The following is a 72,089-nucleotide window of genomic DNA, read 5'->3' on the forward strand; positions in this document are numbered from 1 at the left end:
ACCCCCAGGGCAGGAAACTGAGGACCTCTGTGATCAGCATGTTTGTTTCACTGCCAGCCTGTGGCATCATATGTTCCCTTTAGGTTTAGTCTCCTCTCTTATTCTAGTTTGGTCCGTGCCTGATGAGCCCTGATGTGTCTGTAAATAGATCCTATTTACATTTAATTGGTAAAACCAGAGCGATCTTCAGTTTTGTTTGTAGGAGGGTGATAGATGCAAGTGTTGGTTGTTTGCATGGAGATCTCACAGACTGCAAAAGCAGTCACCTGTTCCATAAAATGGAAAAAAACCCAGCCAGGCTGCCAAGTGCCTACTGAACACCAGCTGGGAAGTGTCACAGCATCAAGCAGTCCAGCTACTGACTGTGCTCACAAGCTGAGGCAAACCCAAGGATAATCAGGTAGCCTAACGGTGACAGACAGCTTAGGAAGGTGGGTTCAGAGGCTTCCCTACAGTGTGAGTGCAAGCACCTAGCCATAGTGTTGTTGGTCCTTCCCACTGGGTGATACACAGCCTAGGAAGTTGGTCTCAGGTGCTGCATAGTATGTCTTGCAGAAGCCACTGCTGGGGGCTTCTGTGGTGTAAAACCAGACCTTGGAGCAGCTTGTCTTGGGGAACCCTCAGTACATGCAGTAGATACATTCAAGTTGAAGAAAATATGATTATGGACAGCATTTATGTCCCCCTTCCTCCCACTGTGCTACAGTGGGACAAGTAAAGCATTGTGATATCAGGACATGGAGAACTATACAGAGTTTGTTATTGTAGACTGTGATTAAAAGGAGAAACAGTAATGGTCTGAAAATACCGAACCGTAGCCATACAGAGGAACAATTATCTACGTTCATTGCAGTCTATATGCAGCCTGTGTGACAGGGATACTTGCCTTATACTTCTGAGGGAATGCCTTCAGCACTGAATATATTGATGCAGTGGGAGATTCCTGGAAGAGTTACAGAGCCTTAACAGTTGAGGGTTTTAAGAATAAATCTGCTTAAAGTGTATAAAACTGATGATTAATTCAGACAGGGAAGTGGTGGAATAGATGTTCTATCCTGTTCCTTTCTAACCCATGTTCTGTGATTCCTGTTGCATCAGGAGGCTAAAAAGCTCTCAGAAGTCTCTCAATAGCAGGTTTGCATGTTCTACACCATTTCCTTGATCATGGTGGTTTCAGTCCTTTGTCTAGTGTTATAAAACCAATGGGATATGTGAGTGTAAGTGCTCCAGGATAAGTAAAAGAATCATTATGACATAATTTTCAGTGCTTTTTCTGTAAGGTGAACCTGGTGTAAGGCAGGTTCAGGTGATAAGTAGAACCCATGGCATACTATGTTTGTGAAGGCACAGCTTTTCATCGTGTCAGGTGAGCAGATGTTTGAGAAGTCACTAAAATTTTTTATCCTGCTGGCTGCCTGGCTTTCCAGGGCGCATGACTTTGTAGAACTCTGTGGAAACAAGGCTCCTGTCTTAAATTAGTACAGCCAAAGATGAGGCAAAGTAGAGACAGCAGTGTTTCACACACATCTGCAACAGAAACTGAGCCCAGTACTGACATGGTAAAAGTGTGGTAACTGGATGGTTATGTCTGTGCATCTGTTTCCTGGGTATTTCGAGATGGGCAGATTCCTTAGCTAGAAAGAAACCTTCAAATGCCTTTGCTGACTTTTCTGCTTTCAAAAGCCTTTTGCCACCTTCCATGAAACTTGTGTTAGTGTAATTTCCCTGCCCCTTCCCATTTGCACATGCAAACAAGATAAAATCCAGGCTCAAAACTTTAATTGCAGAGTAAGAATAGCCATAAATGGATATTGCATGTTACAGTCTGTCACGTCTCTGAAGGCACGAGATTTTGTCAGGGCTGTGTAACTGGTTTCCAAACTTCAAAATGCCCCAGCCATAATGTTTCAAAAATCATCGGCCAAGACTTCCTTTTTATTTCACCTTGGTTGCAGCGCACTTGGGCTGGTATTAGGAAGAAATTCTTTACTGTGAGGGTGGTGAGGCACTGGCAGAGGTTGCCCACAGAAGCTGTGGCTGCCCCATCCCTGGTAGTGTTCAAGGCCAGGCTGGATGGGGCTTTGAGCAACCTGGTCTAGTGGAAGGCATCTCTGACCATAGCAGGGGGTTTGGAACTGAATGAGCTTTAAGGTTTCTTCCAACCCAAACCATTCTATGATTCTACAATTCACTGCTAAGGACAAGGCCCAAATGAACAGCAATAAAAGAAGGAGACAATCTGCTTGAACCTGCAGACTGAAGGCCTGTCTCCTTGACACGATGCAGATGAACTATTTTTTCTTGATGCTAAAGGCATGTAAAGCCACAGAAAAACACTAACTGCTGTGAGTAAAGTAGTCAATAAATTACCATCAGACTCTCCCTTCTGTTTAAGTTTTATTAAAAGAGGTGCTAAGGTATTGTACTGTATGCAGTACATCATATTTATTACCAAAATTAACAAATATACAAAACTTATACATGTAATTTTCTTACATCCATTTATTGGTTTATAATACTGCATTTGTTCAAGTAGGTTATCTACAGTATGTAAACATCCCTTGGATTGACCTCACACAGATTAGGAAAGCCCATCTAACCCATGTAGTTACCAAACATAGTTTTTTCTTTTTTTAAAATTTATTTGGCTTTCATTGGTAGAATCTAATCTTCACATTTGGCACATGGAAGAGACATCTACAGTGCAAAAGAGGCAGATTTTCTGGTTTTGTTCTGAACAGTTTAGCGGAGTCATGGTTTTAAGGAGCCAAGAATAAATTTACACAATCTTGATAGGAGATGGATTAGTGTTAACGCCAATGACTTATAGATCAGCCATTAAACTAGAGCAGAAATTCAAAGCCTCTTCCTCAGCCCTCTCAGCCAGGTGGAAAAAACCCTCAGCCTTGTTTCTGAAGGATTATAAAAGGACTCTGTTAGCAACAAAGAGAGAAGGTTTCCTTTACAAAGAGCCCTCCGAGATTCCAGTTTCAATTTTCTGCTTTGTAGAATTTTTTCTTTTTTTTTCTTCCTCTTGTTAGCAAGCAATTTTTTTTTTTTTTTTTCCTTTTTAATGGGGGAAAAATGACTGGTGGGGAACAGATATTCTCTGCTGGCAATTTCTTAGTGAATTGGAGATTACAGTTGGAGTTCGTAGATTTTTGAACCCAGAAGTACAGAGCTCAGTAAGCTGCCGTGTACAAGGGAGAGAGAAAGGGAGAAAGAGAATAAATGTCATTATATTCCAGCTGTGGAGCTTTTCAATTTTGCTGTATAAAACAGGAAAAAACTTTCTTCCTTCTGCTTCCCACTGTTTCACAAACGTGACTTAATTTAACTGAGTAAAGCTGATCCAGAGAGACCTTCATTCACACCCTTCTTCCCATTCTCATTCAAGCACCGTATTGCTATTTTTTAGGAGGCCTCACTCATGTCCATGGAAGCATCTGATGAGAATGGACCTAACTGGACACCGTTTTGCATGGAAACTCCTCTGCCATTCCTCGTCTGTTACCACAGAGCCCCACTGCTGTCCGTGGCACCGTACATCTCGGCCAGCTTTTTGAAGCGCGGCCCCCAGTCTGTCAGGTAGTCATAGCTCTGGTCTGAGTCTGTCGTCACCGACTGTAGGGAGCTGAGTGACTCCGCCACCGAGCCATTCCCTTCGAACATGTACGTCTGGAGGGAGTCGAAAGGAGGTGCCCACAGGTCCATGTCAGCTTCGTACAGCTTAGCAAGCACATAGTTGTGGACGTTGTTGTCCATGACGCATGCCTGAGGCACATATCGGGAGAGGCTCTCTATTTCAGGGAGCATGTCCTGTCGGTTTTTCACCACCAGCTGGGCCTCCCGCGGGTTCCACATGGCAGCAATATCGAAGGCCTCCGTGTCCTCCTCCCCGCCACCCTCGTCGTCATACCTGACGATGTTCTCGTGGATGTTCTCCTCCTCATCGATGATGTATGGCTGCTTCCGCTGGCGCCGCATGGAGAGGATGAGAAGAACCAGCACTGCAGGAGGCAACAGAGACATGGGGCCATCAGTGAAGGGGCAGATCTTATGAGGGCTTTAGACTCCCTGCTGCCCTGTTTTCCCCTTCATGAGCCCAGTCAGTCCCTTGGATTTAAAGAGCTGTGGTGTTTGCAGGCGGGTGGTGTAGCAATCCTTAATCCCCAAGTCTAACTTAGTAGTGTGAGGTACTGCTAATCTGTCCCTTTTCCAGCCTTAATTCTTAACTCTCAGTGACAAGGCATGTACATCCAGTGGTGCTTGTGATGCACTATAGCAATACTTGAGCTACTTTTGTTAGCCAGATCAGACAATCAATAACAGTTTACCTGCAGTGGCACACAGCTTCATAGAGGTACATTTTTTTCCTGCTGTGTAAGAGGCTTTTGCAGCCTGCTTGCAGCCCCCAGCCCAAGGTCTGACTCTTTGGCTTGGTGCTGCGCGTCACATAGATGGATGGTGCCAAGGCACCATGGTGGTACGTTTCCCTACATAGCAAAATGCAGAGCTAGCCCTTTGGTCTCCTCCAAAGCTTTTTTTTGGTTTTGTTTTATCTGCAGTCCTATTGCAGTGCTGCTGTGCTGGTGCTCGTCATCCTGTCCGTGCTTCTTAGCATGGGGACAAGTGGTCATACAAGCACCAGAGACCTTTATTATTGAAAATGTGCCATTAACTGGTGACTGTATTTCCAGGGCTAGAACTCAGCAAAGGTTTTGAATGCTGAAATTTCCACCTGAGGTACCTAGGCTCCTTTGAACAGCCAGAATTGAGACACTTCTAAAGAATTTTTCCTGTATCTTACTCCACTGTTCCTCAAACTGTGTCCCCTGAAATTTCAGGGAATGTGTGTTTTGAACTAATATCTCATGACTCGAGAGAGTGAATGAGGGCAGTGCTGAAGTTCTTTTGGTACAAGCAGCTATCAGGGGACATAGAAAGTTTGGGCAAGAAAGGAATGAAATTTATTTGTAGAGACAGAACACATGCAAGATGCTCAGCTCTTTTATAGCAGCACAGGCATCATTTTAATGTAGTGCCTCAAGGAAAACGTATGGAGGTGGGAATATCTACTGTCAGAAGACGAGATGGAATAGGGCTTACTATTCCTGTTTCCTGTGAGAGCACATGATCAGAAACTGCTGAGGATGAGAAAGCAATCTGTCCCCAGCCACAGCTCTCAGGACTTTCTCCTGGCATACCTCTTCCAGGAAAGCCGGGTGATATTAGACACCCTGGCACTTTGGCATCTGGCAGAAATATTTTGCAGGCCATAGTTTTCCCTCATTCCTAAACCACAGGGTCTGAAGCCATATGCAGCTGACTATACCATCTGGCCATCTGGTACTTGATTTGGCCCTTTCAGTGTGTGTGTGTCTACGTATAATATATACATATACATAGATGTGTGTGTGCACGTGTGTGTGCATCCTTCACCTTTGGTTGACCAGCAACACCCCTGGCCAGAGCTGAAGAGCCTGACCTTTTTCAAGAAGCCAAGGATTTACCAAGCAGGACGAAGATGCATGCAAGGATCGCAATGAGTGCCCCTCTGCTCAGGCTGACAGGGAGGACATAGGCCTCTGCGTTGCAGGACATCACCATGCCGTTGTCATCGCAGCTGCACACGTGCACAGTCAGTGTGCCTGTACTGCTCAGCATGGGGCGGCCGTTGTCACTGATCAGGATGGGGAGGTAAAAGGTGTTCTGCTCATGTTGTCTGAAACCAGAGCGTCTCGTCAAAATCCATGCCGTGTTATCTGAGGGTAGAAAATAAATGGAGAGAAGAGCTTACGTGCAGAGCACATGAATTCAGCAGAGAAGGAAGGTTAAAAAATCACCCCTAGACACACACAGTTATTTGTCTTCTCTCTTTCTTTCTTTGGTTTGTGTCAATTTGTCACAAATCAGCATTTTGCTTCTGCCTCCCTTATTACAGTCTCTTCTCAGGCCACAGCTCCAAACCTGCAAGGCATACACACCTTAGGAGCTATTTTTACCCCTTCTGATATGAAGTGCCCAGAGCAAACTCACAGCCTCCAGATTTAGCTGAAAGAGCTTTCAGAAGGCATGACAGAAACAAACAGTTGAAGGAAACTTGTTGTCCCTGTTTGTTCATGCTCAACATCTTTTCTAGACCTCACTCTTAAGCGCTGGCACTGCTGGTGTATAACCCTTGTTGACATGTTAAGGTACTTTTCATGTTTTTTGATATATGGCATGGTCATCTGCTTGAGTCAACAAAAAGACAAAGGAAAAAACAGATTGCTATTCTAGAGCAGCAATGAGTTGAAAACTTGCAACCAAACATTTTTTTCAGTGCAATACATGCAATTTCATTGGCACTTTTGCCATTGAAAGGAGTCAGAATGCTTTATGTCATCATCGTCAGAACTATTCTGCTTTGATATGACCATTCTGCTTCATTTAGTGTGACTGCCTGTTTTTTATATAAATCAAAAGTAATCAAAGTGATGCTGCTGAAAAAAATAGTAAAAGAGTGACCTAACAGTCAGTTGCTGTTGGTCATTTCAAGCGAAATTCCTACCTTTGGGGCTTCTTCTCCATATTCAGCATCTTTTTTAAAATGTCAGAATTTCCCAATGGCATTTGAATTCCTGCCTACCCTCTCCCTCAAATTCCTCAGACTGCACCATGTTTCCTAATGAGAAAGAAACTGAACTCAGGAATTTGTTCTTCTCATATCACAGGAATGCCTAGGCAAAATCTTTGGAGATCAGTGATGATTTTTTAGTGCTGACTTTCAAGCTTCTTCGCCTCAGAGACTTTTGGAAAGCATTAAGACTGGATGTCTGCAATGTGAACTGGGCCACCTGGGAGTCAAAAGGAACCTGCGTGAAAATTGGCCCTTCTTACAAACATGTCTGCAAGTCTTGGTCCAGCAATGATAAATGGGGAACACAAGTAATTTTTCTCTTTGGCAGACCTACCTGACCTGACCCCATGCAGTGATGCTGTGGGATTTTGGGAGCTGAGTTTCATGCAGTTTCTTTTACTACTTAGTTTTGTTTCCTGTTTCCTTGGTTCAAAAGAGGCCACAGTCGGGCCACCTGCATCTTCAGCTTGTTGCCAATGTACATTTGCTAAGCCTGGAAATGCAGGATGCCAATCGGCTCTTCCCAAGTGGGTTGGCACAAAGCTGCTGCAACCCAGAAGTGGCAAGAAACCTGATCACAGGTACACTGTGGAAAAAACCCAAAATATCAAGAAGGGATTGTTCTACTTCCTTATTATTTCCCTATCAATTTACTGCTAAAATTGTAATCTTGGGTTATTTTCTTCAGTGCAGAGACTCAGGTTGCATGCAGATAAATCAGCTGTATTATCTGCTGCAGTCTGAACATCAGAAATTATTTGATGGCTTTTAGGAGTGAAATCAGGAGCGTTATATACAACTGGCTATGGAATATAAGCAAACTCAAGCTAGACTCACTAGACTTGCCTGCTAGACTTAAATTATGCTCAGAATTCCATATTTTGTGCTGCAAATCTTACAGCATCATATGGTACTGGTGCCCATACCCTTGGACTTTCATGTGCCCTCTAGTATGTGCTTTACAGCTATTAATACCACATCTTTTCAACACTGGGCCTGTTCTAGCATATGAAAAAGCAGCCCAAAGGGCAGAAAATGGCCAAGTGCCTGCATTTATGCTGTGTCAATGGAAATGTCTGAGTCATCTTAACAGTGTACTAATTTGGTTGCTTTTCTCTTTCCTGGGTGAAAGACTCACTCTCTTTAAACCGACTTACAACAGGAGTAACAAATTCTATTCTATGTCTAGGTGACAAAAAACCTTCATCTTATGTGAAATTGCTCTTTGTGAAGAAAAAAAGACTTCATTATTCTGAGCTGATCATACTTTGCCTGTAAAAGAAGTCGAAGGCAGTAAACCTGGCTGAAGCTGTGCAAAATCAGCTAGTGAGAGATCTCAAGTGTTTTTAATCATAACTTTGTCTTTTCAGGCCAAACCCAAGTCTCTATAATCAAATAACAATAATAATTTTATACATATATATATTTGTTTTTGCTGTGATATGCTGAACATATCACCCACGTCTTAAATGTTCTTGGTGACAAGATTCTCCTGGTGACTCTCAGCATTATGTTTCATCCCTTTGTTTTGTTTTGCTTTGCAATAGTCAGGCATCCAAATCATCCCTAAAGAATCACTTTACCTGTTACTTTGCAACTGCAATATGTTGGTGCCAAAGCTTGTTGTGTGACTCATCAAAAGCTAATGTGATCTGATGTACTATTGCAGTGTGAAGGACACGCCGGGATGTGGTGCAGCATGGCAGAAAAAGGACTACACAATTTTCTTCCAAATTTGATATCTGTTAAGCCTCACCCGTCAAGAGAAGAGGGCTTGTGAGGACATGAAAACCCCATTATATAATAAGAAAAAAAAGGCAAGCATGATAAGAATGCACAACATTTTTGCATCACAACTTCCATCACAGCTTCTTTTGCTCACAAAGGCTGGATAGTAGCACTTAGCTACAGTGCTGAGCAGAGATACTGATGATCACAGCATAGCTGGTCCTGAGCCTGTGTCATTAGAAGGAGGTGAAAACTGTACTTCCTGTAGGCGTACAGGCTGGTGTCTTTATGTGGTTGTGAGAGCAAGCCGTGGAGTATCTCATTCCTGCAGCTTTCTGCCCCACTGAAATTGGTGTACCTCCCTGGAGAGGTTAGGGGAATTAACCACTGTGTAGGTCCAAACACTGAGATCAGAGCTAACCACCACTCTTCTTACAAGAAAAGCTTGTTTTCTTTCTGTGTGCATCTGTACAAGAACGGGGGATGGTTAGTGCAGAACTTCTGTTAGTTTTTAAAACCTAATTGTAATAATTATGAATATAGGGAAATATACAAAGAAATATTTCACCAGGAGTGGCAGAAAGAGCACAAGGAAGCAGGCATTACAGATGCCACTGGCTTGAGGAAGGGTTCACATTTTTCCTTGGGGATTTTCAGCTCACTGCTTTTGCTCTCTGCCGAAGTGTGAGGTAGACCGCGGTTTTAGGGGAGGAACAAACAGCCCAGAATTTTCTAGGACAAGTTTAAACACAATGGGGAGGACTGCCAGAGGCTTCTAATGATGGTCCTGGCGGTGGGATGACACTGATACCTGCACCCATGAAAACGTCTGCTCTCTTCATCAGTTTACCCAAAGATGAAGGCCAGCAGTTAAGGGTCAACAGAAGATCAGCTCAGAGTTTAATCTGGAAATGCAGGAAGATTATTTTGTTCATCCCATTCTTACACCAAGCCTCTTTTACTTTTCTCTAGCATAATCTCAGTAGATTAAGAAGCAGGCAAAGATGGCTTGACAACGTCCTACATGAGTAACCAAAGAGATGGGAGACTCCAGCTCAATTCCCTGCTTTATCACATATATCCAACAAGGCCTTGGGAGGTCATTTAGGCACAGATCTTTTCAGATACATGTCTATCTCCCACTGATTTTACTGAGCTCAAAGGGAATTAGGCATGTAAGTAGCTTAATTTCTTTTTGCCCTGGATCCCCGACTGTAAAAATGGAGAACAATAGGATTTCTCTGTCTACCAGAGATATGTGGAGAATAAATAGACTGAAGAAGTTCTCAGAGACTAAAATGACAAGGGCCAAAGAAATATGTAAAACAGCTCATCAGAATGCAAAGTGTGATCTATCTGTTGCTCAGTATAAATCAAGGTTTTAATTGTGCCAGGAAGGCTGCATGTTTTGCAGTTTCTCCTACTGCTATATTGGACAACCAAGTAATCAGCACAATTGCAAATCTTAATAGCGCCTTCCCGCAGCCTGAGAAACATTGCTGTCTTGTGTTTACATGTGGAGGCTGTGACTAGCAAGGACGGTTCTGTTTCTTGTCTTGCCACCCTGCGACATACAATATAGCTACCCCCTCTGTGACTGTGTCATATGATTTATGTAGTCCTTAGTGGTCTCTAGCTGAAAATATAAATATAAATTATTGTTGCTGAAATGACTACTGCATTCCAAATTGCTGAGGCACTAAATTAATCCTTAATGTGTATATTTCAAATAGTCAGTGGTTTGATACTTTACATTTTTTATTTCAGGTCTGTAACCAATAGTACCCTAAGCTTCTTGTGCTGTATATCTCTGGAAAACTGGTATTTTACAGAGAGTGGGAGGCACAGCCATTCAGTCATTGCTGTCACTATAAATTATCACAAGTATGGCCTTAGACAGAAAAAGTGCATCTGATGCTGAGAATTTTGTTTCTTTTTTTAGAACAATGCCTTGAGGATGAAATGAGCCTAGTTTGCCAAATGCTTTAGCAATAGTTGTGTTTTATTTGTTCACTTATTTTGGCAATATATATTCAAAAATAAAAAAAGAGAGACAATGGGAGAGAGAAGGGGATAAAAATGCAAGAAATTGTGCGTGGAGGCTTCAGGGACACTATAGAAAGAAAATTGGTTTTAGGATGAAAAAACATTAGTGTGCAGTATAGGAGGGTTCCAAACTTTGTAAGTAGCATGTTTTAATAGATGTTTGCAGGGGCTTCTTTGTTAGCCTCAACATTGCTTTTTCATATGCCTGCAGAGGCAGAGATATTATGGAAATACATGCGACAAGCAGGCAAGTGTGGGAGCAGGGGCAGGCACGCTGCTTGGAGACCAGCACAGATGCTGCAGGTGGCCCGTCTTTCTGCTCATTTATTCTGAATCGCTTCCTGATCTGCTGTACTTTACATACTAAACTCCTACTGAAATCCAGCCCCTTCATATTGGCTTTCAAAGCTCTGCACCAGGTCACTCAAAGTCCTCCCTCTTTCCCCATGAAGGCTGTTGTGGATCTGACCTAAGCACCAGTATCTGCTTGTGGAGATCCTCTAGCAACAGCAGTCATGCAAAGGCTTGCCACAGTGGGGCTTTCCCGCAGGCTGTAAGCCTACCAAAGCTTCCCCAAAAGAAGTAAATTCCACTGGTTAGGACACTCATGTGCCAGTACTTTGCCATGAGTCTACCCGCTGGTATTTCAGTTTATACTTAGCAGATCTTACAGAGACTTTAAGCTGTATGCTGTTATCCCCCTATGCCTCTGCACATCCTTCCCTATCTCCTGCCCTTTCCTACAGAAATGAGGATGTACAAAAGAGGGAGAAAAATAGCGCTTGGGAGAAAAGACTAGAACAGCACTAGAACCTTCCCTTTCTGTGCCTGGGAGAAAACATGAAAAGTACAAAAAAACCCCCAAAGGAACAACATAATTCCCTTCAGATATGTCTCGTAGTTCCAGTTGCTATCCTACCTTTAAGCATCTCCTTTTGAACGAACGCAATTTCCACTCTGTTATCCAAGATGCCTGCAACCTGGCCACAAGATCTGAATTTGAACAGAACACTGGCACATTTCATCAAAGAAGAAAAAGGGGCCTATTTCTAGAGAATATTTATAAAGAAGAAAATATCATATAACCTTCAAGTGTATTAAGTAATGTCATTTTATTGCTGCCTTTAAGGAGCAGGTGTCACTTGGTATTATTTAAAATGGCAGTCTTATCACACAGTGTAAGTCACATCCTCTCAAGTCCAACTCAGGCATTAGAAATTAGAGTATCTAACTGTCTGTGTCCACTTTGATTACCTTGATTGTCCCTTAGAGTAAAGTTGGGGTTGTTGGCTGCCTCTGGAGCCAAGCTATAGTAGAAGTGCTGACCATCCTGTGGATCATCCCTGTCGATGGCGCTCACTGTCTGGATCAGCTACAGAGTATGACAACAAAGCAGAAACAGTTGAGAAGCAAAATATATATAATATGAATAAACAGATATCATATACATTTATATATATAAGCAAATGGAGCATTTGAATGAAACTGTCTTGCAGATGTACAGTAGATAAATCAAAAAGAGACTCAAAACCTTGCAGGCTTCATATATTTTGCTATGATCATGCAAATCACCTTTAAACAGAGGAAATAGTTGGTTTACTTCGAATAACAGACACTTTTCTCTCATGCATCCCTATTTTCTGTTGCACATTCATTTTTTCAGGGTGTTCAGAAGACTCATTGTGCGTTAGAGAGCTTGTAAGTAGTCCATGCTTATTTTCAACTTAATTTTGCAGGTAGAAAAGGATTTCAGGTTAATTATTTTATCACTCTTAATTTTAAGTCAATTAAATTCTTTCCAAGTTGTCAGTGGAAAAGAGAAAAAGTAATGGCAACCATGCAAACACTCTGTGTGTGCAATATATAACATCATGGAAAGAAATGAAGACAATGTTAAACCCATAAAGAGATTTGTCAGCTAGCCTATAGGGGCTTAGTAAAGTAGGTCTAACCGCTTGAAGCACAGTGAGCTATAGCTCTGTCTGAATAAACATTCTGACATCTTTTTAGTCAAGGAATAAATCTTCACCTGGATTTTTGCATTCAAAAGTTATTTTTGAATTCAAAGGCAAATGTCAGACCCATAAAGTCTTGTTCACCACCTTAAAAATTATTTCAGAACTTTTCAAAGAGTGGAAACAGAAGCTGTCTTTCTTCACATAAGGAAATAGTTTAGAGTGCATTTCTCAGAAAACTTATTATTTAGGACACTCACATTTCAAAACCAAGAAAAAAAGTATGCAATGATTTCTACTCCCTGTATTTTTAAGATCCTCTGTAAATTAGGGAGATGAAATTATCCTATATGTGATAGTTGTGAGACAGTTGTCCCAGCAGTGAGTAGCTAGTTCATTCTGCTTCACAGCAAGCTGGAAGAAGCTTCAGTGAACACACGGCGATATTGCGAGCATAATTTTTCCTTCACAAATCATGAGTGATGTGTCTATACGTTTAAACTGTGCTAGTCAGTTTTGCACTAGGAGACACAAGTCTCCACTGTGGACCCTGGCTGGCAAAGCACCCAAGTTGCCTCTCTACAAGCAATGAGCAGTACAGCTCATGCCAGCTCCAGTGAGAGACAGATCATGTCCATCTGTGACAAAGGCAGACCTTGTTCAAGTGATTTAATGGGCTTTTAGAAGGGAGAGGAGCAAAAAGGCTTCACTGCTTGCTTAGACGTCCTGGTTTACAGTGTGTGGAGAGGGAAGTCCTGTGTTGTCCATGACTCTCTGTCCCAACAAAACAGGTTCAGCTTGGCTCCCCTTTGAAGCTGATGTAGTTTGTTACACTCAAATCCCACAAGTCCAGGGTGCTTAAGGCTCTTATAAATAGGGTCTTTTAACAGTAAGCCTTGTCTGCCACAGGTGGGCCGGGATAACTCCATGGCATTTCTCATAACACTTCTCTCTTTGTTGCTGCTACAGGACACACTGGGTGTTTGCCTGATGGCATCTGCCCAAAGGAAGGCTTAATTTCAGCCATGAAGCATATTGTGCAGTGATCCTAGAAACTACTGAGGGAGAAAAAAGAGGTACTAAGTATGATGCTAATCCCGGTGTGATGTACTTGCCTTTGGAAAGCAGCACAGACAGCTGTTGACCAGAGTTCAGGTGAAATGTGTGGTTAGCTGAACCCTCTTTTCAATATTCACCCTTTCTGACATGCTGCCTTTGTGTAGGACGGCATTCCCTCCCCAGCCCCTGGCATTACCAGTGTTTCTCACCTGCCCTGCTTTGGCATTTTCACAAACAAAAGCTTCATAAAACCTTGCAAACTCCGGTGCATTGTCATTCACATCCAGGACTTTCACTGTCACAGAGACGCTGCCCACCTGAGAGGGGTTGTCTGGAAGAAGGAGGCACAACGTAAAGAAAGGCAGTGTACAGGAAGGCGAAGGGGCTGCTCCTCACGTTGCTTAAGAGGTAAAGCAGTTTTTTGGGTACTGACTCATGTTAAATGGCATTTTCCCATAGGCAGCTGAGACTGCTTGTGGGTTGTATGACTTGGAGTGAAGCTGCAAATGCATCTCTCTCTAGCCTTGGCTTTTTCTAGCCTTTCCTTTCTGATCACATCTTTTTCAAACAAATTCCATGAAAACTTGAACCTGATTTAGTCCAATGGGACTATTTCTATAACAAAAGTTATAGACAATGCCCAGTATTTTGCTTTTACTGTCCCTTGATTGGGCAATAGTATTTGTTAAGCCTCTCTGCTGGTGGCACAAATTAGAAAGGGACTCTTTTAAGGATAGGTTTGTGATTCAGATCTCGTTGAAAGTGGTAATTCTGCAGTTCGGAATTTGCTCAGAATTTATGTTCCTTGAACTCACAAATGCTGTCAAAGTTTTGATACTTTGTACAGATGAGGTTAAAATGTAGTAACACATGAAACCGTATAGAAAAGCTTTCACTGGAGCTTAAAATTGCAATGAAAATTTTGCATTCTGCATGCCATCATTTGTGATATTTCTGTCCCATGGGTTCATTAGCTTTCTTTGCCAGTAAATCCATACATCATTTCACATATCTTCACAATTTCCAAACTAAGTGGCCACAGACTTATTTTTTACTGTTTTTTTCCCCAAAACATATTTTTTCCTTTATTTAATGTTAAAACACTAAGCAGAAGGAAAAAAAAAAAAAAAGGAAATTCATTATTATGAGGTCAGAAAAGGTGCAAAAATCCAGAAAATTCTTAAAAAAGAGTATTCTCACCTACTTTTTCACCATACCACTTTGTGCATTTATCTCCAAATAGATCTCCCTTTATAACAAGGAGTGATATGTTCATATAAACAATAGAGAATTTTTTTATACCCTGGAACTTTCTTTAATGTTCAATGTACCATATCCGTAACATATGTCACATTGTATCATTGAGATAATACTCTTAAACTATATTGTTTCTCCCTAATTTATAATTTAATCCTTCATCTTCCCACATATCCATACATATCTTGCTAACACACCTGTCATTATGTCAGATGAATGTCTGCATTTACACTCTCAGCAATATTGATATAACTTTCTACAGCAGCAGCTTTATTCAGGAGTGCACAACTATGACATTTTTGCAAGTATTAACTAGACTAAAATACTGTGTTGCGCATGTACAGATCAAACCCGACAGAGTATTGATGGAGAGTGAGTCAAAAGAAGACATGCCTTTGTATTGCTCTCACCTTTGAGTGCTGCTGCAGGGGCAGCTACTACACACTTGTGTGTGTATTTGGATTTACATGGAATTGCAATGGCCACTGATGACTGGAAATAAAACTTGCATCAAAATAGATGGGGGTGAGATCCTATCATGTCACCAACTCCTCACTATTAAAAAGGAGGCAGAATGGGTGTGAGATCCTATCATGTCACCAATTCCTCACTAGTAAAAAGGGGACAGAAAAACATGTTCTGGAACAACCTGCAAACATGTGGCAGGGTCACCCTGACTCTTGTGAAATCTTCTCTTTGCTAACCTCAAGTTGGCTGATGCATTTTTGTGCAAGCTTCTTGAAACTTTTTTCTTCAGAAACTGCCCCATATCTCTGGTACAGCCTGAACATGCAGGGAACTCTCTCAGACATGAGGAATGACTCCGCTATTGGCAGCAAGCTTCTGAAAAGCTGCTGCCCCTCAGCAGATGCACTGAGATCCTGAGCAAAAGCTATATGGACCAGAGAGATTTCTGGTGAAGACTGGGTGAACCTTTTATTTGTTTATATACCCCAAACTCCTTTATGAATCTCACATCTGTTAGTATTTCAAACTCAGCTAAATTTTTTGTAGAGACACTATGAAATACTCAGCATCTCCTTGCTCTCACAGCCTAGGTAAATGTTTGGCACAGATGAATCCTGAGCGGAGTTCATTGTAAAACCAAAATGCATAACGAGTTTAGTGATCCCAGAGCCTTCTGGCCCAAATTATTTATGTAGCAAGCAGATGGTGATGACCTTTACTTGCTGCTGAACTAGAGCAGATTTCAACTGGTGACCTAATGGTGCAGGATCACTTCTGCCTACCAGTCCCTGCACCACTCAATCATCCCAGGTAGGACTGGCAGCTCTGGCAGCTGTGCAGCCTATATAGCATCTGCTTTAGCTGCCTAGCCCTTCTGAAGAGACAGAGCTTTTGCAGAAACACATCAGAAATAGTTTTAAATAAATCCCTGGAATACTAATGAATTGGAAAAGTAGCGCTCTGCATTGAATTGCCAGCCTCTACTCCCACCATCCTGTGAAAGGGAGCACAAAAAATAAATAAAATGCAGTATTTACTTGTCAATATCAGAAAAGTAATTCAGTTAACACGGCTTCCCACTCAGTGCGTAAGAACATGTGAACTGCTGAATCTGTCTCTCAGCCTGCTTTGTCTATTGTATATTTTTAATCTATGTACAGTTTGCATTCTCCTTACTCAGCTCCATGGCCAGCACAGTGATGTTGTGCCAAGAAACATCTTCCCGGTCAAGAGGTCTTGCAGTCATCAGTGCTCCTGATGTAATGTCGACATAAAAGAAGCGCCCTGGATCACTGCTTCTGTCGATTGAGTATCTGCAAGAGTACATATTAAAAGTATTAAGCAAACCCTTGTGAAAACTGTGTGTTATAGAAAACAAAATACTCCAGCAATGGGAATAATCTCATAGCCAGCAAATCCACATTCTTCCACAACCTAGTTATATGCTTCATTGACTTGTACAGGTAAAGTCAAAAAACTAGTTCATGTAGCTAACAGCATTTAATGGTGAGTACTACTTGGATGGAGCTAGAAGACAGGAAGATTTAGAGGAAGAAGCCTCAAAGCAAGGCACAGCTCAGCACAGGAACATCTGCTTTACAGAGAAAATCTGTCAGTGAGGAGTGTGATCTTTTTTTCTAAGCAAAATAATTATGCCCTTTCCTTGGGCACAGTTGAGACAAGATGAAAATTACTTTACCCAGCTCATTTTCTGAGCACCTTACGCTGACAAGGAGGAACTCTTCCCTCCCTTGTGCTTTTGTATTCTCTCCTCCTTCAGGGGATTAAACTCCACCTGCATCCTGAACCATCCATACTGATTGAGCCATGTCAACTCAAGGGGATGATGAATGGCTTTCTCATATCATCCACCTAGAAAAGCAGCCCCCTCTGTGAGGCTGATTCATCATAATTGCTGAACCTGCCTGGCTAATATTGTGTTAGTTTAATGCTGGGAATAAGCTTTTTGTATCCATGAGCAAGTAAATGTGGTGGTACCTGAAGGCCAGAAAACTTGGGCAGGGAGTCAGCTGATTGACAGCTGTCACTGCTGTACTCATTCAGTCAGAGGGACCATTTTGCAGGGTGTGTAAAATACTCAATACCCTTCATATGCATCACCTTGCTCTTAACAACATTTTGCATGAGTTGTCCTCCTAGCTAACTATAATCATGGTAAGAGGTCCTTTGGCAAAAGCCACCCATGAACCTATGTAAATGTCACAGCCTAGAACAGAGCCCAGACTTATCCTCAGTTTTGCTGGTTCTTTCTTTGAAGTTGATGGGAAGTGAAAACATTAGTTGTAACAGACTCTGAACAGGGCCTGCTCTTCTGAATTTTCTCCTTTCAGCACAAGTGCATTGACTGGAACAAGCATGCCAGCCTGATCTTTATATAGGAACTTATTAAACTGGGATATAAAATATTATTGAACTGTGCTGTTGGGAAATTCTTTTACAATTTTTTTTCAGAAAAATCAAAGAAGGTGGGATAGCAGGTTTGCTTTCCTTTCCTTTCCAGTCCTTCCCATCCCTTCTTGAATAGATTTCTTAGGCCTTTGATTTATTTAGGAAATGAGTGTTCCTATATTTAGCTATAATAATTATTCTTGCATGAGAGCTATAAAAAGAATTTTTCTCTGACAGTTTAAGGCCAACAAGTATCTGAAATTGAATATGGCTTTGTGATTAAGTGTTCAGGTATTAATCACTGGTGTCAAGAGGCACAGGTGGAGCCTCTGTCTGGATTCTCCATGTAAGTTCTCCTGCTAATAACACCTGCTCCTTCACACTTGTTTCCATTGTATTCTTTAGGCAATCTTCCTGAGTCACTTAACAACAATCATGGTATATTTTCAACCATTATAATTTCACAGTGTGAGAGTCCAGAAACCGGATGTTGGGAAAATGAGGATTTGAGAGTTCCCCTGTGTTTAGTGAGCCCTCTCACAACGTGTCCTGGATTTTCCATACTGGAAAAAAATGGCAAAAGGAGAGTCAGATCACTGTTTTAATTTCAGATAGATTTCAGCTTGTGCAACAAAATATGGGATTTTGGTTTTCTTGTATTGCCTTGCCTTGTGCAAAGTGAATGCAAAGCAAGCCTAAACCACTCACAGAATGATACTACACAAAGGTGTCATGAATGGAGTGAACCACATGACAGGCAAGGAGAACCAGATCTCAACATTTGTATTTTAGATAGCATTATAAGTAGTATTTATTCTTCTTTTTTTTTCCCCTGTTTCCTCTACCCCAACCATTTACATTTGTATGTACTAGGTGTGGGGGAGGAAGGAGAGAAGGGAGGAAGGAGGAAAGAAAGGAAAGCGAGAAGGGCAGAAGCTGGGAAGAAAGAGAGCAAGAAAGTCAGGAAGGGACAGAATTACAAAGGAGTCCGCGAATATTTGCAACTGTTTTTTTTTTTTTATTGTAATGTATCTCTGGTGATGCATTCTGTGCTTTATAGAGTGCTGTTTCAAGGGTAGTCACTGGAAAACTCTGAAGAAAACTAAGAGAAACCTCATTAAAAATAACAATGAACACTTCTGCCTTCTGATAGTCCACAGAATTACTCTTACATTGTTTTAAGAAGATTAGCACAAAACTGTTTGCACTGCAGTGTTTGGATAACGCTAGACAATAATCAGCAAAATAGGATGCAAGTGGAAAAAAGGTTGGGGTAATGAAATTGTGATGTAGACAGTATAATACTTACTTTTATTGAAGAATTTGAGACAATATTATGAGAAGTATGATAACCTTATAACATAGAAAAGATAGGTATATTAAGAAAGCAGAGACGAAAAACTAATTAGAGCAGCAACACAGGAAATGATATCATTAAGAAGAACAGGTTGTGTGTCTACTCCAATCTCCTACGTGAAGCCCAGAGTTGCTCATATAGATTTAACTTTCTTCAAAACCTCCAAATAGTTGATGTTTCGACTCCCTCCTGTATTTCCCATGCCTGTTCCTGAACACAGACAATTCAGAAGCTGGATTGACCCGAGGTTAGGCAAACTGCAGCTCAACACCCAGAGTGTTTCTCAGATGAGAGAAGCAGCCAACCTGCTGGGATTAACTTGCAGTCACTCGGAGCTTCTGCAGGTTGTGAAAATTAGTATGTGTGCTGGCCTCGGAGAAAAACGATCTTCTTTGATAAACTGGGCTGACTTGGCAGCTACTATGGAGCAGAGCACTGTGATCACACAAATCTGTTCCTTTGGCTCCTTGCTGAGTTGCAGCTACAAAGCTCCCATGGTTGTAAATACACCTTTACCTTTCTTAACTCCATATGGGAATATCTAGCTCTGCAGCTTGAACCAGGCACTATGCAATTTAGTGGTTCATGAATATTTATTAGTACGCATTCAATCCACTCTAAAAGTAGCTGTGTATTTGAGCTGTTGACAAAGGCAGGCTTTGAATCAGGAGGGGGAGAAAGGAGAAGCAAGTTGATTACCTTCCCCTTGGTTTGGCAGAGGATTCTTAGTGATGTTATCAGGTTTTGTGCCAGCAAAGGCATGAAAGTATGTGGTTTGTTTTCAATCTATCCTATCGGGACGTGCCTGGCCAGTTCGTTGCAATGCTAGATGCAGACATTCTCTATACCACAGAAAAGGCAACGGTGAGCTCCTGCATTGCTTTGACAGTCATAGCAGAGCCCCTCAATATGTAAGATCTGGTTTGGATAAACCTACTGACAACTTCTATTGGCTAAAAAAGAGTGAATTCCAGCTGTGCTGTTCCATCACTGCCTCACCAACCATACGTACTAGGGAGCACCCATGGGGGAGCACACAAAGACAGGACAGACCTGATGGAGTTGTTGGTCACATCTGGGTCCTTGGCAATAATGGTCTGTATGGTGGTTCCAATCTCCACATCCTCAGGCACTTCCACAAAGTAGAAGCTGGGCTCAAACACAGGAGGTTCATCTACATCCTCCACAGTGATGTGGACGGTGGTGGTGTCGCGAAAGGGACCCAGGTTCAAGAACCGCATTTCCAGGTGGGGGTTGGCACCCTCTACTTTCAAGGTGTAGCTTTTCTTGCTTTCAAAACTTAAAGGCTGAGTAGAAAAAATACATCCAGTGTTAGGCAAACTGAGCCCTATGATTTAGGACATATAATTTTAATTTTCAGAAGTAAAGTTGTGCTCTAATATAAACTGAAGTTTCTTTTTTAAAGTAGATCTTTACTTAGATTTTTAATCATAAGGCTAACAAAGGTAAATATTTGCAGATGGAATAAAAGTATTGAGTGAAAATAGTTCTAGAAGTAGTACAGTATACATATTTTTTTTAATTTGACAGTTGAACTGAACAAGCCTGTAGAAATATTTGAAGACCACTTCAGAATGCGTATTCTTTCATTCCTCTTGCTGAAATGAAAGTAAATGCAGCCACAAGACCACCGTTGTGATTGGTACAGTGTGTTTCATGCCACTCTGAGGAAAATACATGTAGAAACAGACAGTACAGGAGCACCTGGAAATAAGTTAAATATGAAGAGTTGGTTCCTCAAAAATGGGTCCAGTGTCAGGGACAAGGATGCTCATGCATGAGACTGAGGTCCCACTTAGCATCCTTTTTTCTCTGTATGGAGATCAGTTTCCTTTCCAGAGAGCACTGCCTGCCATGCTGCTAAAGGGCTCCAGTGGGAGCAGGGGAGATGATCAGCCTCTCTTGTGGGATCCTGTTCCAGTTTTTATCAGTAATCCATCCTTCCTAGAAGTGGGGTTTCTCGTGTCCTCTCAGTAAGTGTTCTAAACAGAGGTTCACTATCCAGGTGTGCTGAGTGCTAGGATTTGAACCTCCTCCTTGCTTAGAGTATAGTTTAATTTCAAAGCATTCTGAGGTACCCCGACCTCTTCCTACAGGAGCTCTTCTGGATGAAATACTCAGGTATTATTTGAAGCAGAGAGTGAGAATAGCTATTTTAAAAAATTTATTTCCTGAAATAGCGAATGAAGGGGGGGGTAGCTTCCTCTGTTACTAGTTTCCTGAACTCGATTTCCCATTTAGATAAAACTACTTATTTTGTAAACATGGATATAGAAATAATTAATGCTAACAATGGACCTCTCAACAAACACATTTTTAATTTTCCTTCCCTATTCTTTTTACAGATCCCTGAAGAAAACAAGACCTCTCCAAAACCTGCTTACAACTAAATAATTAATTACATATTTAACGTGCAAATTCCAGTCTTGATAAGAGATGTCTAAAAGCATCTGACAAACAGAATGACAGTATCGAAGGATCAGTCCAAAATATACAAAAAAGTTTAACCAGGTGATGTACAGCTTACCGAGGACAGAGTCATACTTCCCAAGTTGCAGTTGGAAGTTACAAGCAATGTGGCTAGATGGTCACAACCCATTACTTGTGTGATCTGGGGAGTTTCAATGCCGAAAAACAGCAAAACTGGATCCCCTTAGCTGGAAGAGATCTTGATCAAGGCAACTTTATGTCAGGAAAGAAATGGCCCAATTCTTGGGGTTGCCCAGTGGGACATACTCCTTTTTGTTGCATTAATGGCTTTTAAAACATGTGGCTTGAGCATCATGCGTAGAACTACCATGCACAGCCTTATTTTATTTGGACTATAGTAAGATCACTGCTGTTCCCATCCAACACCTTTGCTTTTCCTGGTCAGCTCTTTCTTTTTGAAGACCCACCGCCAGACTGGGACAAAGAGATGGGCAGGAAAATAATGAAGTGTCATGGTTTAAGCCAGTCAGCAAGTCAGCCACGCAGTTTCTACTCCCCTGCACCGCCCCCCGGAGGGATGGGGAGGAGAATCGAAAGAATGTAAATCCCACAGGTTGAGATAAGAACAGTCCAGTAACTAAGGTATAACACAAATCACTACTGCTACCACCAATAATAATAATAAGAGAAATAACAAGGGAAGAGGATACGACACCAGCCGCTGAACGAGCCCAACCAAGCAGAGAGTGCCCTTCCGGGTAACTCCCAGTTACATCCTTGCGCATGACATGCTGTGGTATGAAATACCTCTTTGGCTAGTTTGGGTCAGGTGTCCTGTCCCTGCTTCCCCTCGGCTTCCCCTCCTCCCTGGCAGAGCATGAGACTCACAAAGTCCTTGGTCAGGGTAAACATTCTGAGCAGCAACTGAAAACATCGGTTTTATCAGTACTGTCCCCAGGCCAAAAATCAAAACCAGCACTGCACCATCTACTAAGAAAGAGAAAAACTGACTGCTACTACTGAACCCAGGACAGTGTCCACCCCTTATTCCATACTATTCATGTCATGCTCAGATCCCACATTTTCAATATACCCTCACTCTCATCTCAGTGCACTGTTATCCTAGTGCATGGACCAATCCCTATAAAGCTACTGAGTCCATCCGGTCCATGATGTTGACCTCCATCTCTTGTAACAGTCTTTCGGGGCAGGAGAGGCTATGTGCAGTGTTGGATCGTTGCCTGCTGATGCTGATGGCTCCTTTACCACAAAACTCATCTGGTTCTATCAAAGTTCATTCTCTGTTGGGATGATGGTCGGAGGGAAGTCAGGGCCAGTCGCTGGTGCCCTTCAGACTTCTAGTTGATGGGCTATAAAACTATTACATAGCAGGCAACAGCATACAATTGAGTTCATTGTCTGTTTTCCCCTAAAATCAAATCCCCTTGAGGTATATATCGGACTTCCCCATTTTCCCACATTACCAACCAAGTATGTCTGGGTTCCTGAGCAAAAGCAATCCCACAAGTGGGTTTGCCTTTACCTGAAGCAGGAATAACCCAGACTGTCTTCCCCAGCAAATTCTTCATGTGCACCACAGGAACTTTATCCTCCTCTACAATATGTAAAAGTTCTGACTGTGCTGGGCCAGCCCTGTTGGCAGATCCTCTGGTGTTGACCAACCAGGTGGCCTTTGGTAAGTGTGTATCCCAATGCTTGAAAGTTCCCCCACTCATTGCTCTCAGTGTAGTTTTTAACAGCCCATTGTACCGTTTGATTTTCCCAGAGGCTGGTGCATGGTAGGGGATGTGATATACCCACTCAATGCCATGCTCTTTGGCCCAAGTGTCTATAAGGTTATTCTGGAAAAGGGTCCCATTGTCTGACTCAATTCTCTCTGGGGTGCCATGTCGCCACAAAATCTGTTTCTCAAGGCCCAGGATAGTGTTCCGGGCAGTGGCGTGGGGCACAGCGTATGTTTCCAGCCATCCGGTGGTTGCTTCCACCATGGTAAGCACACGGCGCTTGCCTTGGTGGGTTGGTGGGAGTGTGATATAATCAATCTGCCAGGCCTCCCCATATTTATACTTCAGCCATCGTCCTCCATACTAAAGAGGCTTTAACCATTTGGCTTGTTTAATTGCAGCACATGTTTCACACTCATGAATAACCTGGGCAATAGTGTCCATTGTTAAGTCCACCCCTCGATCACGGGCCCATCTGTATGTTGCATCTCTGCCCTGATGACCTGAAGTGTCATGGGCCCACCGGGGCAAAAATAATTCATCTTTATGTTGCCAATCTAAGTCCATCTGAGCCACTTCAATCTTAGCAGCTTTGTCCACTTGTTGTTCTGGTGTTCCTCAGTGGCCCGACTCTTGGGTACATGGGCGTCTACATGGCGTACCTTCACCACCAGGTTCTGCACCCGGGCAGCGATATCTTGCCACAGTGCAGCAGCCCAGATGGCTTTACCTCTCCGTTGCAATTGCTCTGCTTCCATTGCTGCAACTGCCCCCACAGGGCATTTGCCACCATCCAGAGATAAAGTACTGGCCACTTTTCTCGTTCAGCAATGTCCAGGGCCAGCTGGATGGCTTTCACCTCGGCAAACTGACTCAATTCACCCTCTCCTTCAGCAGTTTCTGCAACTTGTCGTTGAGGACTCCATACGGCTGCCTTCCATCTCCGATGCTTTCCCACAATACGGCAGGACCCATCAGTAAACAAGGCATACTGCTTTTCACTTTCTGACAGTTTATTATATGGTGGGGCCTCTTCAGCACGCATCACCTCCTCCTCTGGTGACATTCCAAAATCTTTGCCCTCTGGCCAGTCCATGATGACTTCTAGAATGCCTGGACGACTGGGATTTCCTATTCGAGCTCATTGCGTAATTAGTGCAGCCCATTTACTCCATGTCGCATCGGTTGCATGATGCGTAGAGGAGACCCTGCCTTTGAACATCCAGCCCAGAACGGGCAACCGGGGTGCCAGGAGGAGCAGTGCTTCAGTGCCAATCACCTCCAAAGCAGCTCGAACCCCTTCATAAGCTGCCAGTATCTCTTTCTCAGTTGGGGTATAGCTGGCCTCAGGTCCTCTGTATCCCCGACTCCAAAAGCCAAGGGGTCGACCTCGAGTCTCCCCTGGAGCTTTCTGCCAGAGGCTCCAGGTAGGACCATTCTCCCCAGCTGCGGTGTACAGTACATTTTTTACATCTGGCCCAGTTCGGACTGGTCCAAGGGCTACTGCATGAACTATCTCATGTTTAATTTGCTCAAAGGCTTGTTGTTGCTCAGGGCCCCATTTGAAATCATTCTTCTTCTGGGTCACATGATAGAGAGGGCTTACAATCGAACTGTAATTTGGGATGTGCATTCTCCAGAACCCCACAGCACCCAAGAAAGCTTGTGTTTCTTTCTTATTAGTTGGTGGAGACATTGCTGTTATTTTGTTGATCACATCTGTGGGGATCTGGCGACGTCCATCTTGCCATTTTATTCCCAAAAATTGAATCTCCTGTGCAGGTCCCTTGACCTTACTCCGTTTTATGGCAAAACCAGTTTTCAGCAGGATTTCGATTATTTTCCTCCCTTTTTCAAAGACTTCTTCCGCTGTATCACCCCACACAATAATGTCATCAATGTACTGCAGGTGTTCTGGAGCTTGCCCCTGTTCCAGTGCATTCTGGATCAGTCCATGGCAGATGGTAGGGCTGTGTTTCCACCCCTGGGGCAGTCGGTTCCAAGTGTACTGGACGCCCCTCCAAGTAAAAGCAAACTGTGGCCTGCACTCTGCTGCCAAAGGAATTGAGAAGAATGCATTGGCAATATCAATCGTGGCATACCACTTGGCTGCCTTTGACTCCAGTTCATACTGAAGGTCTAGCATGTCCGGTACGGCAGCACTCAATGGTGGTGTGACTTCATTCAGGCCACGATAGTCTACTGTTAGTCTCCACTCTCCGTTAGACTTTTGCACTGGCCATATGGGGCTATTAAAGGGTAGCGGGTCCTGCTGATCACTCCCTGACTCTCCAGTCTACGGATCAGCCTACGGATGGGAATCAGGGAGTCTCGGTTGGTGCAAAATTGCTGCCAGTGCACTGTTGTGGTTGCGATTGGCACTTGTTGTTCTTCGACCTTCAGCAGCCCCACAACAGAAGGATCCTCTGAGAGACCAGGCAAGGTGGACAGCTGCTCATTTTCCTCAGTCTCCAAAGCAGCAATACCAAAATTCCATTGGTACCCTTTTGGGTCTTTGAAGTACCCTCTCCTGAGGTAATCTATGCCGAGGATGCATGGAGCGTCTGGACCAGTCACAATGGGGTGCTTTTGCCATTTCCTCCCAGTCAGGCTGATCTCAGCCTCCAGTACAGTCAACTCTTGGGATCCTCCTGTCACTCCAGAAATACAGATGGGTTCCACCCCTTGACAGCTTGATGGCATCAGGGTACACTCTGCACCAGTATCTACTAGAGCCTTATACTTCTGTGGGACTGATGTGCCAGGCCATCTGATCCACACAGTCCAGTAAATCCGATTGTCCCCTACCTCCACCTGGCTGGAGGCAGGGCCCCTCTAACAGTCATCACAACGCTGGACACTTAAGTCGTGTTGAAAAGGATTATTCTTCGTTATCACAGGAGCTGGAGTAAAATCAGCTCTTCCGCTCCATCTGGGAACCTGCTCACCAGAGACTGAAGCCACAACTCTCATGGGATGATCAGCCTTGACCCTTGTTCCTATTTTCAATTCATGCACCCGTTCCTCCAAAGCTGAAGTAGGTTTTCCATCCCACTACATCATGTTTTCTCCATGATCCCGCAGGTAAAACCATAGGGTGGCCCGTGGCATATACCTTCTGTATCTTCTCTCTCGAACAATAGTACGTCTTTTGTTAACAGCTGAGACGTGTGTTGGTACACGTGAGGAGCTGGCTAAATCAGATAGATCGTCCCTCAATTGTTTGACATCCTGGGACAGTTTTTCCACAGCTGAGATGATGGAAGGGGTGAGGTTGTCTTTGAACTCTCGGAGTTTGTGAATCATTTCATCCACTGTTGGTGTTACTATGTCATTCCAGGTTACTGTTGCCAATGAATGGGCATATGATGACAGTGCATTCCGTGTAAGTTTTTGCCACATGGGTCGTGTACATTCGACTTCATCTGGGTCTATGGGTATATCTCCGTTATTCGGTTTGATGTGATAGATCATCTCTATGATGGCTGATTCCCTCAGAGACTGGATGCCTTTGTCTAAGGTAGTCCACTTGGCCGAACGACTCATAACATTGTCCTTGTGTGGAAACCTTTCTTTCATAGCTGCCAAGAGCCGCCTCCAAAGACTGAGGGACTTTTTCTCTCTTGCAATTGCTTTGTCAATTCCCCCTTCTCTAGCAAGTGATCCCAGCTGCTTGGCTTCCATACCTTCTAGTTCGTGACCATCAGCCCCATTGTCCCAGCATCAGAGCAACCAGGTGATGATGTGCTCCCCTGGTTGACGGGTAAAATCTTTTCGCATATTCCGTAGCTCGGTTGAGGTCCGAGGTCAAGAAGTCACCTCTTCTTCTTCTTCTTCGTCATGTGATGATGACTCCTGCCACTCATGGCTGTCCAGCCTCGGGGAAAATCTCTCGGTCTTCCTATATTGTCTTCTAACCCCAGAGAAGATCCGAACCTGACTCTGCTTAACTCTTGAGATCAGACGTAATGGTTGTGGACAAAACACACTCTGTATGCGTGCCAACATGGTGATCCCCATCACAATCAGCAAACAGGTCTCAGCAGTATTAAAAGGCCATTCAAAAACTTCAAAACTCTCAAACGATGATGTAAATGGTCTGGGGGTGGGGCGCTGGGAGGATAAGAGAATGTCTCCTCCACAGATTGACCACCCGAGAAGGAGAAAAAAGATGTCTAATTGCTAAGCACTTCTATTATATACTTTCCAAAGTATAAAGGTGGTGACCACACTGGGAACATAAGCCAGACCAGTTTCATGATCAATGATTCTATTGTATTAGAAGTCATTGCCATAAAGTATAATGAGACAATAACCTTAGCCGAAGCCCCACACTTTTTCAACACTAACACAGCAAATACCGGCTCTAAGTAAGCTATGACATACTGAAACGGTGAGATCAAAGACAACAACTTTGAGAGCCAATCAGTCAGCATTGTGACAAGTGACTATTAATCTGAAACACTGAATGCTTATCACAAATATAATTAGACAAACTCTGGTCAGATCTGTCGTTATCTCAACTCTTTGGGCCTCACGTTGGGTGCCAAAAAAAAAAGAGCTGTCGTGGTTTAAGCCAGTCAGCAAGTCAGCCACGCAGTTTCTACTCCTCCCCCCTCCCCCACACCCCCCCCTCCGAGGGATGGGGAGGAGAATCAAAAGAATGTAACTCCCACAGGTTGAGATAAAAACAGTCCAGTAACTAAGGTATAACACAAATCACTACTGCTGCCACCAATAATAATAATGATAAGGGAAATAACAAGGGAAGAGAATACGATACCACCCGCCAAATGAGCCTGACCAAGCAGAGAGTGCCCTCTCGTGTAACTCCCAGTTACATCCCTGTGCATGACATGCTGTGGTATGGAATACCTCTTTGGCTAGTTTGGGTCAGGTGTCCTGTCGCTGCTTCCCCTCGGCTTCCCCTCCTCCCTGGCAGAGCATGAGACTCACAAAGTCCTTGGTCAGAGTAAATATTCTGAGCAGCAACTGAAAACATCGGTTTTATCAGTACTGTCCCCAGGCCGAAAGTCAAAAACGCAGCGCTGCACCATCTACTAAGAAGGAGAAAAAGTGATTGCTACTGCTGAACCCAGGACATGAAGAAAGAGGATGCCAAAGCAACTAGAAGCCAAAGCTGCGAAGATCATTCCTGTATCATTGAAGTCCTCCTTGGCCAGCTGCAACCCATCTCTTTTCTGCCCTGCTCAGCAACGCAGTCAGCCAATTCTGCAGCCATGAGGTGTATATTATTTTAAGCAACATCAGCACAAGTTTTACATGCTCAGGCATGGAAGAAGTATATCCTTTGGGCCTCAAAATGCACCCTAAATTCAGTGGAAGCTTCAGTACTTCTCTACTGCCACAACAGCTTGTTTCTTGAAAAGTGGAAACATTGCAGTGACATACAAAAGCTCATGCTTTTGCAGTAAAATTGCCAGTGCTGATGTCCTCCATAAGAATGCCTGATGAAAGACTGGAGTTCTTGAAATTATAAACCTAAAACTCAGAATTCAGGACATGGAGGTGAGAAGTGAAAACTGGAATGGGAACTGGTTTTCTTGTGCTGGGGAGGTGACAGTCCAGTATTACTGCGGATGCCACGCAGTGATGTAGTACAAACTGTGCAACCTGTGGCAGCAGGTGCAAACAGATAAACTGAAACTTGCTCAGGCTACCTTTGGTTCCACCTGGTAAATCAGTGACTATTGCAGGCATAGCACTTGTCATCAAAGATTTATCTCGATCTACAAACGCATTACCCATTACTGAAGAGCTGTTATGGTCTACCAGTTGCATATTTATGAATTGTAAATATAGCAATAAAATAAATTCACATGATCAAGCAACACTTATTGTCCATCTGTCAAAGAATGTGCAATGCAAAGCTGCTTAAATATATACTAAGAAAGAGGCCATTATATTTCATGGTTTCTCAGAAAACTGCATGAGAAAAACTGCAGGTACACTAAAAAGCTAAGTTGTAAAAAGAGCAGTTAAATCACAGAAACACTTACTACCTATAAAACCCAACTACATTATGAAAAGACATAATCACCTGGAATGATCAAGTTAGACAAATGAAATAAATCTAGACAATCATATTTTTGCTAGACAATCATATTTTTGATGCTTTTGCGTTCGGACTCCCCCAGTTTTCCCTCTTCATCAGCCATGGCTTTCTCTCCAGAGATCCTTTCATATGCCAATGCCTCAACACCACTGCCCCCCTCAGTTTCATCTTCCACAGGTACGTTCAAACCTCTTTCCAACAGTAGTACCATGGAGAGGGCAAGCGGGTTGCCTTCTACAAACTGAGCATTGTAAAACACAGCTGAGAGTAAAGGCAACCAATGGAAACCTCTCCTCATCCTCATTCTCCTTTCCTCAGTGCTGGGACAGACACTGAGAGATGTGCCATGCAGGAGGGATTTAGCAAGAGCTGCTGTGAGAAGTGATTGACCGGGAAGGAAACACTGGGCTTGGTCCTGGCTGAGTGACCCACCACCCTGCTCCTATGGGCAACGTGGCAGCCAAGGAAGCGAGAAGGGGAAAACCATCACTGGAGTGACTATCAGCCTCACAGGCAAGGAGCTTGGAAAGAGCTGTAACTCTTCAGTAGACGATCATCATTTTTGGGATTAGTGGGCTGAGGTGAGTGGCCACAAGACTGCAAGCAGTGGTCTTATCATTAACTGTAAATTCTGACACTTTGATGCCCATGATAGAAGTGTTAGTTATTTTGCTTGGGAAATCTGTCTAGAAAAATGAAAGGGAAAGTTTTGCTTTCTTTCAAAGAAGATTTCATTCTGCGTTTAGAAATTCTTTCTCTGTCTCTCTCCCCACTCCCCCCATTTTGATATCCAGTTGAATTATTTTTTTCTTAAGTGGATACAAAGTTGAACTTTCCCAATGTTTTGCTATTGATAATCATAACGTTACAAAAAACTACAGGCATATATAGAATTTTACAAACATTGAGCAGTATGTACCTGATGCCAGTACATATCAGGTATGATTGATGCTGTAAAATTTATAACTCCTCCTCCTAACATACGTAAACATCTAGTAGAACTGTACTCATAATAACAAAAGTCAAGCTTATTGACACATTTACTCCAAAGAAGCAATTTTTTTCATCAATAAATTAGTGAAAAATTACATTAGAGATTGCATTCAACCTCTATTTAATTCCAGCAAACATATTTAAATTTAGGGACTAGTGCTCAGGAGAAATGTGACCATAAATACATGTTTAAATACTTTGCTGCAGGGCATAGAGGCTTGTAGGGTCAAATCTCTGCCATGTGTTGTTCCATTTTAGTGCACAATTTAATCCCAGGCTATTTAAATGGAGAATATACTTCCTTATTAGTACACTAGATATGCTTAGGCAGAAATAATGGTTATAATTTCATAAAGTAGAAACAGAGTTGAACTTCTAGCGTTTATGTAAGCTTGTAGAATAAATATCCTGTAGCAGGGAGTCTAAGGAAAATACTCCATGCCTTTCTGCATAGCCTGTGGTGCAGAGTACTAGAAGTTTCACTGCTGCCATTTTAGAGACAGCTTCTTCTAGCCTAATTAGCATTTATGGATCTTCAAGCAGCAATTAAAAAAAACCTGCCTGGGTTTTATTGGTTTATAAATAATTCTAAGGCATGCTTTATTATTGTTTGTGGGACACAGGAGTGAAAAATGTGTACAGTTCAAATGCAAATATTGATCTAATTTCTTGTATTGTAGGATAATTAAGCTACAGAGAATATTTAAATAGATAAATAGTGAATCGGACCATTCCTTCAGCAGGAAAAGACATGTTTATGCTATTGCTGTCCCCACTTTTTAAAGGCTGCTCCTAGGAATGCTGTCTGCTTTCACATTTTAGCAATGACTGTTAAAAAAATTGTGTTTTATAGCAGGAAAGGGGCTACTGTCATGTAATGGGAACCAAACTACTAGAGGCATAAGGGAATGCTGCACACATAAAATGTAACCAGGAATTACATGTTAGCCGTATAAATTACTATAAAAAGGAAACTTTACTACCTTTCTCACAGTTATGATGCCAACTTGGTAATTAGGATCAGTGTTAATATCAAAGACATCCAGTCCATCTCCATCCACAAGGCTGTATTTCATCTCCGCATTTATGCCTTCATCCAGGTCTTTAGCAACCACGCGGCCCACAGTGGAGCTGACAGGAGCAGACTCCAGCACGCTCATCTGATAATGCTCTGGCACAAGCAGCAGAGAGGGAGAGGGGAGCAAAAAACAGGCTGTGAAAAGGAACCAAAAACTGCAATGTGAAGAGTAGATCAGGGCAGGCCACAACACCGCATAGCCTGCAGGGAGTCTCCAGTACCTTTCCCAAAGCTGCAACAGCAGTGTGATTTCCTCTAAAAAGCCCCAGCTCAATGGAGTTGCCTGTGAAAGTTTTATTTGGGAGTTTCTCATATCAACAGGTTTGTTCAAAGGGTTCTTTTCAAAGTAGCAATATTACTGAAAAGGGGGACTTCAACCAGAAAAATGGGGCAATTAACACTTGTGTTGTTGAAGCCATGATATAAAGCAGGATATGAAACAGCTTTAATAGGACAAGCATCTTTTATTAGATCAGCTTGTACACAGGGTATAAACACGTAGGTTTTGAGCACCACAAATCCTTTCTCAAGTCAGTACAAACTTCTTTTCAACCCTGAACAAGGCTTTGAGAGCTCAGAAGCTTGCCTGTTTCTTCCAAATTTACTAGTTACTCTATTAAAATATACTACCTCTCCCTACGAACCCTGTCTTCAGCACATTTGGTGCATCACTAATTTGCTGAGCAGCAAGCCTGGGGAAAGAGAGAGCTTCTATTTTGAAAGTATGCTTAAAAAATATAGATGTTGAACCTAAAATACTTCTCTGCCATCATACTTTATGTTCAAACCTTCCTTGCTGCACTCTCCCTGCTGGCTCCACCACTTATTGAGCTTTATAAAGCAGGATAACACCTAGGATGGGGTTTAATTTATTCTTAATTTTCTTAATCAAGAGTTTGATATCAAACAGTTGCAATGCATGTCACTTTCAAAACAGGATTGAAAATGGTGTGTTCAACAAGTTGCTCTGACAGAAAAGCAGAACTTGAGGTTTCTTGCTAATCTTAGTGTAATGCTTTGATTTAGCAGTGCAGCATGCAGAAACAGATGGAGAATAGAAACAGAAAGAACTGCAGGAGGTTTTATTTCTCAGCTGGATAAGAAAAAATGGTAAAACCGAAATGGCTTGAGACTGATCTATGCCACCGAAAGAATCAGAATTTTTATTTTTTTAATAAAAGTATATCCCTTGAAAGATTTATTTCAATCAAACTTAAAAAGATTCTTTCAAGTTTTAACAATAATGTAGAATTATGTAGATAAATTTGACCTAAACAAATTAAAAAGAAAGAACAAAATATTGCAAATCTTGATTTGAGGACCACTTTTGTAAATACAAAATAATATTTCTGATAAGACTGCAGTTGCCTGCTTTTGCATTCCATTAACTGTGGCTGTTGCATATCTTAGGGTTTAACTGTATATTGCTAAGGTTTAGATGAATCTTTTCCAGAGAGCAGCCTGTATGACAACACACTGTACACTGGCAGCACAGCTACCAGACGCTCCCCTGCAGTGACCTGGCTGGAGTGGTGAATGAATTATCTTTCAACTTCCAGCACTGCCACATGTCCCTGATTTGGCAGACATCCTTTTGGAGGTGGGATGAAGAGAGAGTCAGGGCAGCAATCAGCAGCTAAAGGCAATGGCCATAAGAATTCGAGCAACATAAAGGACATCCTTCTTTCCTTTTTCTGTAAATTAATTTCCCCCTCTTTTTTTAAAAAGTGCATTTTTTGTTGATTTTGGAGGTCAGAAACCTCTTCTGAAAGACAAAGTGGTGAATGATCCGTTTCGACATTTTTTTGGAAGGAAAATTCCTTCATTGATTGAAATTCTGTCCATCTCTAATAGTGACTATCCAGAGTGTGAAAATGCCTGCAATGACAGCAAACAGCAGCCAGACAACTCACCCACCCCTTTTTGTCCATCCTAGTACAGTGGGTACTCACTCTGTGGAAATCTGGGTGGGTTGTCATTGACATCAGAGAGCGTGATGTTGACTATGGTTGTTCCAGCTAATCCTCCCAGCTGTCCACCCATATCCTTGGCCTGGATAATCACTTCATAATATTCTTTTGCTTCTCTGTCCATGTTCATTAGAGCTGTTCTAATTAAGCCTGAGATTGAGGGGGAAAGAGGTTTTGGGAACAAAAGAAATGGCAGTTACAGAGTATAAAAACAAGATGGACTGCTCTAGCTCCTGCATTCTACCCCCTATGTCAAGAATGAGACCAGGGTCTGCATGCACTCTTACCTTTTCTGGCAGAGTAAAACTCACCCAAATTAAATCTAGGTTAACAGAAGGTGTGAATTTTAAGGAGGCCCAGTTAAAATACATCAGCTCTGGGGCAGGCTGTCTGTTCAAAATTCAAATGTTGCCTTCCAAGAGAACTGAAAAAGCTTTTCAGGAGCAGAGTGTGCTGTGCTGCTTGGGGATAACTGTCCACACAGGAAGTTATGGGATTAGTTAACAGATAGACCAAGGTGAACGTTCCATCGTCCCTGCACATTCAATCCTGGAGGGAAACGGGCATAAGCCCGCAGGCTTTGATCGGGACCTTGGGGACCCTCGCTGCGGGTTACGCGAGTACAATCTGGGGAGCTGCAGCTGGTTTGGGCCTGGCGGGGGGTGGTGACCCCGCTTCTCCCACCTGCAAAGCCTCCCTGTCCTTCGGGGTAACACTACTGCAAGAGGACATGAGGTGGCAGCAGCACTTCTCTCTCGGAGGCTGCGGGGAGCCGGCCCGGGCAGCGGCGCGGCCGACGCTGTGCGGAGGGGCAGCGGCTCTTGCCGCGGGGGTTCCACGCTGCTGCTGTCCCCTGGGGCCGCTCGGCCTCCTCCTGCCACCCATGCTGGGCTTGTCGGCGGTATGCCTCGGCTTTGGATGCTGCTCTTTGGTTTTCCGCGGCCATCAGATCTGCTAGCGTTCGCCCTCCTTTCCCTGTCACCCGACTGCCCCCACTGAATTCTGCTCATCCCCACGGCTGTCTGCCAGGACGGAGGCGCACAGGTCTACATTGCAGAGGTGTCAAACCTCCAGTCCTCCCAGTGTGACCCGTACCATCTCTCAACTACTTGCCCACAGCCCACTGGTGGCTTTCTTGTTCACAGCACAGCTACTCAGCACTACTGCTTGGTCACACCAGGGTCCCTGAGCAGGACAGCAGCAGTGGCTGGTGATGCAGCCCAGGGCATGCACTGCCAGGGGACACTTCCCATGGCACTTACGGCCCTTGCTAGACAGAGGTCATGACACATTTGGGGTGGCCCTCTATGTGGGGGCAAATATGTGTCAGCCCTGGGCACCATCCCAGCTACATGGCTCAACAGGCAGAACTTGCATGTCAGGACACTATTAACTTGAGTGATCTGCATTTAATGTTTATTTTTAGCAGGAAGGCAATGTATGGGTTTAATAAAAAAGCAGTAAAAAGATATTGCATTGGCAATTATCGCTGTATGCAAGAAGGAAGAAATAGTGACCAGTACTGAATACTTCCCATGAATATAAATAAGATATGAAAATGGTTATCATTTTGGAAAGTATTTTCTCCATAGATGAATAGTTTTTAGGATATTTCCACTCTTGGCTTGTTCTTAGTACAGAACAGGCTAGATACATGAAAAAAGACATCAGTGCCTAAAAGCCAGGCTCACCCATGACTGTGTTTGGGGCCCTCTGGTCCCTGCAGAAGGGCCAGTCCAGGACAGCAGGACTCAGAGCCAGGCTGGGGTTCATGGTCCTCCAAATGGGACCCAGAGGAGCAGCCATGCTGATCAGGAAGCCTCTAACGCTGTCGCATGCAACTGGTCAGCAAGTAAATGCTGGGGATGGTGGTGAACCTTAAAACTTTACTTAGAGCTATGGAAAGGATCAGATCCTCAGATCTTCCAAAGTAAAGGGTGCTGATACCATTGTTTTAATCAAACTGAGTAAGGTCTTCTCTCTTAAAAAAAGTAGTAAAGAGCAGAGCTAAGGTGATGTTCTTTCTTTTTTGCAACAGCCAGATGGTTTCTTGGGAAGTTGGATACTCAAGGGTTTTTGCCTGCTCTGCCTGAAGGGATTTAAATCCTTGGGTTTTACCTTCTAGGGGATTATGATCATGGTCAGGCTGTAAAAGTACCCTGAGAAAAAGGAGGAAGAGGCTCTCAGCTTTCCTTTGAAGTTGTGCCTTCACATATACATCTGTTGAGCACCTGTGAGGCCAGTGGCAGAACAGGCATGCTTCTGGAACCAAGAGATTGTGTCGGGAGGTGAAGGATAAGGACACCACATTCTTCTAGCAGAGGAGTATATTGAAATATGTTGTCCATTATTGGGTGCTTTAATCACTATGCATCAATATAAAGGAGCTGGTGATTGTTTATAATTTAGTTCCATTTTAGAAGAATGTGAGAGCTGCAATTGCATTTTTTGGGTTAACAAATCCTGTGGGTGGTTTGCTGTGGGGAAGCTGGTGAGAGTACTGTGTTTGTGGTGGGGAAATCGCTTCTGACTCACAACTGCACATTGTCTAAAAGGATGCCTTATTGTCCATTTGTAAAGGCTGAGGCAGCTCTGGACATACACAGAGATGCAGGTCTAAGTGACTGGGAAATTAATAAGTGGAAAAAAAGAACTTTTCTGGGTTAAATACCAATCAAGGACATGATTTTGTACTCAAGACCCTATCTTCCGTCTAAGTTGCACTCTACTGGTTTAATCTGTACCAGGTCTGACCCTGAATATTGCTTCTTTGCTTTCTTAGAAATCATTCAGTATCCAGCAGATCTATAATTATCTGTGGTTGATAACCTGAAGACAAAATGGACATTACTGTTTTATTTATATTGTAAAGAGCTGAGAAAATAGCATGCTACATACAAATTTGTCTTTGGCTAGAGCACCTACTCCCTAAACTGCTAACTTTCAGAAGTAGATTATGCAGTGTTTTTCTGCTTTGTCCCCTAGGGCTCAGCAGTGACTATCGTCTCATGAGTTTCTGACCTTAGCACTACAGATGCCCTTTAGAAACTGTCAAAACCTGTCAGATTCCTCTTTTGGATATAAACCTTGGATATACACAGAAAATGAGAGAGACAAAGCAAAACAGCGAAGGCATCCTATAGATAAATTTAAGATTATTAACAAGAACACCCTTAGGTAAAACTATGCCAGATAACTGCACCCTTTAACTTGCACTTTTCAGTCCTGGTTGGCTCATAGATTACTTTTTTTTCCTCTAAGCCTTGTTATCATCTAGATCTGCCAAAGACATTGTTGCAGTGATAGATGCCAACAAGAACATTCACAGCACCCAACCCATCCAGCTCCTGAGCTGCAGAATACAGTCATTCAGGTGAATATATCACTGTAGAAAGCACATCATTCCGGAGCTCATAAACACAGCCTTGCTTTAGCCCTCACACAGTACTGCTCTATCTTGACTCTGAGCCATAGAAATGTGTTTCTCTGACCACAGTTACAATGCACTGCCTTTACTTTCTGCTTGAAACTTTTTCTTTTGTTTTCACACTGCCTCATTCCTTGATGAAATAACATACCTGTCCGAGAGTCCACAGAGAAATATGGTTGTCCTTGGAGAATACTGTACACTACTCTTGCACTGTTCCCATAGGTTGGGTCATCAGCATCTGTTGCTGTCACCTGGATAACAGAGGTGCCTGACAAAAAAATCCATCAGGTAAGACTTTGTGGGATAAAGAGCTGGCATGAAAAGTACAGTTCAAAATAAATTGAAGTGCCTAACAAAAGCTTTACCACAACAAACTTTTTCATTTGATGCTCATAGTGTTTATTGTTATTGCCCCTACTTTTACCTCATTAGCATTAAAGGAATTAACAAGCATAAATTCATCATGCATCTACAAGAAGATATAAAAAAGCTAGTATTTGATGGACTACAGTTACAGAATTGCCAATATAACAGTACTTTGTTATGGATTGGAGAGGGCTGGTAGTTATATACTGCTTGTTTCTTTTTCCCTTTTTTTTAATTTTAAATATTATTTAAAGGCAGCTGAAGTGAGATCTATAGCTTTGTTGAAATTAATCATGAGCTGCTGTAGCAAGCCTGTGGATGCTGTATGTTGAGTAAGGGATGGAAACTATTTGTACACACATAGTGAGTGTGAAGGGATGTATATCTGAGATTATCTTTCTTTGGGATTGCAGTTTACACTGTGTGACCTTGAGATTATAACATGCTTAAGTGCCCTTTGGAACCTTCACAGATGCATACAGACTTCTTCAACTGGTTTTCAAGGTCTGCTTCCTCTAAAGCCATTAATGGCTTGCAGATGAATTAATTTATCATCAAAAAGGAGAAGGTAAGGCATAACTGTTCAAAATATATGTGAGTTTTGACTCTTTAAAATGCCAGACAATGCCTTTATGAATGTACCCAGCCTTCTACTTAATGTTCTGTGTTAGAAACAAATCCAGTGTTACTAGATACACACTTGAAAATAAATCTGAATTTAAGCTGGATGTTACCATTAAGAAACACCATTTCTGAATGGAACTTTTGTATTTGATGCTTTTCTCTAGCTTTATGCCAACATAATATTGAAGAATGAGAAGTTAAAGAAGGACATGAGATTTATATGGTACTATCTCTGTAATGACGTCACAGCTAAAAAGCAATGAACCACTCCGAAAGAAAAGAGTCCAGAAAAATAACGTTTTATGGGAATATTGGATCTATTATATGTAAATGGTTTCTCTTGACTCAGGTAGGTAGGAAGGCTGCTGTTTGTCTTCTGCACTATAGCAACAGGACTGTCTATGACATGTCGCATTCTCTAACAGTAGAGAGCAAATGGCATCAGAATCTCGGGATCCACTGAACTGACTTTAGTGCAGGCTTACAGGGATCAGAAGGCGCAAAGCTCCTAATAACTGTTGTCACCTCTCCTAGGCAGTACTTCAGCTCTCAGTATGAACTAGAATAGGTTCCTAAAACTGTGTTATTTTTCAGGGTGGTAATGGTCATCTAATGGTCAGTGCTGCTACAGCCTGATGGAAGGAGAGAAGGGGCAGTACGTTACTGCAAGTTGCCTGAGGATGGCATGTTCAAAATACACCTTTTGTCAGCTCTCCAGCTTCACTTGGCATGTTTTCTTTCAGAGGTGCCCAGTTGAATGTGGCGTAAAGCCTGCTATCCCTCTTCTGTGGCAGCCAGGCACCCCAGGGAAAGCTCTCCTGTCCTGCAGCTCTGGCACAAGGGACAAAGGCTTAGTCCAAGGAGTCAGGGAATTTATATTTTGGTGGCCATCTCCAATTTGCTTATAGGGGAAGAGACTCCACAACATCTGCCTTACCCACAGGTGACATTTCTGGAACAGAGGCTACATAAGGTCCATCCAGGAACTTGGGTTCATTGTCATTGATGTCTTGGATTTTGATGATGAACTCTGACTCCGGTTCCATTGGCCGGCCTGTTCGTCTGTCCAGAGCCTGTGCTCTGAGGGTGTACTGTGACCTTTCTTCCCGGTCCAGTCGTTGAATGGCATGAATGTCCCCTGTCGTATCATCAATTGTAAATACAATGCCAGCTCCCTCTCCTGAGAGGATGTATTTGATTGAACCGTCTCCCCTGTCCATGTCAGAGTGGAGCTGCAGAAAGGAACAGGATTCAATTACTACGAGCTGGGCAAGCAGCTGCTGAGAAACACCAAGCACATGAGCATCCTGAGCGTTTTGGTCTCACTGTTGGGACTCACAATCTGGTTTTAATGAACTTGTTTTGCTGAAAGAGGCAAAAACTCAGTAAAGTCTGTATCACAGAGCTGCAATTAAAAACCCTCCCCTGTCTTTCTATTTCTAGCCCCACAGCTGTGCCAGAAGAAAGGGCAGAAACACCCAAAAAGGAACAGGCTCTGTACCTTTTTGAGATCTCATTGAGCACAGTAATTATCTTTTGCCTGGTTGCAATGGCCACTGAAAAGGCCTCACTGCCAGGCTTGGGATAAGGTGAGGTCAGCAACGCTGCAGACTGTGCCTGCTCACATGGCTGAAGAGGAGTCAGGGGTAGCATAATGCCGGGACAGATAAAGCAAATCTGTTTGGGATCAAGGGGAAAGTAGGATGGGAGAGGTACTCAGTAACTGTCATGATTCAGAAATCTTTTATTTTTTTTTCCATCATGAAAATTTTAGCAGTAAAAATTAGGATTGATCCTTAAATATTCAGGAAAGAATGGACAGTATATAAAGTAAATGAGGAACATTTGATTGTGACCATGGCAGGCCACAGAGATTAGAGGCATCCCGGATTTTCTAGGGAGTTAATAAATGGATTTATTGCATGACTGCTGACTAGTCCTGAGCAGCCACAGTTAGCTGTGAACTCAATAGAAAAGGAGAAAAGTAAATGCAGTGCTAATTATCATCTAAAACAGAGAAAGAAATCATCCTGGCGACTATCATTCTGTTAAACACCCAGTTCCCATGAAATACTGGAATACTACATCAAAAGACAAAAAAATCACTCTATTTATTTCACTCACACTAGGAAGACCCTTAACAGTACGCTCATACTTCCATGCTTTTAAGGAATAGAACATAAAGACCTGTGCCCAGAGACGGGATTCGTTAAGTTCCAAAAGACAGGAACACGATAGACTTGAGAAGCAATAATCAAAATGGGATATTCAAGAATGGTTCAGGTGTGAATATTGTGTGATTATCATTTTGAGAGATGAATAAAGAATAGATAAATAATAGGAAAAAAGTGATCAAAGTGGGCTGGATTCAGGCACATTTTAAAATGCATATATAATGCATATATAATGCATATACATATATACATAGGTAAATATTTGTACTGGAGAGGAAAATCTTGGAATAACAAACTGAATATATGAACACAGTATTGGTAGGATTTGAAAGAAAGACTCCAAATATAAATGGATAATTTGTGTGGAAAAGCAGAAGTCAAACTTAATGCATTTGATTACAAACTATTCTCTCAAAAAAGAATGAAGAAATCTCATCTCTGAGCTATTTAAAAACACACTGAAAACTCTACTGTAACTTACCACATATGAAAAAGTTTAATAGGGGACAAATTGGCTTATCTGACCTAAGCATTGCTAATGGCAGCAGACCAGAAGACTGTGACAACTGCCATGTCAGGCCATTGATATTTCATTTCATTGCTTCATCACTGATCTCTTCAGTGACTACTGCATCTGAGAGACGGCAGTCTTTCAGAGAGAAAAAGGAAAAAAACCTAAAAATAAAAAGAAAAAGGAAAAAAATAAAAAGAAGAAAAAAAAGCAAAATAAAAATAAACATAAGAATAAAAATAAAAAGAAAAATGAAAAAAGAAAAAGAAAAAGAAAAAGAAAAAGGAAAAGGAACAAAAGAAAAAGGAAAAGGAATAAAAGAAAAAGGAAAAGGAAAAGAAAAAGGGAAAGGGAAAGGAAAAGGAAAAGGGTGCACCTTTTAAAATAGCAGGTGCTCAGGGAAGTTTAAAAGACTTAGAAGATGCTGAATTAAACTCATAGGTTAAATTGCACCTTTGGTCCAAAGCCTGTTTGGAATGAATGCAGTTGTGTAGGGAGCAAACAAGGAATGAACATGGCACACTAATAAGAATTTGGGAGTACAAGAGGATCTCTGTCTAACTGATTTGTTACAAACATTGGGTCTCAACCAAGACTAAGCAGCAAGAAATTCTAGCAGCACTTTTGCAGCTTCTTGTGTAACCTGCTTTCCCTAGACACAGCAAAAAAGGGCATAAAAGCCATAATACTGCCAGACTGCAATAAATCTGAAAGAATTTGGTGTCTGAAGGGACTGAAGCTTACACCATTGCTCACACCAAACCCAGTATCAGGATCCTGCAGTTCAGATTGTACATAGATGTCAGTACTTTGGAAAGGTGATCCAGGTTTAAGTTTGCTCTGTTTTTATAGGTGGTGCAATAATTTGTGCTGCCATGTGGCTGACACAGAAGGAATTCATCTGTACTTTCTCCTCCATATTAAGGAATGGACTATGGGAGGAATAAAGCAAATAACTCCCGAGAAACTGTTAACTGTGTCAGCCTGGATTGCTTCTTTTGATGAGGATGGTACAAAAGATTAAGGAGGTTATATCTGCATTTAAACAACACATTTCCTGGCAAAAAGCAGATAGAGAGAGTGGTGCTGAGGAGGGCAGCTCAGGGGAGGACTTGCACACCTCTGTTAACCAGGCTGTGACTCCATCCTTGATGTGCTTTCCTTTCTCTACCTCCAGGGAGGTAGCGAGGATGCATGAGTAAGTTTGTTTGATCTGCAGTGATAGTCCGTAGAAAGGAAGCATTTTGTTCACTCATTCATCTGTTATGGTTCAAATGCTTTGAAACAGGGTTAGGGAGTCTCCAACACGGCAAAGTGGTGAAGTCTGTCCCCAGTTCAATTACTGACACAGTTTAGGTTACTGGATGAATGTGGAAAATGCCTGCTGTAGCAAATGTGGGGGCTTTGGTTTCTCTAGTCTGTTCTATTAGCCAATAATGGCTACCTCTAGGGAAGCTGAAGCCTTGTATTTATCTGACAGGACCAGGAACCCTCAGAAGCTGAAATACTTTAAATTAGTATCATGAACACTACAGAAAAGCAAAAATTATAATGACTTCACCACAGGAAGTTTCTTTTAATTTCCCTGTCCATAAGATACTTTACACCTTTTGCTTTACAGTTACATAAGAAAGTACATTTTTCATATCAGCCTTGAAAATCATATTAGGCAAGCCTGCACCTATGTTTCAAGTCCAGGTGCTTTCTGGGTTGCTCTAGTCGTACATAGCTAGCCAGAAACAGCTGTACAAGAGCATCGGAAGAGCCCCTCTCTTATGGGAATCCTTCAGAATATAGATACAACTGGATCTATGCTGTGCACTCTTTCTCCTTCTGACATGGGCTTGGAGTGGGCAGATGGATAAAAGAAAGGCCTTGCTAGCAGGGTGTTTCACAGTATCACAGTATGCTAGAGATTGGAAGGGACCTCAAAAGATCATCTAGTCCAATCCCCCTGCCGGAGCAGGAACACCTAGATGAGGTTACACAGGAATGCGTCCAGGCGGGTTTTGAATGTCTCCAGAGAAGGAGACTCCACAACCTCCCTGGGCAGCCTGTTCCAGTGTTCTGTCACCCTCACTGAGAAGAAGTTTCTTCTCAAGTTTAAGTGGAACCTCTTGTGTTCCAGTTTGTACCCATTACCCCTTGTCCTATCATTGTTTGCCACTGAGAAGAGCCTGGCTCCATCCTTGTGACACTCCCCCTTTATATATTTATATACACTAATAAGGTCACCCCTCAGTCTCCTCCAAACTATAGAGACCCAGCTCCCTCAGCTTTCCTCATAAGGGAGATGCTCCACTCCCTTAATCATCTTAGTTGCCCTGCGCTGGACTGTCTCCAGCAGGTCCCTGTGCTTCTTGAACTGAGGGGCCCAGAACTGGACACAATATTCCAGATGCGGTCTGACCAGGGCAGAGTAGAGGGGAAGGAGGACCTCTCTCGACCTACTGACCACCCCCCTTCTAATACACCCCAGGATGCCATTGGCCTTCTTGGCCACAAGGGCACAGTGTTTCAGGGTGTTGTGGGTGGTGTCAATCAGAAGATGCCCTGCCTGTCCAGGTGTGGGACCCAGAGCTATTTGGAGGGCTGGTGCTAGCAGCAAGCAGTAGGCTGGAAGTTCATCCTCACCTCCTCTTGGCCCTGCACAAGCCCTTCCGGAGCTGTTTCTGAGTCAGCCTGAGGTGACTCAGACTGAAAAAATTCTGGCCTGCCAGAACAATTAATTCAGCCCACAGACTATTCCCTTTCCTAAGGATCCCTAAGACACAGGCAGCACGAATGCAGGCAGGGTGACAAATTGTGGTAGGCTTTAGAGTCTTCTGAGAGCCTGTGCCTTTGGCTGTGTGAGACAAGGGTAAGCTTTTCCGTCATGGAAGCCCCCCCTGCATTCATCCCACCGCTCAGCTCCCTGCTCTGCACCCAGTTCAGGGGTGGGAGAAGATGAAATATTTGCCCCCCCAGAGGCCCATTCTGGCAATTGAGCTCCCTGTTGTCTGGTCTACATGGAGAAGTGCAGAGCTAGGAGGCCTTCAGAGAGATCCAGCCCAGTCAGCTCAACAGTGTATGGGGTTAAATGGCCCTGTTAACCGTAAGAGCTAATTAGCCTTTTCACACCTTGGGTTAACAGAGCTGTGGCTTTGGCATTCCTGGAGAGAGGGAGAGAGTTCACTGACAGCAGCTTGGGCCTTTGTACAGTGGGCACAGACCACGAAGAGTTGCCTCTGCTTCCCCCACATTCAGCAGAGCAGAGCAGCAGTGAGTTCCAGAGCACTGCCGACTGCGCCAAGTTTTTGTGCTCCTAATGACAAAATCAAGTATCAACCAACGATGAATCAATTTCTTCCAGGACTTGTTTTAGCTAAAATTCAGCTCACAGTGCAAGTCTGGAGTCATTTCAGACGATACTGATCGTGTGAAATACTGTGTCAGGCCCTTGTTCCAAAGCTGGGAATTGCATGAAAACAAATATTAATTTCTTTAATCAATAGAGATATCAAGAGCTGAAATGCTAGATGCAGAGATGAATGAAGACTAATGAGGTCTCATTTGGCGGCAATCAGTAGAAATGTCGTTGCAGTGAGAGGAAGAAGAGAACATCTTGCTGTCAGTCACACAGGGATAAATGAGGAGGAGGTCTTTCGAAGCCTGTGGATTCATTTTGATTTATACTGGAGTGACTGAAGGCACAGTTTAGCTCTATGGGTCTGCAGAATGATAAATACAAGCCCAAAAAGGGCCACTGGATATGTAATTCTTGTTTTTAGTTTGTTTTCCCTGCAAATGGATATCTAGGAAGGAAAGAAAAAGCCTTGATCATATAAAAATAAGCAATGAAAGGAATTGTTTTCTGACATAATTTCTTAGTTCTTAATTTTTTATATCTACCTATATATAGTCTGCAGCCACCATAGTGGTATCTGATATTCTAGGCATCTAAAATCTTGATCGTATTGTTCAGACACTTAAGTACACTAAATCTTCTCCTCCCCACTTTTTCCAGATTTGTCACCTTGGTGCTGACCATAAACCTTCGAATAAGGGTCAATATTTTAAACAGTTCAGAGTCTTTAAAAGCAGTCAGAAAGCAGAAAAAAAGAGGATGGTTATAGTGAGGCAGATTGTGATGGCAGATATCACTGCTTTGATTTCCACCAGCTTTTTCTTCAAGGAGCTACAGAAATGTGAATGCAAAATACTGCCAAGAAGATGGGATGAGCTTAGGGATCCATTTGATATGTATCTGTACTGATGTGTATGTTATTGGGGTATAAGAGGACTCTTCATACTTGGATTTAATGAGCTGTCTGTCTATCCTTCTAGATCTGGATCAACTTCTCTATAGTCCACAGCATTAACTTGCAGTCAAGCTGTGCTTAGCAAGAAGATACTCTGACCCTAGAGATTTTCAGAAAATAAAAATTGAAATGTCAATTCTCAAGGTAAACTGGTTATTTAGTTTGATTGTGAATTTCAGCTTTCAGCTGACTTGATCACAGACAGAAGCATGATCACAAATTCTTCCTTTCTTTCCTAATTCCATGCTAATATAATCTTGCTTTGCCTTGACATTGTTGGTGTCCCTGGAAAGATCACTGCAGATTTTCTAACACTACCATAACTACAGATGATGACTGATGCGGCAGATCTCTTTCTTTGAAACAGGCAAATAGATTGACAGCCCTCTGAAACAGAAATTCTTCCCAAAAGAAGGTGACACTGGGAAAAGGCTCTTAGAAGCAGAAGTTAAATAAATAATTCACTGCCAGGAAGAAGGTAAAGGCACTTAGGGAAACTTCCTATATTTCACCATAGTCTGTAGATACTCAGATGTATACATTCTGCCAGATATCCTCCTAGTGCAGGTCTTACCTTCCCAACATAAAGAGGATCGGTTCCTGTGTACTCCTCCAGAACAAAGAACTGGTTCCACACCCAGCTCCTCTTCATGCGCTGATGTAGCCTGTCTGACAGGTTGTCTTCTTGCCCTTCAGTGAGGGGCTTGGCACTTCCTGACAGCACAGTTGTAGTAAGGTCCATCAGTCCCCAAAAATACAAGGACATGCCAAGTCCAAGCAAGTTCTTTGCATTGCTCATTCTACCTGAAGTCCACATCTGTATTACAAGGGCTGACTTAAAAGTCAAACCACAGTATCTTAGGTCCCTTGTGAAGAAAGTAGGTCCTGTGTGTAGTCCTTTGAAATGTCCAAGAGATCCTTGTTCTGGGAATGGTGGTCTCCTGTAAAGTTAAAGAAAAGTCATAGGAGTATGGGCTTTTCCCCCCCGCCAAGGTAAAAAAGTTTCCTCAATAGCCATATATGCTGTAAAATATTTTATCTTCTATATAAAAATACAATAGCAGGATGCACATCCTCTGAAACTAGGAATTCTATTGCCATATAAGCTGCAGAACTGAAGCCTTAGATACAAGAATCGTCAGGGTTTAGTCAGTAAGCAAGAGTTCTCTACTTCTCTAACTTAGCTGTAGTGTTGCTTTATAGTATTGATTGGCATAAGTTAAGTACTTATTCTTTAGAAGTATTTATGACCAGAAGTCCTTAGGGAATATTTAAAAACAGTTCACTCTGAAAAATAATAGCTGGTGAACACTCTTTGGCAACCATCTTTCTATTTGGAAATTATGTCATTGTAATTACACACACGTGCAAGCCCACACGTCTACATAAATACAGGTATTATTGCTATATTGCAAACCTTAAATATAACTTTCAGCAGCTCCAAGTTATTTCTAATTTTAATTATTCTGTCAACCTCCCTGTTGCTGGAATTCAGGTTTCACACTCTGCTGCCTCCTCCTGAGGATCTGATTGCTGCTACAAATTCAACATTTCTAGAATTCAAATGGTCAGTTAATCATTTTATAACCCACAAAAGGTTTCACAGTGCTGATGGTCACATACTATTGTGTGATGTGTCCAAGCAAGTTGAGCTCACACATTTTTCCCTTCACAAGTCTGAAAGACTTGTTTAGGCAGAGGAACACTGACCTCTGTAAGAGGACACTTTCTCATCAGTCTAGGATCTTTTGTTGTCATGAAGTCAGTTTAGTTGGTGAGCTCACTTCGGGCTACGGATTGTAGCAAACCTTTCCTTCACCATTTTGCTGAGTTTAATGATGCGGTGCTGTACCCAAGTTACTCTGTCAAAACACTCCAGTTACATTTACTCTGTGGGCCTAGTATTTTTTACTGTTTTTTTTTTAAGAAATCTTTCTCTTTTCAGGACAAACAGACTCATTAGGAAATGCATACAGGGCTCTGAGGCTTAAGCAAGCAGTTCACGCTTTATTTTACTGGTGTTCTATACTTTAGTATTTAGTCTTAATTGTTTTATGCTGTGGAAATAAAATATAGCAGGTGATGCCTGACAAATATTTCTAATCGAAATCCTTGAAAGATTTCAAAATCATAAAAAATACTTTGAAGAGTTGCATGATAATGTTTTGAAGACTGAGACAATGCAGTGTTTTCAACAGAGAAGAGAGTGTTTAAAAATTCCCCAGCATCCAAGTCTGTATAACTGAAGAACTGGGTTCACTTAGAAATCTACTGAAACAGAAATTCAGAATTTTTAATCATAGAATCATGGAATGGTTAGGGTTGGAAAGTACCTCAAGATCATCCAGTTCCAACCTCCCTACCACAGGCAGGGACACCTCACACTAAACCATGTCACCCAAGGCTCTGTCCAACCTGGCCAAAGTTGACTGAAATCTGAAAAAGGCAGATTAGGTCTGGAATAGACATCCATAGGGGAAGTAAGACAACTTAATGATCTATCTTAGACTAATTTCTACACAAAATAAGGCTTCCAAGTATAAAGCCCAGAAGGATATAACTACACAGTGCTGCTAGTCCATAGACTTGTGAAGTGTAGCAAACAACTAGCAGGCCCTTTCCCTTTGAAAGTTTACAGCCTAAGGCTCAATAGATACAACAGAAAAAGGACAAACTGTAAGAACAGAACATGGTAAATCTCTTCTAAGTAGAGCAATACAGAACTGCCAGTTGTTTAGATACTGGCTATGTAATGTGCTAGGGCTTATTGTCTGCAAAGGCGAAGAATAGGGATTTATCTAGCAGTACAAGCCCAGAAGGACCATAGTAATCTCTGTGTGTCTGTTGCTTCACGAAGAAGCTGGCAGCTGTTTGTGAGACACAGGGACAAGGTTCAGTTTGCTGGATACCCACAGTTAAAAGAGTCCAAGAGCTGTGTGTGCAGTGCTTGCCTTTCTGTCCCATGAGTCCTTAGCTCTCAATAGCTAATCTACATTTACACTGAGTAGAGGAGGCTGAAGTCCTCTTCACGTAATAGGTTTGCCCACCTTGTTCCTGGCATGTTGTCAACAGCAAGTTTTTCTCAGCAAAGTCAGGGGGACATTATTGACAACCCATGTTTTGTTGGTGAGTAAATGTAGGAAGGGGCCTTCCACCATCCCTCAACATGAGTTGAAGGAACACAGAAATGCCTCTGTCATGCAACAGGAAGGGAAAGTGGAGGCAGGCTGTGATCCAGAAAAGAAGGTCCTGCCTGAAGTTTTTACTTTAAGAAGTTCCATCTACTGTACAAGTCAGTTACATTATTGTTCATGTGGCAAAAAAATGATACAACACGATGGACCAACTCCAGTGTCAAAGAGAACTGTGTTTGTAACTGAACTCCCAAACAACAAATTTAAAACTAATTGTGCCAGATGTCTCCTGTAATTAAGTTCAGCCAACAAGGATCAACAACACTCAGGCAAAGTAGTATCAAGACATGGTTAACTAAACTGGTAGAGTTACCAGTGGACCAGTAATGAGGCAATAGCAAAATAAATATGATAATCAGGATGTTTTTTTCTGCATGTGTGTTATATCAACAGAAAGCAAAATAAGTAGAAACAGTGACATAAAGGGCAAGAGTAGGGATATAAATGCTTCAGGCTCCCTGTGATAACAGCTTTTGTCATTTGAATGCCACTCAGGATTGCAGTGCAGTTCCATGATGAACCTTTCTTGAAAACAGTGTGCAACTCAGTAGCTCCCAGGGGCAACATCCCTAAAAGCATTTCCTATTCCCAATATAATCTCATTCTGGGGTATGGCAACCATCAGGAAACTTTCTGTTAAGTAATGTAAAATCTTGTAAAAGATCATAGAATCATAGAATCACAGAATAGTTAGGGTTGGAAAGGACCTTGAGATCATCTAGTTCCAACCCCCCTGCCATGGGCAGGGACACCCCACACTAAACCATGCCACCCAAGGCCTCATCCAACCTGGCCTTGAACACCGCCAAGGATGGAGCATTCACAACTTCCCTGGGCAACCCATTCCAGCGCCTCACCAGCCTCTCAGTAAAGAATTTCTTCCTTAGATCCAATCTAAACTTCCCCTGTTTAAGTTTGAACCCGTTACCCCTTGTCCTGTCACTACAGTCCCTGATGAATAGTCCCTCCCAAGCGTGTCGAGGTCCCTCTGGATGGCATCCCTCCCCTCCGGCGTATCAACCGAACCACACAGCTTGGTGTCATCGGCAAACTTGCTGAGGGCGCACTCAATCCCACTGTCCATGTCACCGACAAAGATGTTGAACAAGACCGGTCCCAACACCGATCCCTGAAGGACACCACTCGTTACCGGTCTCCAGCTGGGACATCGAGCCATTGACCACAACTCTTTGCGTGCGGCCATCCAGCCAGTTCTTTATCCACTGAGTTGTCCACCCATCAAATTGATGTCTCTCCAATTTAGAGACAAGGATGTCGTGTGGGACAGTGTTGAAGGCTTTGCACAAGTCCAGGCAGATGACGTCAACTGCTCTGCCCCTGTCCATCAGTTCCGTAGCCCCATCATAAAAGGCCACCAAATTGGTCAGGCAGGATTTCCCCTTAGTGAAGCCATGCTGGCTGTCACCAACCACCTCCTTGTTTTTCATGTGCCTTAGCATGCCTTCCAGGAGAATCTGCTCCAAGATTTTCCAGGCACAGAGGTGAGACTGACTGGTCTGTAATTCCCCGGGTCCTCCATTTTCCCCTTCTTGAAAATGGGGGTTATATTTCCCTTTTTCCAGTCATCGGGAACTTCACCTGACTGCCATGATGGTCAGTGCCTTAGCAATTTCATTCGCCAGCTCCTTCAGGACCTGCAGATGGATGTTGTCAGGTCCCATGGACTTGTGTACGTTTAGGTTTTTAAGATGGTCTCAAACCAGATCCTCTCCTACAGTGGGCCTAGGGTCTTCATTCTCACAGTTCCTGCGTTCACCTTCCAAGACTTGGGTGGTGCGGCCAGAGATTTTGCCAGTGAAGACCGAGGCAAAGAAGTCATTAAGGACCTCAGCCTTCTCCAAATCCAGGGTAGCCAGCTCTCCAGATATCTTCCGAAGAGGGCCTACGTTGTCCCTAGTCTGTCTTTTACTCACTACATACCTATAGAATCCCTTCTTATTATCCTTCACATTCCTAGCCAAGTTCAATTGTAACTGGGCCTTAGCCTTCCTCACCTGGTCCCTAGCTTCCCGGACAGCATCCCTGTATTCTTCCCATGCCACCTGTCCCTGCTTCCACCTTCTATAAGCTTCTTTTTTCCTTTGTTACTTCCCTGAGTACCAGTAATTTCTCCATTTAATGCCAGCCCAGGTTACATGGTCATATATTTTGTTAAGATGGAAGAAAGTACTAGTGTTGAAATGGCACAGATTTTTTTTGTTAATACCAGAGTTCCTGGTGTCTTGTGTCTTCCCAAAACTGTGAGCAAGCAGGCCCAAACTCATCACAGTTTACTCTTTGACTAAAGGTAAATTACCACTATTAATAATGATGTTTAATCAAGAATGGTTCCTCTGTCTCTGAGGCTAAAGGAGAATGAGATTTAATTTTTTCTGTCTCAGGTCCTCAGCTGGTATTAAAAGAACAAAAAACTTCTGGCCTGAGGTGCTGCTGATCTCTCTGAGACTCTTTTGACAATCTCCTCTCCCCTAGGTGGGTACTACTGGCCTCTGCCTCTGCAAGACCTACTAGTCAAGCAGAGTATTTCTCAACAGTGTAAAAGGCACTCATGTACTTTTAGGGTTTGAATTGTGTGGTAGCACAAGTGATGGTTGAGCTACAGTTTAGGTAAGGGATGATTGAGTCTTTCAGAGTACTCATGCAGACAGCTTCTTCACTATGTGAGTTTGATAGATAAGTATGGGGTCACTTAGACCGTAGAGATGACAGCTCATTAGGATGATAACCATATGCTTTGAAAGTGCTAGCTTGGTGGGATCTCTAGTCTTAAGTGGGCCTTAGTGGTTTTTGTCACTGGATGATGATGCAGGCTTTGAGGCAGAGCCTATTCTTCTGCCTTAGGCTAGGCAGTGCCTTGCAGGCAGATCAGGGGGACCACTCAAACAAGAAGACACTTGTTGGCATGACTGAGTGAGGCAAAACCAAATCTTTAATGTTCTCTTAATGCAGGTTTTTTCTTGGAGCCCTTCAAAACGGGTCCTTGGGAACATCAGCAAAGATGGAATTAAGCCTCTGCTTGTCATATGAAATACATTATAGAAACATTTCATGGCACAGTACGGGGATGTGCAAAAGACTTGAGGGCAGTAAAGGAAGGGAAATCTTGTTTTCCTTGCTCACACAAAAGAACTATTGAGCCCAGGAAGAATGCACGACCAAAAGCTGTGGGATTTCTGAAGAAGGCTTTTTATTTTTCAAGAACAGTTTAAATGTTTCAGAACCCAGTTTGTTACCTATAGCTGAGTACTCCATTGTAATAGCTTAGCTGCACCTGTGCTGTTTAGATCCGTGTCCCAAGGTGAATGCCTTCCTTGCCCCTGCTTTTGTGATGAACATTTTATTATCAGCTCACACTTTAAGGTTATTTTTTCTGTTCTTGCATTGCAAATATTGCGGAGAGAATCCTTTTTCATGTCACTAAACATCTACAAACATGGCTTTCGGCTTCAGAAAAAACAGTGAAGATCTGATGGATCTCTGTGCAACCGGTGGTCCATACATGGTATGTCCTGGGTTCAGCAGCAGCAGTCAGTTTTTCTCCTTCTTAGTAGCTGGTGCAGTGCTGTGGTTTTGACTTTCGGCCTGGGAATAATACTGATAAAGCCGATGTTTTCAGTTGCTGGTCAGAATGTTTACCCTGACCAAGGACTTTGTGAGTCTCATGCTCTGCCAGGGAGGAGGAGAAGCCGGGAGGAAGCAGGGACAGGACACCTGACCCAAACTAGCCAAAGAGGTATTCCATACCACAGCACGTCATGCCTGGGGATGTAACTGGGAGCTACCCGGAAGGGCACGTCCCCTTTTGGGTCGGGCTCTTTTCCGGCGGGCGGTATCGTATTCTCCTCCCTTGTTATTTCCCTTATCATTATTATTATTGGTGGCAGCAGTAGTGATTTGTGTTATACCTTAGTTACTGGACTGTTTTTATCTCAACCCGTGGGAGTTACATTCTTTCGATTCTCCTCCCCATTCCTCTGGGGGGGGGGGGAGTAGAAACTGCGTGGTTCTAATTTACGGCCTGGGCTTAAACCACAACAGTTCTTTTTGGCGCCCAATGTGGGGCTCGAACCCACGACCCTGAGATTAAGAGTCTCATGCTCTACCGACTGAGCTAGGAGGAGAAGCCGGGAGGAAGCAGGGACAGGACACCTGACCCAAACTAGCCGAAGAGGTATTCCATACCACAGCACAAAAAAAATAGAAACCAAACCCTTGCCTTGGAAACACCTTGGTACTGCGGCTGTGTGGGTCAGATGGCCTGGCACATCAGTCCCACAGAAGTATAAAGCTCTCGTAGATACCGGTGCACAGTGTACCCTGATGCCGTCAAGCTGTCAAGGGGTGGAACCCATCTATATCTCTGGAGTGACAGGAGGATCCCAAGAGTTGACTGTACTGGATGCTGAGAAAAAGGGTACTGATGGGCTTTTGGTATTGCTGCTTTGGAGACTGAGGAAATTGAGCAGCTGTCCACCTTGCCTGGTCTCTCAGAGGATCCTTCTGTTGTGGGGTTGCTGAAGGTCGAAGAACAACAAGTGCCAATCGCAACCACAACAGTGCACCGGCGGCAGTATCGCACCAACCGAGACTCCCTGATTCGCATCCATAAACTGATCCGTAGTCTGGAGAGTCAGGGAGTGATCAGCAGGACCCGCTACCCTTTAATAGCCCCATATGGCCAGTGCGAAAGTCTAATGGAGAGTGGAGACTAACAGTAGACTATCGTGGCCTGAATGAAGTCATACCACCATTGAGTGCTGCCGTATCGGACATGCTAGAACTTCAGTATGAACTGGAGTCAAAGGCAGCCAAGTGGTATGCCACGATTGATATTGCCAATGCATTCTTCTCAACTCCTTTGGCAGCAGAGTGCAGGCCACAGTTTGCTTTTACTTGGAGGGGCATCCAGTACACTTGGAACCGACTGCCCCAGGGGTGGAAACACAGCCCTACCATCTGCCATGGACTGATCCAGACTGCACTGGAACAGGGGCAAGCTCCAGAACACCTGCAATACATTGATGACATTATTGTGTGGGGTGATACAGCGGAAGAAGTCTTTGAAAAAGGGAGGAAAATAATTAGAACCACGCAGTTTCTACTCCCCGCCCCCCAGAGGGATGGGGAGGAGAAACTGCGTGGTTCTAATTTACGGCCTGGGCTTAAACCACGACAATGGTACAAAGAAACTACCTGACTGTTCTACTCAAAAGGGTCAAAATAATGCATTTTCCACCAATGTAAATACAAATTTCTCTTTTTGGCCCATATTATGAATTAAAGTAGGTGATTTCCAAGTGTGAGCTCCTCTTCATGCTCCAATTTCAAAGACTCCTCCTTAAAAAATACTTGTACCGTAATGAAGCTATTCTTAATTAAATATCTAGCTCTGGGAAAATATTAAATGGAAAAAGAAATATCTGCCAGATATAGAACCAACTTCTTGCATTTTTGTACATGACCCATTTATCTTGTTAATTCTTAAAAGAACATCACTTCCAAGGAAAGGATAAAAATATTAGTAGTTTGGATGACCATATGGGCATCCAGAGAGTCCCACTGGGATTAAAATGTATTATGCTCAATATATATTTGCATAAACACCGAGATTTTATGATCAAAAAGTTCAGAATTGAAAAGGTTTATATACATGCTTAGTGTATTTATCATGCGGAGCAAGTGATCTCCCAGAAAGCCAGTGGACTATTTGCATTCATAAAATTACATTCTTATATCTTTTATGCCTGGTCCTTCCGATGTATTTTGCTGCATGGACCCAGCAGTCATGCAGAATGTTACAGACCTTAGTGGATCCCATGCAGGCACATTGCTTGAGTGGAGCCAATTCATTTGCAGAAGACATGTTACACTGAGAAAGTGGGGAAGAAAGAGACAATCACTTTTAAACTCCTTCCTCCACTTTCTCTGTACATAAATACACAAATACATGTGATATTTCTAATATATATATGTGTTTCTTAGCAGCACATACACTGCAGTATGTTAATGAAAAATTATTTCTGTGTTTAATGACACCTTTAGAGAGTTTTCCCCCACCATTTTGCCAAAAGAAACCAAATAACTCATTAATGACCACGGTAGGAAGAAACTAAATTTGAGTGAAAAGAATTCTCCTCTTGAGCTATATACATTGTTCCTTGAATTTCTTGTGTTATTTTAAACCCAACGTGGGTGTGCGAGTACTGAACAGTTTTTTACCCCCTGGTAAATAGATTATTCTTTTATGTTTACACAGATTATTTCTTAGGTTTCCTGTACCCTTAGTTGCTCACAGCCTTGTCATAAAATGTCTTTGCAATAACCCCAGAGCACTGCCAGTCAGTAAGGAAGTGTAGGCTATATACTGTACGAGGCGAGCCACCCGCAACAGATGCCTAAAACCAGCCTCTAGGGATGGAGGCTCCACTGAGCCAGGATCTAAAATATCTTAAGCAATCTACATAACGCTTGTCTCATTTTAGAAATCCTAACACATGCAGTACCTAAGCTAGGTACCTCTAAACAGGCTGTTTGATTATAGTCTTAAATGTTTTTCACCACTGCCACATCATCATATGTTTTATCCCTGGCCCAAGCCACTCCTACTGCTATTATTACCTATTGTTATACTTACTGAGAGAGTTTAAATTGAAAGGAAAGATCTAGAGGCATTTGTTACTTTTCTTGAAAATAGACTGGGCCTGAACACGTATTTTTATTTTTATCATAAATACAATGAAATTTGACAACATACCATATGGTGCATAAACATTAACTCAGAATACAATCCATTGTCATAAAATTACATCTACAGACCAGTCAACAGTCTCTCCCGGGACACATCAGTGAACTCATTTTGCTTAAGATCTGAAGTCCTTCAAAGCTACAGAGTGCCTGCAGAGTAAAAAATCACACAAAACGACAGAGGGAGTCCCATCGTATAAATCCCAGCTCTATGGTTATAGATGCATAAAAAGATCAAAAATAATGAAACGCAATCACAAAGTAAACATTTCCAAATAAAATAATGCTGATAACTTACATCAGGGGAGGATCTGATCCCCAGCTTTTGCTCTCTGTGAGGTACCGTAAATACTACTGTAAAAAAAGGACAGAAATACAAGAGGGTTTCAAAAGCTCCATGCTGGTTCAGCTAACCCTGCTAAAGTCAGCCTTGGTAGGAGCTAAGTGAGGCATTGCAGATACATTGAAAAATAGAAATAAATGCTAGACAAAGCTCAGGGATGCAGCGCGCTGCCCTAGGCAGTGGAATATTTAAGCCCTGAACAGGACCTAGTCACAACTGTTACAATCCTCTTTGAGAAAAATGTATTAATGCCTTGCCTCTATTTTTCATATCCTTCATTTCTGCCCATTTGCTTCATTCCCTCCCCTCTTCCAGATCCTGAGCAGACGCCTTGCCTGATCTGCCATTCCGCTGCAATGAGACAAAACCTATTCCTTTTGCACACCTGGACTACATTTTGAACCTGAGGTGTCCCTATCTGTGCTGCGTGGTGGCTATGGTAGCAAATCATGTTCTTTGGCTACAAAACATTGCATTTTGGGTATGCTAGTCCCCAGAATATGACATATTTCCACATAGCAGTGAAAACTGCACTCTTTCTTATCCCACGGCTGCTGCAAGATAATAAAGTTCTCTGATACCCCCTAAATGTCAAAGATGGAAAACGTGTTATCTGCTATCTGGAGGCAGATATGAGAAGCAGCTGTCTGCCTGGGACAGATAGAGGTAGTATATCTTCCCATGCATGAAGATCAAACGTAATGATAGGCAAGTACCTAAGTGCTGTTACCGGTGAAAACAACTCCCCAGTTTAATTATGACTGTGTTCCTGGTTAACTTGGCTTTTCATAGAGTATTTTGACATATTAGAAATAGACTCAGAACAACCGACTTTCAAAGTCAGCTGCTGAAGACAAAGAAGTGGATGGGTAATCTCTTTTTCCAACCAGAAAACAGTATTCGTCCCTCACTCATGCATCCACCAGCACACAATGGGGTTTGGTTTGTTTTGTTTGATAAAATTGTGGCTGTATTCATAGAGAAAGGATTGTCTTTAACCTATAAAATAGCCATAAGGGGTTCTAAGAAGTGGAAAACTTTCATATAATTTGTATTTCTTGAATCTGAACTTGCTTCAGCTGTACAACAGTGGCATCTGTACCTTGTCCTGACCTCAGTCATTGCCTTGTCTGAACATAAAGACATGCCACTAACCAACAGGATGAACATTTTCAATCCAACTTCAAGCTGCTGTCTACGAAATCAAACTAGCAAAAGAAACTTACAGCTTCTTTCTTGATCTAAACTGTTAAAGTCTACCCTATTCCTATCACCTAGCTTCAAAGTGTTTCTAGAAATACAGAATATGAGTGTCTAGCCTTCACAGGACACTTTCAAGCTGAAAGCATAAAATAAGAAGGAAAAAAGATGTGCTGACCTCATTTGTTCCAGAACTGTTCTAATACAGCAAGAATTGGTTAGTAAAGCCTAAAAAACAACCTCAGATGCTTTGCATGCCAGCCTCCAGATTTTTGCCTTCAAACTCAATTGTTTCAGTCTCCACAGTGAGTGTACATGAAGAGTGATCTAATAGTCATCTATAAATGCAGCATGCACTAACAATGCCCCTCACAAAGAGGATTAAATTATCTATTTTCCATCTTCTTCATAATCCACTGCTGGGACATGTTCTCAGCTTTACCAGTCCCTTCCCATTTGAGAAGGTTTAGTGTGCTTGATGGAGCTCTTCCTCTGCCTGGATTTCTTAATGTCTAAGAAGAACTAGCATTTACTAGAATATAAAAGATTTTTTAAGCTTCATCTTGTTGGCAAATTCTTGGCTTGGCAGTTTGTTAAAGGTGTGTTCTTATCTGTCTTGGTATTCAATTTGTAATGCTGATGTAATAGCAGCTTTTGTACGAGCTGAGGTATTCTTGGCCAAAATTCCCATCCTTCCATTATCTGCTGTGAACCAACTGGTTGCTGTCTTCCTTCACAAGGGAGAATCTGCAGGTGGTTTGAGTCTGATTTTCCAAGGAAATTAGTTTATGACCTAATATAATTGCATTGATATTCCATTAGTATTATGAAAGATAGAGATCCCAAGGATTGCTATATTTTTGTCTGTTCCTTGGGTATTAACAGGTAATATAGGGAATGGACACCAGATTGGTTTCTCCACTGAGCGACATGGTCTCCCAAACCAGATCTCTGCTATACTGATTTTTTTTTGCCTTTGGAAATTGCTAACACTTCCAAATAGTTGAACTCTTTCTCAGTATGCTTTGGAGGTGATAGTTCAAAAATGAAGGAACTTCTAACAAAACAAACTTGACATCAGAATAAATGTGATTAATAGCAGCAAAGAGGATTTACCAAGAAGCTGGAAATACAGTATTTCCCAAATAGAAATGGAGTGGGCTCCTAGTTTGACACAAATGAAATTTTAGCTAGAAAAGATGTAAGAAAATGGAAAAAAAGGAAGTGGTATTTTTCTGAGATATGGAGCTATGGGTTGCTGGGAAAATGTATGAAACTTAAAAGACAAGTGCATGAAAGCTGAAATGATTTGCCTGAAAGATGGTCGCTCAAGGAAACTTAGCTTCCAGGTGAAGCTGAAAAATCCAGACTTGATTGTAATTTTGTTTCTTTCTTTTTTTAGGAGAAATGTTATTAATCAAATATTTTGTATCTGAAGTTTCAGCGAGGGGGAGAAGAAGCAGAAAATAAAGAACAGTGGGAATAAGCACCAGTGCTCAATGTCAAAATCAATAATGTGATATTGCTTGATACACAATCTTTAGTTAATCATAAAAAATAAGGCTGTAGTGTTGTGAGAAGAATTCCTTGCTGATCCTTGTGATCGGTTTATGCACTGAAGCATGAGTTTTGATTTCTTCCTTTTGACTGAAAAATCATTTTGCCTCTTTAAAAAGATGTAGCAGTATAAATTTCACCTTCTATTTCACACAGATTTTCAGCCTTTTATTACATATTCTCTTTTTAAATTTGGAGGAAGAATCCATTTTTACTTCATCAACTTAGCTTGGTCTCAGCCAAAAGCCTGACCTAGCGCTCAGTGAAAATTGATGGGGTATTTGGATATTATTATGTTCTGTCTTCTCTCAAGCTGTATAACCTACCTTTTCAAGACCTCTTGCCAAATTAATCAGTTTGCACAGAATGTACCCTCAGTTACTTCAGAAACCAACTAAAGAAACAGACAAAACATTAGTGATTACCTTCATGTGACTGTAGAAGATGAGTGGGTTCCTAGAGGTTGGGCAGAGGAAAATCAAACCTATATTTAAAGGGGGAGGGGGCAGTGGGGAAGAGGAACCAGTGAAATCCTTCCAACTTCAATGCATGGGAAGTTACTGGAACAACCAACCAATTTTTCAGCATCCAGGGGATAATGAATTGCTAAGGAATAACCAACATGGATTTGTGAAGAACAAGTTGACAACAAATCAGTCTGATTTTCCTTTCTTTGATAAGATGACTGGCCCAGCAGATGAGAGGTGAGAAAAATGCAATACATCTTGACCTTTCAAAATGTTTCACACAACTCCACAACTCATTGTCAAAGACAACATAGGGCAATGTGGCCCAGGTGAAATGAGAGAAGACAGACTAGAAGACAACTCAAAGAACCACTAACAGCAGTGGTTCAGAGTCAGACTGGGAATCATCATCAATGCAGGATTTTGCTTTTGACCAGCACTGTTCAATGTTTATGCTAACAGTTTGGATGATTTACAAAATGTGAGGATGACATCAGGCTGGGAGATGTAAGCACTTGAGAAGTGGGGTAAGACGTAAGCACATTGGAAAGATGGGTTACAGTTCAAAATTATCTTGATAAATTAGAGAAATGGTAGGAAATCAATACTAAAAAATTCAATAGGGACAAGTGCAAAGCACAAGCCTTGGAATCGCAAAATCAAACACCTAGGCATAGAGAGACGAATAATGGCCTAGGAGTCAGCACTGTAGGAAAGGAGCTGATCACAAACTGAATAGGAGCCAACACATTGATGCATGGGTTGTTGCAAAGGAGGAATATGCCACTCTGCTGTTTCAACAGGATGTTGGGCAAGTTGCTCATGTCTTGTATTTGAAGGACTTTTACTGGCATCCTCAGCACGGAAAGGCAGTGCATCACAGCTTAAAGGAGATAACAGACAGACTCCCAGACTGCTGCCAGAAAGACAGCAAGAAATTTAAACACAGGTCTGAAAAAATAGAACTTGTGAAAAGGTTAAAAAAATTGTAATTTTTTTAGATTTTGAGAAAGGCTACAGAGTAGTCTATTAGAAGTCATTTAAGTGACTTCTGATCTTGTGTCAGAAGGAAAAGACAGAAGGTAATTAGAAAATTTCTACATTTCTATGTCCCTGAAATGCATATAAAATCACATCTTGTAAAACAAAAGATTTGAGTGCTCATTATGTCTAGTCTTCCTTTATAATTTCTTGGGGTTTTTTTCACCTTCTCTCCTCCTCCTCTGTTAGGCTGAACCCATGTGTGCTGTGAATTGCCTCTACTGTGAGTATTCAAATAAACCAGTCAGTTTTATTCACTGGTAAAGAGAAACCTTACCAGGCATGGATGATATTTTTAAGCTTATGTGAACATACCAAATGACCCTTACAATGAACAATGCTTCACATGATAATTAGGAAAAAACGTGACGGAAAAAAGCTCATGCTTTTCTTGATCATCATAAGAATTAGTTTTTCCAGGAAGAGACGGTCAGCAGGTGCTTGGCTGTGATTGCCGTACCGTGGGGCTAACTGGGAATAAAGCATTCACTCCAGCTGCACTTTGATTGCCCTTGTGGGTCCCCACTTCCATAACAGCAATAATTTCATGACAGTTAAATCATATCCAGAGCCTTGTATGTGTAAAGGGTGTTCTTTTAGATTATTCCTTCAGGCAGGAGGTTGTACCCTTGGTCCCAGAATAACAACTTTCGTGATGCAAACTAGTCTGTAATCTCCCTAACCACGTTGAACCACATTGAACAAGTCACCTTACTTCATAAAATGACCATCAAATGATTCTATTGATTTCAAATGGGTTTCTGTTTCTCCATGTGCTAATTGATATTTTATTAAAGTCTGAGTTAGCATACAAAAGTGCTAACTAGGCAAAACTCCCTACAGCTTTCTAAAAGACCATTATTCCCCATTACCTTTAAAATCCCCATATGAGAAGATAAGGACTACCTACACACTTTTCTCATTGATTCCTGCCTCAGAATATAGTTTCACAGTCCAAGTATTCAAGCAAAAATAATTAACTGACACTTTTTATTAGGTAAAACATATTTTCAATAAAACAAAGTTTGAATCCCTGTGACTCTATCATAGCTTGCTGTATAACGTCATGGGGCACAGTAAGGTACTCCTCTTTGCATTAGACAGTTAATATATGAGACCCTAGCTATTTCTGCCTTTTAAAAATTGACTGTCGCTTACTGTAAGAATAGAAGTGTTCTTTTCCTGTCCTACTCACTTTTCTGTTTATCTAAATCCATTTAAATCTGGCATTGATCCTCTTGCTTTTGGCCTATGTGGTCTTCCAGCAATGCTCTCCATCATTGCATTTGATCTTGGATTTGCCATATTTCAATGTGAAACAAAGTGGTTTGATGTGTATAAGACCAAATTCCCCTCAAAAAGTTTCTTGTCTAATCTCTAGATTTGTACAGATTTTGCACAGGGCAAATCTTATTTGCTTTGCTCATTTCCACCTTCCAGTTGACTTCAGTAAGAATATTCAGGTGAACAGAGCCATGAAGATATGACCTGCAGTTCTGCAGAGACACATAAAAAAACATAAAAGAATTACAACACCTACTTATACACTTTGTAGCTACAAATATAGCTTTGGCATTCAGATAGCAGAATTAAATGTCTATATTACATCATTTGTGCCCATTAGCCTATTAATTGTCCCATTAGCAACAATGAATAACTGCAGGCACAAGATATGTCTGAAGAAACTAAAATTTTATTCATGTGCTATTTATATTGCCATGACATTCCTTGGTATGGAAGTGCAATATAAATTCATAGTAGTATCTGTCAAAAATCTATCACTTCTTCAGCCAGTAGAATATCTTTCCTTCAAGAAATACTTTCCCTGCCAATCACATGATAATAAACAAAATACAGCTTAAATGAAATTTTTTACTTTTTAATGTCAGAATGATCTGCACTTGCGTAATATAAGGAGACTGGGTTTCTTAACATTTCACTCACATAAAATAAAAGAGTATAATACAATGTAATACAATATACTATAAAGTGGCATAATATAATGCAATATAATATGACATATATGGAAAGCACAGTGTCCACTTTCCCTAGAAGATATGACATGCTCATGAATATGCATCATTTGCTTATACTAGGAAGTGCAAACTCAACAGCTCATACAGCTCACATCCGTAAGTGCTTGGACAGCTCTAAGGAGGAGGGGTATGAGATGCACAGAAGACATCATCAGATTTGATTAAGTCAGTGGCTTCTAATTTCTAGTTCAATATCAAACGTAGAATAATAAATCAGGTTTAGGAAGGAGCAGCAAACAGTTGCATTTTTTTGAGGATTTAAATAGGGAAGTGGAATCTTGCAAAACTCATAGATAGTTGCAGGCTGCTGGAGTCATACCAAGATACGGAGATCTGTGGTGTCCTGGTTCTGCACAAAAGGCAGGCAGCCTCAAGTACCACCAGCCAAGGCTGGAATGAGGTCTTCATCTTCTCCTGTGGTTTATCCCCTACACTCACTGTGCCCGCCTGCATCTCCCACCTGCCCCAGTTGACAGAGACAGTACCTGGGAGCTCAGCTTTGAGAAGCACCTACAAATGGCTCTGGGCAATCAGTGAGTGCTGGGGTTACACCCTTCTCCAAGCATTTTGAAACAGAGATGTGTCCACCCTGAGCAGAATTTGGGAATCTTGAAGAGTTTGTACACTTAAAACTTGGGCAGAAGAAAGCTTTTCTCTCCAAACGCTTCCCCAAAGGCTGTGGGTCCCTACCTGCTCCGACCCAAAGAGGTTTCACAGAGCCCCTGCGGTAGTGCCACCACACTACATGGGGGACATAGCTGGCTGGGAAAGTAGAAGGATGGCCCAAATGGAGCAGCAAAATAATCAATGCTCCTCATCCTGTGTCAGAGGCTGGTGGGAAGGAAAGTGAGAATTTCCCACGTGCAGAAGCTGGACTGCTTTGCTTGCAGAGGGTTTTAACAGGCATTCACCTATCTATCTATGAAACTTTCATTAAAAAATGCAGCTTTTCCTTTAATGATAATCCCCACACATCATTAATTTCAGAGGGTGGACTCTGAAGCTGTAGTTCCTAGTCATTTTGCTATGAAGAAAAACTAAGTAAAATAGAGAAATGTGAACAGTGAATTGGAAAAAAAACATGTCAAGGACAATAAAACTTTTTATTTCTGGTTTAATATTCATTCTGTATTTCAAGAATAGCTACAGTAGCTGTCCAAAATTATTAATTAGCATGAGCTTCATTCAATGAAACTCGTCCTTCTCTTCAAAGAAATACATATATTGTTACATATCCCCCATTTTGTTTTCCCACAAGACACATTTCAAAACAACATGTGCTGTTTCTGATGCAATACTGTATCACTCTGATTATTGTACATAAGAAGATATGTCCTAAGATAGAGCACTGCACAGATATTTATTTAGAAGGACACCTTTGATGTTGTGTGGACTAAAGAAATATTTAAATTCTACTGAAATAGAACTGAAATTCTGTGTCACTATAATAAATCTTGATCCATTGTAGAAGTCTGGGCTCTGCAGAAGTGCCATTCTAATCTACTTCCAAATACAAGCTTCCAACTTACAGACAGACAAGACATAAAGAAGGTGAAGAGTGGTTTTGGTAGGAGGCTTGCCAGGCTGGTCAAGGTTGCTTTAAACTAAATGTGTTGGGGGAGGGGGGCATCATTCCACCCCAACACACCCAGTCAGTTGCCAGCACCTATAATAAATGCTCAGAGCAATGTAGGGATATTCCAGCCTCTCCAGCCAATGAGCCAGCTTCATTTGGAGCACAGCTCTGATGCCTCTATACAAACGCCCACAGCATGGGGAACAAACAAGAGGAATTAGAGATGTGTGCACATCTATAGAGGTATGATATAGTAGGCATCACAGAAACATGGTGGGATGGCTCCTACGACTGGAGTGTTGGAATGGAAGGTTACAGGCTCTTTAGAAAAGACAGGCCTGGCAGGCGGGGAGGGGGAGTTGCTATTTATGTTAGGGATAGGCTGGAGAGTATGGAACTCTGTCCGGGGATGGGTGAGCAGTCGACAGAGAGTTTGTGGGTCAGGGTTAAAGGGAGAACAGTGATGGGGGACATTATTGTGGGGATCTGTTACAGATCACCTGATCAAGAGGACTCTGTGGATGAAGTGCTCTATAGACAGGTAGGAATAGCCTCACGCTCGCAGGCCCTTGTTCTCATGGGGGACTTCAACTGCCCTGATATCTGCTGGAGCGACAGTACTGCCCAGCACAGGCAATCCAGGAGGTTCCTCAATTGTGTGGCAGACAACTTCCTTCTGCAAGTAATAGAGGAGCCGACAAGGAGAGGTGCCATGCTTGACCTCGTGCTCAACAACAGGGAAGGGCTCATTGGAAATGTGACGCTCCAGGGCAGCCTTGGTTGTAGCGATCATGAGATGGTCAAATTCGAGATCCTCAGGACAGTGAGAAGAGCGTGCAGCAAGCTCACTGCCCTGGACTTCAGGAGAGCAGACTTTGGCCTCTTCAGGAACCTGCTCAGTAAGGTTCCATGGGATACAGCCTTAGAGGGCAGGGGGACCCAAGACTGTTGGTTGTTATTCAAGGATCACCTGCTACAAGCTCAGGAGTGTTGCATCACAACTAGAAGGAAGTGCAGCAGGAGGGCCAGGAGACCTCCTTGGATGGATAAGGAGATGCTCAGGAAAAATTCAAAAGGAAAAAGAGGCTTATAAAAGGTAGAATCAGGGACAGGCGGCCTGGGAAGGATACAGGGATGTTGTCCAGGAAGCTAAGGACCAGGTTAGGAAAGCAAAGGCCCAGCTAGAATTGAACTTGGCTAGGGATGTTAAGGATAGCAGGAAGGGATGCTATAGGTACGTAGCGAATAGAAGACAGACTAGGGACAATGTAGGCCCCTCTGGAAGCTATCGGGAGAACTGGCTACCCTGGATTTGGAGAAGGCTGAGGTTCTTAATAACTTCTTTACCTCGGTCTTCTCTGGCAAAGGCTCTGACTACACCACCCAAGTCTTGGAAGGCGGACGCAGGGACTGTAAGAATGAAGACCTTGGGCTCACTGTAGGAGAGGATCTGGTTTGAGATCATCTTAAAAACCTAAATGTACACAAGTCCATGGGACCTGATGAAATCCATCCGCGGGTCCTGAAGGAGCTGGCGAATGAAGTTGCTAAGCCACTGGCCATCATATTTGAAAAATCATGGCAGTCAGGTGAAGTTCCCGATGACTGGAAAAAGGGAAATATAACCCCCATTTTCAAGAAGGGGAAAATGGATGAACCGGGGAATTACAGACCAGTCAGTCTCACCTCTGTGCCTGGAAAATCTTGGAGCAGATTCTCCTGGAAGGCATGCTAAGGCACATGAAAAATAACAAGGTGGTTGGCGACAGCCAGCATGGCTTCACTAAGGGGAAATCCTGCCTGACCAATTTGGTGGCCTTCTATGATGGGGCTACGAAACTGATGGACAGGGGCAGAGCAGTTGACGTCATCTGCCTGGACTTGTGCAAAGCCTTCAACACTGTCCCACACGACATCCGTGTCTCTAAATTAGAGAGACATCAATTTGATGGGTGGACAACTCAGTGGATAAAGAACTGGCTGGATGGCCGCACGCAAAGAGTTGTGGTCAATGGCTCGATGTCTGGCTGGAGACCGGTAACGAGTGGTGTCCTTCAGGGATCGGTGTTGGGACCGGTCTTGTTCAACATCTGTGTCGGTGACATGGACAGTGGGATTGAGTGCGCCCTCAGCAAGTTTGCCGATGACACCAAGCTGTGTGGTTCGGTTGATACGCCGGAGGGAAGGGATGCCATCCAGAGGGACCTCGACACGCTTGTGAGGTGGGCTGATGCCAACCTGATGAAGTTTAACCATGCCAAGTGCAAGGTCCTACACCTGAGTTGGAGCAATCCCAGGCACAGCTACAGGCTGGGCAGAGAAGAGATTCAGAGCAGCCCTGCAGAGAAGGACTTGGGGGTGTTGGTCGATGAGAAAATGAACATGAGCCGGCTTCAGTGTGCTCCCGCAGCCCAGAAAGCCAACCGTATCCTAGGCTGCATCAAGAGGAGTGTGACCAGCAGGTCGAAGGAGGTGATCCTGCCCCTGTACTCTGCTCTCGTGAGACCTCACTTGGAGTATTGTGTGCAGTTCTGGTGTCCTCAACATAAAAAGGACATGGAACTGTTGGAACAAGTCCAGGGGAGGGCCACGAGGATGATCAGGGGACTGGAGCACCTCCGCTATGAAGACAGGGTGAGAAAGTTGGGGCTGTTCAGCCTGGAGAAGAGAAGGCTGTGTGGAGACCTCATAGCAGCCTTCCAGTATCTGAGGGGGGCTTACGGGGATGCTGGGGAGGGACTCTTCATCAGGGACTGTAGTGATAGCACAAGGGGTAACGGGTTCAAACTTAAACAGGGGAAGTTTAGATTGGATCTAAGGAAGAAATTCTTTACTGTGAGGGTGGTGAGGCACTGGAATGGGTTGCCCGGGGAGGGTGTGAATGCTCCGTCCTTGGCGGTGTTCAAGGCCAGGTTGGATGAGGCCTTGGGTGGCATGGTTTAGTGTGAGGTGTCCCTGCCCATGGCAGGGGGGTTGGAACTAGATGATCTTAAGGTCCTTTCCAACCCTAACTCTTCTATGATTCTATAATATGGATTAACTCTTTGAACAGAATTTTTCTAAAAGCACAAATAGAAATGTATGTGCCTAATACCTATTTTATGAATCAACCTTTCAATTAGAAGGGGTTTACAATTTATTTAAGAATGAGAAGTCCATGTCACTGTCAGTCTCAAGTAATGCATGGGTTTAAACTTACAGCCTCCTTGAAAAGACTTTGAGGAGCAAATAATGAAATTATTCCTGAGCCTTTTATACGGATACCAATGATTGCAACAGAGAGCTACCTAAAATTTCTGAAGAAGTGTTTCAGGCAGATTGGCCACATCTTACAGGTCACTGTGTGTTCATTTGTTTCTTACCAACACAGAAATACACACTTTCTAAATCTTCCCTGGTTTTGAGCAATTCACTGAGAAGCAATTCAGTGAGAAGCAATAGAGAAAATATACTTTATACCACCAAGAAAAATAAATAGTAGTGTTAAAACATACCCTTCACTGTTTGCACTTCTCTGTTCTTCTTCGCTACATTTACTACAGCAGCTCTGTTTACATACTGACTTTCTCTTGTGCGCTTCTGGGCAGTATGTGCCACAGGTGCTTCAGCAGCTTTGTCCTCTTTTTAACACAACCCGCTCTAAAGAGAAAGTGTCACTTGTATCATAGTATGCGTCAACTCTTAGAAAAGACATCATCCCAAACCAATCAGAACATTCTTTGTCTGGTGATCTATCCTCTTTCTCAACTGATGCACCAGTATATGAATGGGACCAAAAATCTGCGAGGAGAGGTATACAGATGCCATTCACTAGAAAGGATGCTGGGAGAACATAAGCTATATGGGTGGTGGGAACAATAGCAAACATTTCATGTTGAGGTGGCTGGGATGAATAATGCATATGTTGGGGAAACAGTTGTCCCATTCTGATGTGGAGGGGGTAGAAAAAGTGGGCGTGGGAGGTGGTTTCCTGATCAAGTCAGCATTTCTGATTAAAATCACTGTCTGCACAGACCCAGAAGACACTTGTATGATGAGAAAACAAGATGCAAATATCCAAGGGGGAACCGGTTACTGCTATATGGACCCACAACAAAAGCAGCTCAGGTGAAAAATAATGATTTCTGAAGTCAGGCAGGCAGACAGACATTCACAAATGAAACCAAAGGACCAAGAGAAATGTTAGCAGACTATGCGTTCTTTTGATCTGGTATTGTTTAGATATGCTGTATAAATGAATACTTCATCTCAGTTAAATCACCCTTTAAAATTATTGTTAATTAAGTAATAATCCCTGAGAAATGTGTCATTACCAACAGCTAGGAACTGGTATATTATGTTTGCCCCAGGCTATTAATGCTCAAACACAATGGCCACTAATTGCAATAAGAACTAATTTCCCTGGAATTGCACATGCATTTTCGAACTATCTGGGAGCTAGTTTTTGTTTTTAAACTTTGTTTTTTTAACTTGTCTAACTAGAACATTAGTCAGCCAGAAGAGCTATTCTCTAATCATCTGACACAGAAATCACCATTAACAAAAAGCAAGCTGATTTTTGTTAGCTTTGTACATTATTAAATTTCTGTTGCAGACAACAACAACAGCAGAGGTTATAATCCCTATAAACAATGCATTATGTCCAAATCCAGCAAAGCTAGCAAAAGCATTGTCAATCAACAAAGTGAGCTTTGGATAAGTCCTGACAGTTTCTTTAAAAACAAGGTGGGGAGGGGAGGGCTGTCTGCTGTTTGCCAAGTTTATGGTTCATCTACTGTAACATGTTATTAACGTAATGAGAAATCACTTCTGGGATGTCAATGACCAAACTCTGACATTCATTCCTGTCAGCTATTTTCAGCGTAGACAATTTAGGGGGACATAAGAATTATTATTAAGTATTGTTAAAGGGATAAAATGAGAAAATTAATCCAGAGGCAGGGAAAAAATCTACCTGGAATTTAAGTGATTTTCTCCACAAACATTTTTCCCTTGGCTCAGAAGCAGAGTATAACGAAAAAGTCTTAAAGAATAGCTGCCATTGTCATTGCATTTTAAAAGCATCCACATGACAATTTAAAAAGAACTGCCATTTCAGCTATTTCTTAAATAACCTCTTTCTTCCTCCATAATCATGTAATATATTTCTTTCACCTTTTGACTAGCACTTTGGTGTTTTTAACAAACTTACACACTCATTTTACAGGAAATTATATTTTAAAATGCTTCTCAGAGGTGTTTTATCCTAGCAGTTTCATTTGGGTTGAATTAATGTTGAATCCTGATTTGCAGAAATAGAGGAAGAGAGGGACAGAAACAGGGGAAAAAGAAGAAGCTTAGCTTGTACCTCATCTCCAAAACACACTTATCTTCAATTTGCATTTCCAAATCTTACAGTAACCTTTATCTGTAATGACAGAATTATTCTGATACTTTTAAAACACATATAGCGGTAGTGTAGTTATCTGCCGGACTAGATAATCAAAAGAGTTTCCATTCCCACTTTTCACCAGTACAGTTTATTTTCAAGCCTCCAAGGCCAGTTGGCAGTTGATAGTTTTTATTCTTTTCTTTCTTTTTCTTTTTTTTTTTTTTTTTTCAGATCCTCGTCTCTCTTTTTTCCCCATTAAGATGCGAATGGGCTGGTACTTCAGCCAATATGTCTATACATGCCTGAATAGACTTGCAGAAAAGCTGGGTCTCCTTTTGTCTGGGCCCATATGGCTGTATGTCATTCCGCACCGATAGGCAAGGGCTCTTCTCTCTGTGGGAGATTTCCAATAATTGCCAGAACAAATTAAACTGGAGCTTATCTGTTCCTCTTTCTTTTCAGCTTGAAAATGGAGGAACAAGACCAATTTTAACTGGTGACAATGTAGCGCAGAAATAGATTGGATACAGCATGTGTGAAGTCATGTTGTAGACAGCAGCAGCAGGTCACCGCTTTGCAAAGTGAGGTGATGTTGTGCTGCTCAGCCAATCCTTCTAATCTGGCAAAGAATAAAAAATAAGTTGAGAGGTTAAGGGCAGTCCCTCTAGTCACCACTGCCACCATCACCATAGGTGGAGATGGATAAAGGAGTATTTCAGATCATATTTGTAGATGTGGCTCTTAGGGACATGGTTTAGTGGTGGACTTGGCAGTGTTAGGTAAATAGTTGGACTTGCTCTTACAGGTCTTTTCCAACCTAAATGATTCTATATTGGAGTGGACTGGGCAGCCTAGAAAAGTAGAGTGGACTACAGCGTGTAAAAAGGACAGATGAGGCATATTTTAAAAAATAGAAATGAAGTGTACAATGAATTTCAGATATTCCCCTCCCCCATGCACTGCTCCTTCTCTCCTTGTCCCACACCATGTCCATCTTGTGCGTTACTCTGTTGAGTATCACAAAGTACACTCTTAACCCTTGACAGATCAATGGGGTCTGGAGTTCTGCCCTGTCTCCGTGGTGACTATCTGGCAGTCTGGGGCTGAAAGGAGTGTATTAAGAGATAATATAGTTATCTGACACATATTTTTTATGGAAAAGAGCTGTCATCTTCCTTTGCAGATGAGATAAAGTGAGTTCAAAGTGCTTTCTCCAGGCAAAGACAGACTCAAAACCATGCAAAGGAAATAAATTCTTTGACAGTGTCTGACAGACAGAAATGTGAGCCATCAGATTTGAAAGGGACCCTTCATTCTTAGGGCTGCTGAATGCCAATGGGAAATATTAGGATCTTCTCTTGACCAACATGATTACTGTTACCAAACGAGAATATGTCAAACACCTTTCAACATACTGTTGTAAGTCAAGCTCTAAAAAGCCATCATTCACTGTAAACTATGCTCTCAACTACCACTCTACCTCAGACACTCTCTTCCAGCCCCCTTTCTCATAGTTAGTGAGAAACGAATAGTGAAAAAAAGTCCAGCAGTACTTAATGTTGTCCTTCTCTTTTTCTCTCCAGCTCTCATGCTCCTGCTTCATGTCAGAAAACCAAGAAGGAAATTGTGATATGGTCATTAATGAAGAACAGAGGATGTAACTTCAGATTATTGGAACTGGATGCAACATCTACCAGTAAGTCACTCTCATGTCCTATCTCGACCCACCAGAGAGAAGAGGTCACCCTCATGAGGAAGTTGTAGACAACAATGAAGTCAACCCCCAGTCTTCTCTAAGTTGAACAAACCTAGTATCCTCAGCCACTCCTCATAAGTCCATTCACCATCTTTGTTGCCTTCCTTTGGACATGTTCTAATATTTTTAGATCCTTAAATTGTGGAACCTGAAACTGCACACTGCACTGCAGGTGAGGCCATGCCAGTGTTGAGTTGTAGAATATTTGGTGCAGAATTTGGGACAAAATGTTTGCCTACCACGATAAAGTACAAGGATCTTACTTTTGTTTTTTATAGAGATGAGTTAATTTCAGTAACACACAAAAAAAGAAAAAACATAGTAAAATAGGTGAAAGCAGTGGGGAAAAAACAGATTAATTGAAAAAAATTAAAATGCAAGGTCACATTCTAAATTTGTCATGTCAATCCTGAGAGCTCCCCTTTGACCTTAATAACTTCTCTAAGTTCTGAATCTTAAATAAGCAATTGTTTCTTAAACAGCCCGTAACTAAATTAATTACCTAAAAAGAATGCATAATTTTAGATCATTTTAAAATGTCTCTAGAGGAAGTTATGCAAAATTCGTAATAGGTTCATTTTCCATTAAGTACTCAAGAAAAAAATTAGCAAAGTGCAAGTTTTGCAGTGTGGTCTTCAGTTCTAAAAATTGTGAACAGTCAGCAAAACTGGAATGGCAAATCCATTCTGAATTGACTTTTTTATAGTCATAAGCTTGTGAATTCAACTTTTTCAGAAGCATGCACTTCAGATACTCTACCATATTTTAGTTCCATACATTCTCATTACTAGTTATTGTTTTTGATCAGAGCAGATATGGACTAGTTACCATTTGTCCTTTGGACAAATGATCATGTTCAAAAAAGGCATTTTTAGAGCCCAGACATAACTCAGCTTCTCTTTTTCCAACTTAAAACCACAGCAAAGTCAATAAAACTTACTTTCTAGCAAAGAAAATATGATCCATTTCAGTCATTATTCATTGTCTAGAAACCTTCTTTTCTTCGGAAGAGTCAGTAAAGGGGATTCCATGTCTGTAAACAGGCTAGATTGTCATTGGCTTTAATTAGTGCCATGCTGGAGAAATCTGAATATGGAATAAAATGGTTCTTATTTTTATAAATAGAGAAATGCAAAAATAGAAAATAAATTTTTGAAGAAAAAATAAAGATAGAATAGCAATTGCACATCAGATGAAGTTACAGATGACATCTGAAGTGTTTGCCAATACAAAGGGAAGAAGAGGCATCACTCAAGGGAGGAATTAGCACGCATCTGCCTGCCCACTGGTGACCTTTCTTCAGAGATGCAGGAAGAGAGGACTGACTTTGCTCTTTGTGGCACTGAATCTGCCTGGCCTGCTATTCTGAACAGGAACAAAACCAACCACTTCAAAAGGTGCAGGATGCCTTGCCAGCCAGCCATGTGGCTGGACAGAGAACAAAACTTTCCCAAACCAGTCATGGTAGAATTGATGTTTGTTGGTCCTTTATCTATGGCTGTTGTTAAAGGCTTAAAAATCCTTGCTGCATTCATAATGAGTGCAGCAGTAGCCAAAAGCAGGTTTGTTCTGGTGGGGTGGTGGCTGCCCTGTTGCTCTCCATCCTTGGAGATGGACAATCCTATTGGAGGGCTCCCTGGCCAAAGGCTTTCCATCCTGGAAGTCCTGGGAGGAGGTGCAGGGTACCTCAGCAATGAGGCAGCATTGCCAGTCACACCAGAGCTGCAAGTGCCCTGCTCACCCCTTCTCCCCTTCTGCTTGTTACTGTTGATCCAGATAATTTCTTGCACTGTATCTCCCTTCAAAAACTGGAGGCAACAGTGAATGCACAGGAAAAGGGACCTCCATTTGGATTGGAGCAAGAGAACCTGACTGGATGGAGAGCCCTAACCTTCAGTGCAAGAGCAAGTGGTGCCTAAGGGTGAGAGCTCTCTCGCTCCTGTGACTGTGTCGCTTATCTCTGTTCTTTGCTCCATGCAGCTACTTAATTTATCAGCACTTTGGTCTACAAATGATTTCAAAATTTCCTTCCCCTCTGCAGCTCTAAATTAACAATTTTTGAATATCAGGCCAAAGATGCTTGGCTTTCCATTGATAGGACAACTTAATCCTTTCTCCTGTTGTTGAGGACCGCCTGTTTTTCTGTTTGATGTACTAGTCAGA

General features: G+C 42.3%; 1 protein-coding gene across 1 annotated transcript; it reads right to left on the minus strand.

The window, feature by feature from the left end:
* Nucleotides 1–2,430: 2,430 nt before the first annotated feature.
* CDH20 (cadherin 20) lies at nucleotides 2,431–45,437 on the minus strand (the record flags this gene model as incomplete). Its single annotated transcript, XM_080610639.1, has 11 exons — nucleotides 2,431–4,010; nucleotides 5,514–5,765; nucleotides 11,651–11,768; nucleotides 13,620–13,741; nucleotides 16,312–16,448; nucleotides 19,955–20,208; nucleotides 31,150–31,337; nucleotides 33,197–33,364; nucleotides 36,793–36,912; nucleotides 38,572–38,866; nucleotides 45,195–45,437. The coding sequence occupies 11 exons, from the start codon at nucleotides 45,435–45,437 to the stop codon at nucleotides 3,511–3,513; spliced, it is 2,397 nt and encodes a 798-aa protein (XP_080466765.1). The 3' UTR covers nucleotides 2,431–3,510.
* Between the last annotated feature and the right edge of the window lie 26,652 nt (nucleotides 45,438–72,089).

Source organism: Psittacula echo (assembly GCF_963264785.1).
Source record: "Psittacula echo genome assembly, chromosome: 2".
NCBI classification, from domain to species: domain Eukaryota; kingdom Metazoa; phylum Chordata; class Aves; order Psittaciformes; family Psittacidae; genus Psittacula; species Psittacula echo.